We start from the raw sequence: 72089 nt of genomic DNA on the forward strand, positions 1-72089 counted from the left end.
TGAATGTCTTGCCTCTTGCACTTCAGAAGACTGACGGACTGGAATTTCAACGAATGATCTATGGTTACAGGGCACAAATTTATCAGCCCCATCCTGCTGCCTCTTCATTATTTTATGAAGTGCATTCGTCTTCACCAAATATTATTGCTATCGACACAGTCCTCAGATGCTAATATACTCCTCCTTCTCCAGCACAGACAACTCATCCATTGAACACAGTAAACAATTATGTCCATCCTCCTAGTCCAGCAGCTAGACGCAAACTGATTTCTTTTCCAGCCATTTTTCCCCAGGCCGCCATCTTGGATTGTCACATGATGGTAGAGAGGAAGGGACGACAGCTCCCTCTGGTAGTCGTCTTGTGCACTAGGTCAGTTGTACTCCAATCCTCATGGTGAACACACTGGATGAAGCTACTATCGAAACTCAAATAATATGTGCATACTTATGTCTGTCCTACCAAGCAGCCCAGCACAGACTGAGTTCTTTTCCTGCCAATTTCCAGATGGGGGAAGGGAGAGGAAGGGGTAATGCGTGCAAAATAAAGACTTAAATCCATCCTATCTGGCTGCTCAGCACAGAGTCCTTTTCCTGCCAATTCCAGATGGGGGAGGAAACGGGGGTGGGGAAGTGGGTGGGGGGTTCGATTAATGGAGGTAGCATAATTATTTTCCTGCCAAAATTTGAACTTCCCGCCATGACGTCACTGCGACGTTGCCATATCTATGGCCACCATCTTGGATCCGCCATCTTGAATAAATTTGGTCATAACGTCATGCGAGGTGACACATATTTTGTCCCACTACTGACATAGACACAGGTGTATAAACTTGCTCTTAATGGGACATTTCAATATAAAATAAAAGTGAAAATGGCTTTATTCACATACTTTAATAAATGTTTCTATCCTTTTGCACTTTGACAAGTACAGTTTCACTTAGTCTCTGTATTTACATTGCCTAATATACGCTTCTTGTTTACATTATGACAAAGAGCGTTTTATCTAGCCTCTGTGACATCCTTACACATTTCCAGTCCTTCCTGAGAGCTAGTAAGACCCATAAACTATGTGTTCTCCGTCTTCCATCGATCAGAATTACCCGCTTTCACCTATAAATGAAGCTACAGGAAGTTCACTATGGCGCTTTACCTTTGAAAGTGAGGGCTGCGCTTCTCCGTTCTCTACTGGTTCCTGCAGAACTGCCACCTTCTTCATCCTGACTGCTTCCACCTACTCACGCTGCTGTCACCACTTCACAATTTCACTACCAGCCCCGACACCGCACCTGCACACATTGCCCTCACTGTTCTGTTTACTCCCATACCACCATACACAAATGTTCGCCTCTCCCCTCTTTTGATTGGCTGCCTCATAAACAAAAACCACGACGAGATCATTGATCACTCAATTTTCTGCTTCCCCACTTACTCTCTTCCTCATCCCAGAGGAATTTACACTTGGAAACTGCTGACACAGCTCTATTGTAGGTGTGCAAAATAGTCGTGTAGTTCGCAGAGCCACTTTGGTTCCAAAACAACTCCAGAGAATGCAAGGCGTCGTGACAAACATTTCTGAGAACAGTTTGGCGTGGCTGTGTCTGGTGTTTGGCAGCTGCCGAGAGACCTCTGATCTATGTCTGCAAAATAGTTTATGAGTTTCCACAGGCGCTAAGGCTCGATAATGACTCCAGGGGTCGCAAGGCATTTTGATAAATATTTCTGGGAACGTGTTGAATTCTCGGTGTCCAGCTGCCTGAGTGTGCGGCCTGCCGCCCTCTCCATTGGTGGAAACCTTGTATACCAGGGCGGCCAGCTGTGCTGACTCAGCTGCTGACGAGGCAGCTTGGACATGCCAGGCCACAGACGAAGATGGCTGGCAGGCGGTCACGATGTGTGGTGGCATAGCTATGCATGATCAGCCCTGGATCTGCCTAGGCTGATGGCGACTGATGCTGGCAGGCGCCCAGTGGCTCAGTGGCTCAAAGGGTCTCAGTTCGATTCTCGGTCATCAGTGCCGTGGTTGGAGCCTCAATAAGGGGATCCTCTCAGGATGACGATTGAGCTACAGTGGCCTCATAGTGGAAGCTCGCACTATAGTGGACGTCAATTGGATGACCCACTGGTTCCATGCTCATCCTGGCTTGGCCGGTATTTATACACATCAGGGTGGATTCATTGTTGAGATCCTCTCCCAGGCGTCATGTAGGCCACTTGCCGCAATGCCGCTGATAGGTCCCAGGTCACAGTAACTTGGCAGTTGAGTGGACGGTTGTGCTGAGGCACATAGGCGGGCAGGCTACAACATGTAGTATGACTATGGTAGCAGACACTTGCCTTGACTCACACTTTTTTACTATACAGTACTGTGTTAGCGAAACCTGCTATTCATCTTGCTTCAGCTGTGTGTAGGCGTTGATTCAATTGTTGGCAATATCAAGCTTCAACTGTTTTATCCTCTAACACAGAACAACTTTTACGAGATTTGAATAAATTACTTGAAAATCACTTAGACAATCATGAGCCATGTGGTTCGATCAGCGATATTCCTGCCGCCGGTATGAGTCATCTTCCTGGTGGTGTGCGCAGAACGCGCGGTGGCGCCACCTACCGGGCCGATCGGAGAGCGAGGGGTAAGCTATAGCAAGTAGGGGGGATTTTGCTTTGGGACGCCTAGCAGTAACGTCTTTTGGGAAGTCGGGCAGACAGTACAGGCGCTGTGCGAGGCAGCAGGAAGAGCACATCTACTGTATAAGGGGCTGTTAACCCGGGTGACGGCGCCGTAACAAATATCGCTGGCGTGGAAGCAGTCACGTTACTGGGAAGCCGTTGGTGTATTTCGCTTCCTGCATGTCTCCTGGCACCGGGATCTACGGCGGCTGGCTTCGTCGAACAAGCAAGAGGGTAAGGGCCTTGCTTGTGCTGTAAATTGTGACCGTAATCGACTACTGGATTCAGTGCTGTTGACTTCATTTTGTTGGCCGGCCGTTGCTACTCCTACTGAGTCTGTCCTCGAATGTGTTAATTTAAAGTTGCTTAGTAAGCGAGGTCCTAGTGAGAGCTGTATGTGATGTGATAATTAACATTTACTAGGGCATGGAGTGCTGATACATTTTGTTTGTAGATTGCTACAGTCAGTGTTAACCGCCATTGAAAACAATTTGGCTGGTCCTTGCAAAGTGCCGCCTGGTTTTTGTATTTATATCACACGACGGAGTTAAGCTGGCCAATTGCTATAGATACACATGGATAAAATTTTCCCTGGATATATTTTGCTGCGAACTGCAATAACATTACTGTTACGTTTCTGTCTGAAGTGATAGTGTGTCTGAGAGACACGTGTCTAACTCTAAATGAGTAGTTTCGTAAATTCTTAAGTTATTGAGAGGCCAGTTGTTATTGTGTGTTTAAATAGTTTGAAACTGATTCTATTAATGAAAGCACAAGAATTCCTTCAATGACAGTATGTGGATATGGTAATTAATTCTGATTTAATCACAAATTTAAGTGTGGGTATTTGCTCTAAGTCAACTTGTGTTTTGCGTCGGGGGGTGGGGGTCTCGATATAGTTAGCTTGCACGCTAGTTACTTGCATTTGATTTAGTTTTATCGGGACTTCTGCTGTTTGTCATGGTAGCGGGTGTAGGGTCCTGGGTTGCGTCCTGCTTGTGCTGTTGTGTATTTTCCGCCTCCTTCACCCACGCGTGCCGGCTGACCGTGTATCTAGTTCGCTCACGGCTTATGTATAATTGGCCGTAGCTGATGTTCATTAAAAGGTTGATTAATTCTACAGACGATGTACTGTAATGAATTGTTTCTAGTTACTTAAGGGATGGGGTTGGGTTGTTTGTGAGAAGAGACCAAATTGCGAGGTCATCGGTCTCGTCGGATTAGGGAAGGACGGGGAAGGAAGTCGGCCGTGCCCTTTCAGAGGAACCATTCCGGCATTTGCCTGGAGCGATTTAGGGAAATCACGGAAAACCTAAATCAGGATGGCCGGGCGCGGGATTGAACCGTCGTCCTCCCGAATGAGTTACTTAAGGCAGATGAGTCTTTTGTAGATACCCACTAGTTCTGGGATTTTTCGTGCCTACTCGTGACCGTTGCTGCTCTCGTTTGTGGGTCCATGCCGAGCCTATATTGGAAACAGCTGAGTTGGCAGCCGTCCGCTTCTGGGCGTAGTTTGTTGAATCCCACGAGGTTGCTTGGTCACAAATTTTATATCCTGCATTGTAGGGTGCCTGCCTTTTAAGTAACGTGGTTGTGTGCCGTGGTATCTGATTTGTTGCTGCCTGTACTCTGAATTACTTTGGTAATACCAATCACTGCAGTACCGAAAGACTACATTTCCTCGTTAAATTTTAGTAAATTGGTTTTCAGGTTGATCATAGTTTTTGAGTAAATAATTTTTAATTCATTTCACTAAATGTGTAATAGCCCATAAGTGCCGTGGTTTATGAATGTTTAAATTTTGAAGTAACTTGTTCTCATCTAAATGGTAATTTAGAAAATGTGCTAATGGTTTTATTTGTCCTTATTAATTGTGCCAAATAAATTTTCAGTGCAACTGTCGATGGTGACTGCCTGATGTGTCACTTTGTCCAGTCCTACCACCCCACAGCCTATTGTGCTGAGCTTGTGTCGTTGTGTAAAAGGTGAATTCCATGCTGTGCTGACACATCAAATAATACAAGACAGAAAGAACAATGCTGAAGCACTTAATATTGTGATCCCAATACTGTACTAAACACAACATTGAATTTAGTAACAAAGAAAGCTGTAATTAACAGAAACATAATCACTCGCACGCAGATTCAACAATCGCATTCCACTAAACATGCTGTTCATTGTTTGCTGATGTAATCACTTACATTCAGCTCTAACAATGTAATACGTCTCCCCATTCAAACAGGGAATTAAAATTAAATAAAGTTACCTTTGTGCAGTGCAGTAAAGAAACAGTTCAGATAAGCTAAATTCCAATTCAGTTTTCGCTGTTGTTATCGAAGACTGCAAATATTAAGTGTTCGTAATTTTTACAATAGATAGGTTCTAACGACTCAGTACAGAGGAAATGAACTGTAACTGGGAACCAACGAACCGTTTTCAACACATTAGTAACGAATAACTTCTGCATTCTACAATTTAACTTCGACATTACCGGTATATAAGTAGCTGAAGCCTGTACCGTCTCATGTAACAGAATTTTTTATGCTTTGGTGTAATATGCAGTAATTTTCTTGAGGTAGTTCGTTTTCCTGCATCAAGCTGTTTCTTTTTTTTTTTAATTTGGGACAGCTACTTTATCTCATTGGGAATTAACTTATTTTAAAGCAGCTTCGCTCTAAAAACGAAAGTAAAGTTATAAGCAGATTCAAACGAACAAAAAGCAACATAATTTCAATTTCTCGCAAAATTGGTCCGTTTTAACGCCTTACTTATTGGAACTTTTGGTCCTTTAATTTTCTGTTGTGGTTACCTCACTAAGATGTAATGTTCTTTATACTGCTAAAAGCAACATTTTAAAATTCAAAGGGACGCCAATGGCTGGCTGGCCTATGGATACGAAATGAACTACCAGATAGGCTCAGCCGTGGGTAAGGCATGTGGGTAACCTGTTAATTCGCAGAATGCTAGGGAAACGTAACCAGGAGATTGCTTACAAAACAATGAGACACATCCTACAATACTTAGAAATTTATTCGCTGACTCCGAATTCCTGGACACCAGCTCTATTAAGTATACATCTACTACACCAATAGTGACATATGAAAATCTGTGCTGTAGTGAGACTCAGATCTAGATTTCCTTTAGACACTTCGGCTATCCACGCACATTCCGCTACCAGCTCTACTTTCACACTGTCTACATCAGGGGTAGTCAGGATTTTTACCTACTGCTCACTTTTTCTGTTAGCAGAAAACTTTAACTGCCCATCCATTCCACATTAAATGCAATTTATAAAAATATTTTAAGCAGGGTTTCAGTAAGCTAAGGCCTATAATAATAATAATGATGATAATAATAAACCCCGTGGAGGCCCGGGAAAAGAATAGGCCTCCGGTATGTTCTGCCAGTCGTAAAAGGCGAAAGGCGACGAAAAGAACAAACCACTAATAGGGCTAACCCCCCTTTTAGTGTGATTAGTTGGTTCAGGACAGAACTAAAGAAGCCTCGGACAAGCGCCGTCATGGTCGGGGACGACGCTTAAACCCTATGCCCGCCCACAATGGTAACGACACTGCTAGCCAACTGGAAAATGATTTAAACCCAAATAGAGGTGTTTTGCAGGATATGCTTCCTGCAACCACCCTAGAAGGAAAAGAAAGACAGAGGATGAGATGGTCAGATGAAGTTAATCGACACCTCATGTTCTGTTATTACCAAGCAACAAACCTAGGAACCAACACAACTGGATACAGATCACAAGTATACACAACATTTATTACCAGATACCCAGAATTAAAATTTTTAACAGAACAACGACTAGCTGATCAGATCCGTGTAATAATCAAAAATAACAGGATACCCCAGTCAGAATTAGAAAACATCAAACAACAAGTACAACAAATACTGAAACAAAATAATGTGCAATCAGAAGAAGAAGAAAATACAGTAATGGACTCAAACATCCCAGAGCAAACAAAGAACAACAAGCATCAATTAAACAATCAGAGGAAAATGAAATCTTAAGACAGCCACCAGAACAAGCACAAATAGAACACGAAGTGACACACATGTTAGATATAGAAGAAAAATTTCAGCTGACATATATAGAATACAAAGACACAAATACAGACATTAGACCATTCTTGCAAAGACCGCCAAATAACCCTCAAGTCGAAACAACAATAAAAACTATCAACACAATCATACACAACAAAATAAATGAAAACACAACTATGGAAGAGTTACAACTACTGGTTTATATAGGAGCACTCACTACACTAAATATACACACTAGGCAGAGGTCAGAACCAACCAACACACAGAAGAAACCCACAAAACCAGCATGGCAACACAGGCTACAGATCAGAATAGAAAAACTGAGAAAGGACATCGGACAGCTAACACAATTTATAAGTAATGAAATGTCAGAAAAAAAACGAAAAAGTTTAGGTAAAATCTCACAACAAGAAGCGACAGAGCAATTAGATGAAAAGAAACAGAAATTACAAGCACTGGCCAAACGACTTAGAAGATACAAAAAAAGTGAAAATAGAAGGAAACAAAACCAAACATTCAACACAAACCAAAAGAAATTTTACCAGACAATAGATAACACACACATTAAAATAGACAATCCACCAAACATAACAGACATGGAACACTTCTGGAGCAACATATGGTCAAACCCGGTACAACATAACAGGCATGCACGGTGGATACAAGCAGAAACAGACACATACAAGATGATACCACAAATGCCTGAAGTGATAATTTTGCAACATGAAGTCACCCAAGCAATTAATTCTACTCACAATTGGAAAGCCCCTGGAAAAGATAAAATAGCAAATTTCTGGCTAAAGAAGTTCACCTCAACACATTCACATCTAACTAAATTATTTAACAGTTACATTGCAGACCCATACACATTCCCTGATACACTTACACATGGAATAACTTATCTGAAACCTAAAGATCAAGCAGACACAGCAAACCCAGCAAAATATCGCCCCATAACATGCCTACCAACAATATACAAAATATTAACTTCAGTCATTACACAGAAATTAATGACACATACAACACAGTACAAAATTATAAATGAAGAACAAAAAGGCTGCTGCAAAGGAGCACGAGGATGTAAAGAGCAACTGATAATAGATGCAGAGGTGACATATCAAGCTAAAACTAAGCAAAGGTCACTACACTATGCATACATTGATTACCAAAAAGCTTTTGATAGTGTACCCCACTCATGGTTACTACAAATATTGGAAATATACAAAGTAGATCCTAAATTGATACAGTTCCTAAACATAGTAATGAAAAATTGGAAAACCACACTTAATATCCTAACAAATTCAAATAATATCACATCACAGCCAATACAGGTTAAGCGTGGAATATACCAAGGAGAGTCATTAAGTCCTTTCTGGTTCTGCCTTGCCCTGAACCCACTATCCAACATGCTAAATAATACAAATTATGGATGCAATATTACTGGAACATACCCATACAAAATCACACATTTGCTATACATGGATGAACTAAAACTACTGGCAGCAACAAATCAACAACTCAACCAATTACTAAAGATAACAGAAGTATTCAGCAATGATATAAATATGGCTTTTGGAACAGACAAATGTAAGAAAAATACCATAGTCAAGGGAAAACACACTAAACAAGAAGATTACATACTGGATAACCACAGCGACTGCATAGAAGCGATGGAAAAGACAGATGGCTATAAATATCTAGGATACAGACAAAAAATAGGAATAGATAATACAAATATTAAAGAAGAACTAAAACAAAAATACAGACAAAGACTAACAAAAATACTGAAAACAGAATTGACAGCAAGAAACAAGACAAAAGCTATAAATACTTATTATTTATTATTATTAAGCATTACAATCCATGAAGGCTTTTTGCTGCAGAATGGACAATGTTGAACCACTTTGCTCTGTCTTTACAAGTAATTTGCCACTGTCTGTCATGTCCTAGTTTTCTGAGATCGTCTTGAATATTGTCCAAGTATCTCATGCGTGGGCGTCCAAGAGGTCGTCTTCCGGTGGGAATCTCTTCAGTCACTTTCTTGATGGTCCTGTTTGGTGGTGCTCTGATGACATGCCCTATCCATTTCAGTCTTTTGGCTTTAATTTTGGCCACTATATCGGAGTCTTTATATAATTTGTAAATTTCATTGTTATTTAGCAATCTCCATTCATCACTGATCCTATCTCTTATGGGTCCAAATATTTTTCTCAAAATTTTTCGTTCAAATACTCTTAATCTGTTTTCCTCTTTTTTTGTGAGAGTCCAGGTTTCAGATCCATAGGTGAGTACTGGTATAATCAATGATTTGTATACTTGTAGTTTGGTGTTCCTAGAAATTAACTTGCTTTTGAAAACTGTCAAGAGACTATAGTAGCATTTGTTAGCCTTCTGAATTCGTGATTCTATTTCAATTTTTATGGAGTTGTCAGAGGTTACTATTGTACCAAGGTAATTAAATTCATTTGTCTTTGTGAAAGCTGTGTTATTAATTTGCAGTACATTATTATTTGATGGATAGCGGGATAAGATAAAGTACATTGTTTTGTCTGTATTCAGCTGGAGGCCTGTGCCATTTGTGGCTTTAATTAATTGTGCTGTAAGAAGCTTCAAATCATTCTCACTGTCAGATAATAATGCAATGTCATCAGCGTATGCTACAATGTTAATTTTGCTTTCCAGTTGTGCTCCAATTTGTAGTAGCTTTACTTTTTGGATTATTCTATTGATTACTATGTTAAAAAGAACTGGTGAGAGTGAATCCCCTTGTTTGACTCCAGTTTTAACCTCAAAGTCTTCAGAAAGTTTGCTAGCTACTTTTATTTTGTATTTTGAGTTTAAAGTGCAAGATTTTATTAAATTTATCAATTTGTTAGGGATGCCAATCTGCCTCATGCACTTCCATAAATATTCCCTGTTGATACTGTCAAAAGCTTTTTTAAAATCAATGAAAAGCATATGTACATTTTGATTGAATTCATATTTCTTTTCACCCAACATCCTTAGGACATATATATTGTCAATAGTCGATCTGTTAGGTCTAAATCCACATTGGGCATCATCTAGGGAGTCTTCAACGTAAGGGCTTATCCTTGCTAACAGTATATTTGTCAGAATTTTATATGTTGTGTTTAGTAACGCAATTCCTCTGTAGTTTGAACAATTTGTTGGGTCCCCCTTCTTGTATATAGGGCACACAACTACTTCTTTCCAATCATGTGGGACCTGTTCCTGCTTCCAGATGTTGGTGATGATTTTGTGTAAGCAGTTTACAAAAGGAAATTTACTGAGCTTCCATATATCTGTGTCTATACCATCACTTCCAGGAGCTTTATGTCTCTTCAGCTTCTTGATGCTTTCTTTAATTTCTGCTAAGCTGGGCTCTTCGTCCGATGGGTCAGCAGTAAGATATTCATTGTCATCTTCCTGAGAGACGCTTATAGTTGGAGCATTTAGTAACTCATTAAAATATTCCTTTCATCTGTTAGCAATGTCACTTCTTTCTGTTAGCAAGGAGCCATCTGGGTCTGTTATGAACTGTCCATAATTTTTTATATTCCCACTTTTAAACATATTTATGCTCTTGAAAAATCCTCTGGAGTCTGTGGTACGGTCATTCTCAGCTCTTTTTAATTTGTAATTCATAAAATCCCTTTTCTTTTTCCTAATGAGTTTCCTGGCAAGTTTCTGTTTCTCTTCAAAAATAAGTTTGTTTTGTGTTATTGGTTTTTGTAGGAATTTTTCCCTTGCTAATTTTCTATCTTCGATAGCGTTCGAGCACTCGGCATCAAACCAGGGGTTCTTAGTTGTAGTAAAATGTCCCAAAACTGAGGTAGTTGCTCGTGTGATATTTTCTTTCAGAGCGTTCCAGGCTTGATTAGTATCATCATTGTTAATTTTACTTTCCACTTCAGGTTTGTGTGTTTCTAATTCTCTAATGTACTGGTTGAGAATGTTTGGGTTTTTCAGTTTCATTGTATTAAACCTAGGAACACCATTTAATTTAGACCATTTATGTCTTGAGAGTGAGATCTTGAACTTGGCTTTTACAAGAAAGTGATCCGAATCACAGTCTGCTCCCCTTTGACTTCTGATATCATGTATGCATTTATGATGTTGTTTTTCGATTAATACATGATCAATTTGATTTTTTGTGATGCCATCTCTTGAAGCCCATGTTTGTTTATGTATATCTTTATGTGCAAAATATGTACTTTTGATCAACATGTTTTTGGAAGTGGCAAAGCTAATAAGTTTTGTTCCGTTTTCATTACTCTGCTGATGTAGACTATGAGGTCCAATTGTAGGTTTATAATGATTTTCATGTCCTAACTTGGCATTGAAATCTCCTAGAATTATTTTAATTGAATTTTTCGAGAATGTATCATAAACCTGTTCCAATTTGTTGTAAAATTCTTCTTTAATATTGTCCTCTTTATCCTCTGTTGGAGCATGGCAATTTATAACATTTAAAGTCTTATATTTGCATTGAATCGTAATGTGAGATATCCTTTCATTCACTGCCTCAAATTTCCTAATAAAAGGTAACAATTTGTTGTTTATTATAAATCCTGTCCCTAGTGCATGTATTTGTGTATCATTTCCCCCATACATTATTGTATACTTATTTTTGTTTATACTTCCATTACCCGTCCATCTGGTTTCTTGTACTGCAACTAAATCCATTTTATACCTTTCAAGTTCCTGTATGACATTTATCAGTGATCCTGATCTATAGAGACTTAATACATTCCATGTTCCCATATTCATAACCTTTAAATTTTGCAAGTTCGTCATCAAGTTTGGTGGCCCAGCATTCTTGTCATTCTGATTCGTAGCAATCCATTTTCTCCTACAGGATCCTGTGATAGGGTCGCTGGCCCTAAGCACAACCCCCAACCTGGAGGACCAGGGTCTTGATTTCGGGGATGCCTACCCCTAGAGCAGTTGCTTTCACTTCAGCTAACGAACTTGCTCTGCCCGGCCTGTTGGTCCGCGGGAGGTATTTGATTTCCCTCCTACCACCCATATCTGGGAGGCGTTCCCCGATCCACCACCTGGGGACGCGCCCTCTAGGAGTTACAGGCTCTATACCAATATTGACCTACTCATTTGGAGTAGTGAAATGGAGTAACACAGACTTAGAAGCGCTCAATACACTTACATGATCACAATGCCACAAATATAGAATACATCACATACATTCAGCAACAGAAAGATTCACATTAAGCAGAAAGGAAGGAGGAAGGGGATTTATCGACATAAAAAACCTACATTATGGACAGGTAGACAATTTAAGAAAATTCTTTATAGAACGAGCAGAAACTAGCAAAACACACAAAGCAATCACTCATATAAATACATCGGCTACACCATTGCAATTTCATAACCACTTCTACAACCCCTTAGATCACATAACATCAACAGACACGAAAAAAATAAATTGGAAAAAGAAAACACTACATGGCAAGCACCCGTATCATTTAACACAGCCACACATCGATCAAGACGCATCCAACACATGGCTAAGAAAAGGCAATATGTACAGTGAGACGGAAGGATTCATGATAGCAATACAGGATCAAACAATAAACACCAGATATTACAGCAAACATATTATTAAAGATCCCAATACCACAACAAATAAATGTAGACTTTGCAAACAACAAATAGAAACAGTAGATCACATCACAAGCGGATGTACAATACTAGCAAATACAGAATACCCCAGAAGACATGACAATGTAGCAATAATAATACATCAACAGCTTGCCTTACAACATAAACTTCTAAAACAACACGTTCCCACATACAAGTATGCACCACAAAATGTACTGGAGAATGATGAATACAAATTATACTGGAACAGAACCATTATAACAGATAAAACAACACCACATAACAAACCTGACATCATACTCACCAATAAAAAGAAGAAATTAACACAACTAATCGAAATATCCATACCCAATACAACAAATATACAGAAGAAAACAGGAGAAAAAATTGAAAAATACATCCAACTGGCTGAGGAAGTCAAGGATATGTGGCATCAGGATAAAGTTGACATTATACCAATTACACTATCAACTACAGGAGTCATACCACACAATATCCACCAGTACATCAATGCAATACAGCTACACCCAAACTTATATATACAACTCCAGAAATCAGTAATTATTGATACATGTACAATTACCCGAAAGTTCCTAAATGCAATATAACACATACCATACAGTTAAAGGAAGTGACGCTTGATCAAGGTCCGCGTCACTTTCCATTTTTAAGCAGACTTAACGTCTGAGAAAGTAAAGAATAATAATAATAATAATTACATACCAAATACTTAGTCAAAATTTTAGGAAAATCTCATGAAAATATTTTCAAATCCCCTACCACTTACGCCACCATGAAAGCTGATACGCTCACTAGAGGGTGGAAGCAACCAGGCTGATTACCACTGTTCTACATCATTACGTCATAGTATACTGAAATCAATAGTTGGGCAGCCTAAGTGGTTAAGACGCCCATTCGTGATATGCAGGAAATCCGGGTCCGTGTCCAGGTCCTGCAAAGATCCTCTACGTACTCAGAGAATAAATTTCGAAGTATTTCGTAGAGCTCTGAATCGTAAACTGTGCTTATTCTTCCACATATGCATGTAGGTACATCCTGTAATATTACTCAAGTGTGCTAGACCTTTACCAAATGGGACTAACAGGGGGTATTGAACGTGTACAAAGAAGAGCAATGCGAATGGTTACAGATCTGTTTGACCCATGAGAAATTGCCACAGAGATGCCTAAAAAAACTGAGCTAGTAGGCGCCTCAAGACAGATGCAAACTATCCCGTGAAATCCCACTTACAAAGTTTCAGGAACCAACTTTAAGAGATGAATGTTGGTTATATACGACAACCACCTATGCATCACTGTTATAGGGATCACATATACAAGTTAGGCTAATTACCAGTGCACACAGAGGCGTTTAAACAATCAGTCTTCTATCGCTCCATACGTGAATGGATGGGAAGAAACTCTAATACCTGGTACAATAGAAAGCACCCTCTGCCATACACTTCAGTGGTTTGCAGAATATGGATACAGATATAAGTATACACCAAAGTCAGCAAGTGTGGCTTGTGAGACCCATGGGCAGTGACACCTCAAATTATCAGTGACAAGTTTTTTAAGTTACTAAAAACAAAATTTGAGTTTAGAAATTTGACAACATTTTGCCAGAACTGTTGTCGTTTCACAGATATTGGACAGCTTGCATAGACAACGTGGATTTTCAGTAAAAGTTGGACGACTTGTTTTTTATTTTTTTACGTATTGTTTCTACAATATCCCATCATCGAACTGAAACACATCACGCACCATATTGATATTTAATCTACTCAGGCTTTAATTATCTGTAGACAGTGCGCTGGCGTACATTTGAATGAAAAGATTAGTTTCTGAGAAACCGGAAAAAGTGCAAAAAATTGCAAGATTAATCCAACATAACATCGGAAGCTGTCAGGGAACATTACGGTAAAGTCAGATACTCGTAAAGGATGCATGCTTGAGCTATGAAAACAGTTTCCAGAAATCTACCAATTTTTCGTAAGCAGAACTCTCGTTTCAGTGCCCAAAAATATATGCTCCAATTAAGTAACATAAAAAAGATTTCATTCCAAAGAAACACTTGCTTGACTGTGTATATTTACACACATCAGCCACAATAACATATTACATATTTTCTAGCTGCAGTGAGAGATATTCAGACTTTAAATTGTGCTATGTTTTTATGTCTATCATATTTAATATACATTCACACATACACAAGAAAATCCCAATTAATGTTTATACATTTTATGACACATAGGCCTACACAATATAACAATACTCTAGATATGAAAAGTATTACGTTCCAAAGAAAGTTAGATGCATACTTGGTTGACTCCACACATTTGCAGAAACAGTTGAGCACACCATATTTCATACACTAATATTATATATATATATATATATATATATATATATATATATATTCAGAATTTAAATTGTACAGTGATTTTATATTCAAAGACTTCAGATTTTTTCACACATTCACTATCCGAGCAATTACATCAGACATTTCTTAATTATAAATATATGTAAACAAACTTAATTATATAAGTTTTCAAAGAAAAGATGCATCAAACTTGAAGTCAAGGTAATGAGAACATGTTTTCCAGAAAATTGCAAATTCTTTCAGTCAAAAAGGACAATGCAAATTTACATCAGTTGCAAACGTAGTAGTGACATCAAGCTACAATTTCAAAAAAAATGTAATTAACAATTGCAATCCACAATTTACACTTTTCACACATAATAAAATCGGCCAACATCCTTATCATTCTTGAGGTGGTTGCTATCCCAGGTTTATGCATTCACCTTATCTGAAACTTGCGAAGCCTCTCATCTTTTGCTAAAAGTTCTACTTTGCTTTGCTTCAGAAAATGCTTGCGGCTTCGAATGAATAAAAAACTGCACAGACGATAGCTTTCAAGCATTTAACATAGATTCCTGGTAATTATCAGTACTAATTTCTTTTGCTGATTGACGTTTGCCACCTTAAACTCCACATATAACGCATAGCGCCTCAGTTTCGAAAGTGTATATTTTTGCTCTCAGTCCTATGAATTAAGTAATAATCTCTCCTGACAATCAATGTTTTATGAAGTCCACTTTTTTTTCAGTTACATATTAACAAGAGGGATGCTATAAAATGTTGTCAGGGTAAGCCAAAGTGTCAAACGACATTTGCACATCACTTTTAATATCATCATAAATAAGAATATTCAATGTGGTAACATGATATATTACGATATCAGTTTCTCTGTAACGCATTTTTACATTTTTTATTGTTCAGAGTTTTTCGACATATGGTCATAACGAAAATCTAAGACTGGAAATACCTAAAATACTCACTCCAGAAATATTAGTCTACAATTGTTAAATACAAGACTACGTTTGAAATAAGGTTTTGCAATTGGAGCTCTGTATCTATCTTCCCAACCTGTTACAGACGTTATTCATGAATTTAAAGAAATTTGTTTCGAAATCGGTCTTTGCATTCATAAGTTTCTTAACATTAATATTGATATATTTATTATTATCTACAGATTTATGTAACCTGGTAATACTAGGGTCATCAGGCACTCCGTTAAATTTAGCCAAGCATCTACATATTTTACATTACATTTAAATTTCTGCAAGTACGTTACAGTACATTCAGAAATTAAAAATTACAGTAGTACAGAGAAAAAAGAAAACACATGCACACAGGTTTCATCCAATGAGCTTGACGGAATGACAATATCCGGTAAATCTTTTTCAGTACCAGATGTGATGCAAGTACTATTTTAGAACCCTAGAGTGTTTTTCATACCATGCAAAGTAGAAATTAATATTTTGGCTTGCCACGGATGCAAGTAGTTGGTGGTATCACTTTCTCGGGGTTCAGTGTTGAACACAATGAAGATTCTGGATATTTACAAGATATTCAGGATCTGCTTCTAAAATACGTACTATGTCTGAATCATCTGGTGGTTTTTCACATTAAAAGTTTCAAGTGTTTTCGGGATAATCTAAGCAAAATCAGAGAAAGGATAGAGCTGCATAATTTCCCAACTGTAGAGGCACGTAACGTCAATATTATAAAGCGCAAGAGTCATCAGTATTCTCATCACGACATGAACCTATCGTTTTAAACTGCATGCCCACGTGATCAATGAATGATGCCACGTTCAACAAATTGTAATTGTTCAGGACTGGTAATAAGTTCCAATTTTCCTCTAGTAGTTGACAATAACGCATCAAACGCCAATCCAGATGAAGTAATGTAATGAGCAGGACCCATTTCATATGTAGACTACGAAAGTCTTCAAACATATCACCAGACGGCAGCATGTCGATTGTCAGATATAAGTCGGAACACTCTCCTGGTGTCTTACACTTGAATACATTCCATACATTGCAAGTTCTTTGGTACTGTTCTTCTGTTATAGTTTCCCCTGTTAACAAACATTTAAAATTTTCAATCTGCGTTTTACCCTTTGTGAAGTATTTATATCCTGCCATATGAGATAGAATTAGAAAACTTTATCTGTATTTACCTTACCTTCTTCTTCGTTGTCACATACAGTCGTGTGTTCACATATGTTGATGATAAAGAAATTACCCTCGTAATTCCTACGGTTGTGGAATACAATGAGGACTGTATCGTCGGGCTTTTAGTTCCCATCGCAGCTGGCATAAGCAACACTGGTAAATGGCAGTGGCCTCTGTTATTTTCATCATCGTCCTCAAATGGTCCCCGGCAAATAAGGGAAATCTCAGTTGAGCAACCGCTGTTCATCCTCGGAGGCTATTTCCATGATTTTATTTTATTAATAAAGGTATATTTACAGTCTCAGCAATTGCACACAGCATTGTAGTGCACTATTTCATGCAATCATTGCCTCTATAAAATTTAAACTCGGAATATCCCTCATAAGTCACAGTGTACGTAGCAGGCTATGCTGAATGGTATATCCAAATGTACCTGATCGGAATGCAAACCAGCCACTACTGCGATCGAAAGCAGCGACTGGTACTAACATTCCATATCAGCACAAATTACAAATGGCAGCTTCAGTTTTTTCCTGAATTTGATAAATTTCATAAGCTCATTCTTGCCACTAAGCATGACACAGCTCTCTGGTTTAAATGGTGCCCGCTTTCACGTTCTCAAGCAGTCCGATATCTGGCCACAGTCACTTTCGGCTGCCTCATACATCTGGTAATCGCGCGATTCGACATGCTGGTCACATGGAGACCAACAATGAGGACCTTTTCAAACTCTGCCAGATGCTGATAACGCTGTCTCAAACGAGCACGCCGCATCTCCGTGCCCTTCAGTGATCACTCAACAAGATGGTTCAAATGGCTCTGAGCACTATGGGACTCAACTGCTGTGGTCATTAGTCCCCCTAGAACTTAGAACTACTTAAACCTAGCTAACCTAAGGACATCACACACACCCATGCCCGAGGCAGGATTCGAACCTGCGACCGTAGCAGCAAAGCGGCTCCGGACTGGAGCGCCTAAAACCGCACGGCCACAGCGGCCGGCTGATCACTCAACATCTACCGCTGTTCACGCCCCTTATATAACCTAGTAGGCCTAGAAACAACGCTAAACACGAACCACTAATGACCATTCTACCTGTCAAAGAGAAATCCATTTCCAATCATTTCCATATCCTATGATGGACTGGAAATGTTGGAACACGTGAGGCAATACTGACCTTACGAATTATCACAGGAAATAGATTAAGGAAAGGCAAACCTACGTTTGTAGCATTTGTAGACTTAGAGCAAGCTTTTGACAATGTTGACTGGAATACTCTCTTTCAAATTCTGAAGGTGGCAGGGGGAAAATACAGGAAGCGAAAGGCTATATACAATTTGTACAGAAACCAGATGGCAGTTATTAGAGTCGAGGGGCATGAAAGGGAAGCAGTGGTTGGGAAGGGATTGAGACAGGGTTGCCGCCTATCCCCGATGTTATTCAATCTGTATATTGAGCAAGCAGTACAGGAAACAAAAGAAAATTAAAATCCATGGAGAAGAAATAAAAACTTCGAGGTTCGCCGATGACGATGTAATTCTGTCAGAGACAGCTAAGGAACTGGAAGAGCAGCTGAACGGAATGGACAGTGTCTTGAAAGGAGCATATAAGATGAACATCAACAAAAGCAAAACGAGGATAATGGAATGTGGTCGAATTAAGTCGGGTGATGCTGAGGGAATTGGATTAGGAAATGAGACACTTAAAGTAGTAAAGGAGTTTTGCTATTTGGGGAGCAAAATAATAATTATGGTCGAAGTAGAAAGGATATAAAATGTAGACTGTCAATGGCAAGGGAAGCGTTTCTGAAAGAGAAATTTGTTAACATTGAGTATAGATTTAAGTGCAGGAAGTCGTTTCTGAAAGTATTTGTATGGAGTGTAGCCATGTGTGGAAGTGAAACGTAGACGATAAATAGTTTAGACAAGAAGAGAATAGAAGCTTTCGAAATGTGGCGCTACAGAAGAATGCTGAAGATTAGATGGGTAGATCACATAACTAATGAGGTATTGAATAGAGTTGGAGAGAAGAGATTTGTGGCACAACTTGACTAGGAGAAAGGATCGGTTGGTGAGGCATATTCTGAGGCATCAAGGGATCACCAGTTTAGTATTGGAGGGCAGCGTGGAGGGTAAAAATCGTAGAGGGAGACCAAGAGATGAATACACTAAACAGATCCAGAAGGATGCAGGTTGCAGTAGGTACTGCCTCAGATTGGATTTGTGGGAGACATTCGCGTTTTAAGAATGTGTCTGTGTGTGTGTGTGTGTGTGTGTGTGTGTGTGTGTGTGTGTGTGTCTGTGTGTGTGTGTGTGTGTGTGTGTGTGTGTGTGTGTCTGTGTGTGTGTGTCTGTGTGTGTGTGTGTCTGTGTCTGTGTGTGTGTGTGTGTGTGTCTGTGTCTGTGTCTGTGTGTGTGTGTGTGTGTGTGTGTGTGTGTGTGTGTGTGTCTGTGTCTGTGTGTGTGTCTGTGTGTGTGTGTCTGTGTGTGTGTGTGTGTGTCTGTGTGTGTGTGTGTGTGTGTGTGTGTGTGTGTCTGTCTGTGTGTGTGTGTCTGTCTGTGTGTGTGTGTGTGTCTGTCTGTGTGTGTGTGTGTGTGTGTGTGTGTGTGTGTCTGTCTGTGTGTGTGTCTGTGTGTGTGACTGTGTGTGTGTCTGTGTGTGTGTGTCTGTGTGTGTGTGTCTGTGTGTGTGTGTGTGTCTGTGTGTGTGTGTGTGTGTGTGTGTGTGTATGTCGGTATGTGTGTGTGTGTGTGTCTGTCTGTCTGTGTTTGTGTGTGTGTGTGTGTCTGTTTGTGTGTGTGTGTGTGTGTCAGAGCGAAGACATAACCGTGGGTTTTTTAAAGATAGGCTTAAAGGTTTTACTCGATATATTATCGACGTATATTGTTTCAGGAATAACACAGCTGCGCCTAATGCTGTCCAAGTAGATCATGTGACACTAAAATGACGAAGAATAAGTGTTAACTTGAAATTGAGGTAACGTCACTTCCATGAAGGTCCATGTACAAAAAAAAAATAAATAAATAAATAAATGAAAATGGCTCTGAGCACTGTTGGATTCAACTTCTGAGGTCATTAGTACCCTAGAACTTAGAACTAGTTAAACCTAACTAACCTAAGGACATGACACACATCCATGCCCGAGGCAGCATTCGAACCTGCGACCGTAGCGGTCTCGCGGTTCCAGATTGCAGCGCCTAGAACCGCACGGCCACTACGGCCGGCGGTTCACGTACAGGCTGATTCAAAATTTCTATTACAGGTATTTATAGGTTGTCGGGGGAACTTAGTAGATGTAGTTTTGATAAGCTGATATTTATCGTACCACAGCTGCTTAAGACCTAATAATAATTACATACGTAATATTACTATTCTGGTATTAACTTGCTATCGTTAATGCCTAGTGGACTGATTTAGAATAACTTAACAAAATTAATAATTTACACAATTAAGGATCTAAATTTGCATTCACCATTCCCAGGATATCAGTTAGCACTGCGACTGTGAACCCAGTTCTGCAAACTCTTTTATTAGAAAACAAAGAGTTTCATTTCAGATTCAAGAGACGTCAAAACCTAGCTGACAAACAAAAGCTGAACGAAGCGAAAATGAGTATAAGGAGAGCAATGAGGGAAGCATTTAATGACTTTGAAACTAAACTTTTGTCAACCGATCTGAGTAAATACTCCAAGAGGTTTTGGTCTTAAGTGAATTTGATAAGCAGTCCGAAATCCTCTATACATTCACTCAGTGACCATACTGGCGCCGAAACGGAAGATAACAGATAACAGAGAGAAGGCCGAAATATTTAATTCGATATCCTGAAACTGTTTCACACAGTCCCTCCTTTCAATAATCCTGTTGTTGTTGTTGTCGTCTTCAGTCCTGAGACTGGTTTGATGCAGCTCTCCATGCTACTCTATCCTGTGCAGGCTTCTTCATCTCCCAGTACTTACTGCAACCTACATCCTTTCGAATCTGCATAGTGTATTCATCTCTTGGTCTCCCTCTACGATTTTTAACCTCCACGCTGCCCTCCAATGCTAAATTTGTGATCCCCTGATGCCTCAAAACATGTCCTACCAACCGGTCCCTTTTTCTTTTCTAGTTGTGCCACAAACTTCTCTTCTCCCCAATTCTACTCAGTACCTCCTCATTAGTTATGTGATCTATCCATCTAATATTCAGCATACTTCTGTAGCACCACATTTCGAAAGCTTCTATTCTCTTCTTTTCTAAACTATTTGTCGTCCATGTTTCACTTCCATACATGGCTACACTCCATACAATTACTTTCAGAAACGACTTCCTGACACTTAAATCTATACTCCATGTTAACAAATTTCTCTTCTTCAGAAACGCTTTCCTTGCCATTGCCAGCCTCCATTTTATATCCTCTCTACTTCGACCATCATCAGTTTTTTGCTCCCCAAATAGCAAAACTCCTTTACTACTTTGTCTCACTTCCTAATCTAATTTCCTCAGCATCACACGACTTAATGCGACTACATTCCATTATTCTCGTTTTGCTTTTGTTGATGTTTTTGTTCCTTCTTCATGGATTTTAGTACCTACTCCGAATTTCTCTTTTGTTTCCTTTACTGCTTGCTCAATATACAGATTGAATGACATCTGGGATAGGCTACAACCTTGTCTCACTCCCTTCCCAACCACTGCTTCCATTTCGTGCCCCTCCACTCTTGTAACTGCCATTTGGTTTCTGTACAAATTTTAAATAGCTTTTCGCTCCCTGTAATTTACCCCCGCCACCTTCATAATTTGAAAGTATTCCAGTCAACATTGTCAATAGCTTTATCTAAGTCTAAAAATGCTAGAAACGTAGGTTTGCCTTTCCTTAATCTTCTATGATAAGTCGAAGGTCAGTATTGCCTCACGTGTTCCAACATTTCTACGGAATCCAGACTGTTTTTCCCCGAGGTTGGCTTCTACCAGTTTTTCCATTCTTCTGTAAAGAATTCGCGTTAGTATCTTGCAGCTGTGACTTACTAAACTGATAGTTCGGTAATATTCACATCTGTCAACACCTGCTTTCTTTGGGATTGGAATTATTATATTCTTCTTGAAGTGTGAGGGTATTTCGCCTGTCTCATACATTTTGCTCGCCAGATGGTAGAGTTTTGTCAGGACTGGCTCTCCCAAGGCCGTCAGTAGTTCTAATGGAATGTTGTCTACTCCCGGGGCTTTGTTTCGACTCAGATCTTTTAGTGCTCTGTCAAGCTCTTCACGCAGTATCATATCTCCCATTTCATCGTCATCTACATCCTCTTCCATTTCCATAATATTGCCATCAAGTACATCGTCCTTGTGTAGACCCTCTATATACTCCTTCCACCTTTCTGCTTTCCCTTCATTGCTTAGAGCTGGGTTCCTAACTGAGCTCTTGATATTCATACAAGTGGCTCTCTTTTCTCCAAATGTCTCTTTTTCCTGTAGGCAGTATCTATCTTGCCCTGAGTGATATAAGCCTCTACATCCGTACATTTGTCCTCTAGCCATCCCTGCTTAGCCATTTTGCACTTCCTGTCGATCTCATTTTTGATTCGTTTGTATTCCTTTTTGCCTGCTTCATTTACTGCGTTTTTATATTTTCTCCTTTCATCAATTAAATTCAATATTTCTGTTACCCAAGGATTTCTACTAGTCCTCGTCTTTTTACCTACTTGATCCACTGCTGCCTTCACTACTTCATCCCTCAGAGCTACCCATTCTTCTTCTACTGTATTTCTTTCCCTGATTCCTGTCTATTGTTCCCTTATTCTGTCCCTGAAACTCTGTACAACCTCTGGTTTACTCAGTTTATTCAGGTCACATCTCCTTAAATTCCTACCTTTTTGCAATTTTTTCAGCTTTAATCTACAGTTCATAACCAATAGATTGTGGTCAGAGTCCACATCTGCCCCTGGAAATGTCTTACAATTTAAGACCTGGTTCCTAAATATCTGTCTTACCATTATATAGTCTACCTGATACCTTCTAATATCTCCAGGATTCTTCCATGTATACAGCCTTCTCTTATGAGTCTTGAACCAAGTGTTAGCTATGATTAAGTTATGCTCTGTGCAAAATTCTACCAGACGGCTTCCACTTTCATTTCTTACCCCCAATCCATATTCACCTACTATGTTTCCTTCTCTCCCTTTTCCTACTCTCGAATTCCAGTCACCCATGAGTATTAAATTTTCCTCTCCCTTCACTGCTTGAATAATGTCTTTTATCTCATCATACATTTCCTCAATTTCTTCATCTGCAGAGCTAGTTGGCATATAAACTTGTACTACTGTAGTAGGAATGGGCTTCGTGTCTATCTTGGCCACAATAATGCGTTCACTATGCTGTTTGTAGTAGCTTACCAGCACTCCTATTTTTTTCATTCATTATTAAACCTACTCTTGCATTACTCCTATTTGATTTTGTATTTATAACCCTGTATTCACCTTACCAAAAGTCTTGTTCCTCCTGCCTACAAACTTCACAAATTACCACTATATCTAACTTTAACCTATCCATTTCCCTTTTTAAATTTTCTAACCTACCTGCCCGATAATCCTCCGATCATCGAAATGTCAAATATCGAGATAACCGATCGCGGAATAATAAAATAGCAACTACAATTGCTTATTTGTGGAAAGGCACCAGGACCAGGTGACGTATCTGTAAGTTTCTACAAAGATTACACGAAATAACTTTCTTCCCTTCTAGCAGCATTTTATCGCACATCACTGGAGCAACGAAGGCGGATGCCGTTCCCGTTTTTCAAGAAGGGGTCCCAGGACAGATTCCCACAGTTATAGACCTACATCATTGTCATCAGTCTGTTGTAGAATTGTGGAACATGTTTTATGCACAAGAATTATGACGTTTTTTGGAGAAAGAAAACATTCTCTCTACAAGTCAATGTGGATTCCGCAAAGAGAGACCCTGCAAAACGTAGCTCGCGCTGTTCCTCCATGAGATCCATAACGCTGTAGATAACGACACGATAAGGACCATAGGCTAGGTAAATCTATTTCGTGTGTTATACGCAAGAGCGTGATACACACGGTTAATGGTGAATTGTAACTAAGATGGGTAGCGTCGTTACGTATCCTTACTTGATGGAGATATTTCAAAGTTGTGTCGTTATGTCTAGACTCTAGAGGCTGTTGTGAAAAGGAGAGGTTAGCGGTAACATCTCATCAGCGTAAAAATATAGACTGATCACGTACTGACTTGTATCGGGATGGGGAAATAGTCGGCTCTTTGCCTTTTAGAAGGGACCATCACGCGATTTATCTGAGACTTTTTAGTTACGCGATGGAAGATCTACACTCCTGGAAATGGAAAAAAGAACACATTGACACCGGTGTGTCAGACCCACCATACTTGCTCCGGACACTGCGAGAGGGCTGTACAAGCAATGATCACACGCACGGCACAGCGGACACACCAGGAACCGCGGTGTTGGCCGTCGAATGGCGCTAGTTGCGCAGCATTTGTGCACCGCCGCCGTCAGTGTCAGCCAGTTTGCCGTGGCATACGGAGCTCCATCGCAGTCTTTAACACTGGTAGCATGCCGCGACAGCGTGGACGTGAACCGTATGTGCAGTTGACGGACTTTGAGCGAGGGCGTATAGTGGGCATGCGGGAGGCCGGGTGGACGTACCGCCGAAATGCTCAACACGTGGGGCGTGAGGTCTCCACAGTACATCGATGTTGTCGCCAGTGGTCGGCGGAAGGTGCACGTGCCCGTCGACCTGGGACCGGACCGCAGCGACGCACGGATGCACGCCAAGACCGTAGGATCCTACGCAGTGCCGTAGGGGACCGCACCGCCACTTCCCAGCAAATTAGGGACACTGTTGCTCCTGGGGTATCGGCGAGGACCATTCGCAATCGTCTCCATGAAGCTGGGCTACGGTCCCGCACAACGTTAGGCCGTCTTCCGCTCACGCGCCAACATCGTGCAGCCCGCCTCCAGTGGTGTCGCGACAGGCGTGAATGGAGGGACGAATGGAGACGTGTCGTCTTCAGCGATGAGAGTCGCTTCTGCCTTGGTGCCAATGATGGTCGTATGCGTGTTTGGCGCCGTGCAGGTGAGCGCCACAATCAGGACTGCATACGACCGAGGCACACAGGGCCAACACCCGGCATCATGGTGTGGGGAGCGATCTCCTACACTGGCCGTACACCACTGGTGATCGTCGAGGGGACACTGAATAGTGCACGGTACATCCAAACCGTCATCGAACCCATCGTTCTACCATTCCTAGACCGGCAAGGGAACTTGCTGTTCCAACAGGACAATGCACGTCCGCATGTATCCCGTGCCACCCAACGTGCTCTAGAAGGTGTAAGTCAACTACCCTGGCCAGCAAGATCTCCGGATCTGTCCCCGATTGAGCATGTTTGGGACTGGATGAAGCGTCGTCTCGCGCGGTCTGCACGTCCAGCACGAACGCTGGTCCAACTGAGGCGCCAGGTGGAAATGGCATGGCAAGCCGTTCCACAGGACTACATCCAGCATCTCTACGATCGTCTCCATGGGAGAATAGCAGCCTGCATTGCTGCGAAAGGTGGATATACACTGTACTAGTGCTGACATTGTGCATGCTCTGTTGCCTGTGTCTATGTGCCTGTGGTTCTGTCAGTGTGATCATGTGATGTATCTGACCCCAGGAATGTGTCAATAAAGTTTCCCCTTCCTGGGACAATGAATTCACGGTGTTCTTATTTCAATTTCCAGGAGTGTATGTCAGCACGATTGGCGAAGATTGGGGCCACACACCTGCCAGTCTTCTACTGCGGTCATTAATTCTTCAAGAGGGCAGGACTGTGTACAGGAAACGATTTTTCATCTTCAGGTAACCCTATTACACAATTCATATAAAGGGTGAGTAGCGTAAGACGTAACACCCCTTTTATTCCGTGACCTGTTACACATGTAGTAACGTGGTTTTCGGCAAATGTTAGTGCGTCGAGAGGCACATATGTGCTTGTTTGGTTAATGTTTTTAGCTCTTGCATCAACTGAGATATTGAAATAAGTACTTTTTAAATGGAACTTATAATTCTTGCAACTGCATTCGACAGCTCTTGAGAAGACAATTACAGTGATTTAGCATTTGTTAATGTTGACTCTGGAACCTGTCGTAAAAAAATTGGAGACGTATCCTAGAATGTGAGAGCGCTGTGGCCGGAAACGGCATTTGCGTGCAAACATTGCCAAGCAGGCGTCTCGGACCAGGCTGCACAGTTGTTATGCCGTAAGGTACGCCTAGGCTACAAGAATAAAGTATTATTTCCCCTTGAACCATCTTATGACCTAGATGCAGGTTCACCTACGAATGTTGTACGTGGAAATACGACATAGGCTAGAATCTAGAGTATCACAACGGGCTTAGGGAATTATTTCACATTTGTGTATCCTTCCAGATGTACGTGAGCAGAAAAAGAGAAATCAACTATTCTTCAAAAATACAGAGGTCTTATACGCTGCAAAAAGCAACTACTGTATTAAACAGCCGGCCGCGGTGGTCTAGCGGTTCAGGCGCTCAGTCCGGAACCGCGCGACTGCTACGGTCGCAGGTTCGAATCCTGCCTCGGGCATGGACGTGTGTGATGTCCTTAGGTTAGTTAGGTTTAAGTAGTTCTAAGTTCTAGGGGACTGATGACCACAGATGTTAAGTCCCATAGTGCTCAGAGCCATTTGAACCATTTTTTTTGTAATAAACATCTAAATGTTAGAAGGAAGATCTGATCTCTCCTTTCCTCTGCGTGGCTGCGTCCTTCTTAGAGGTACAATACATGCTATCGGACAACTGTCTCTACTTAAACTGCTCTAAATTATATTACATGGGATACATTCGGCACCTGTACACTGCAAAATAAATATTCTTCTTAACGAAACGTCGCTTCATGCTGAACGTAAGGCGTAATGACAATGTTACCAGCTACGTACAATACACGCTGTCGACTTATTTGACACTGAAAGACACATTTGCAATCGCCGTTCAAAAGAGCGATGGGCAGATGCAGTTACAGTGCATTGTATGGTAGAGCATGCACACGCGATTCAACGACACACATCGTCTGGCGTAGTTGGGACTACTGAGCTAGACAGCCGTCTTGTGGCAATCACATACACTGTCGAATATCCGGTGGTACTTCTTCCAGAAGAACAGGCAGAACGTTTGTCAGAAAATGTGCGTATGAATGTCCATTTTAGAATGCCTGAGATGAAGTAAGGTCGAACAACGTAATTTCGTATGATGCTGCATCTTACGTTTACGCTCTACGAACGTTGATGTTGACGTGACGAAGGCCGTGTGAATTTTTGGCTGCTCCGTAGCGCATGTTACGCAAACTTGCATTAGCGTGTTCAGTAAACGTTGCTTTATCGGTAAAGAGTAGCGTCGTCTCTACTGCTGAATGGAAAAGAGAAAATTCTATACAACGTTCCAAATGGGTCGTCGAGCGCCTGATTTAGTGACAGATGATAGGGATGGAAATTCTGTCGCCGTAGGGTGCGAATGACACTCGTCTGGCTGATTCCACATTCCTCGCCAATGTTCTCTATCAGTTGCAGCCTTCTTTCATATCCTCTTTTGGACGTTCAAACAGCCTGTCCGCACTAGCGTCTTAATAATTCGTGCAACCACCTGGCGCGTCGGACTTCGGCGATCCGGATAGGTAGCCCTAAACCGCTGTACTGTTTTTACGGCATTTCTTTTACATTCACCATACAAAACTAGTATATCCAACTTCTCCTCACTGGCGTACATGTCTGCACGCAACGACTGTCGAAGCAGAAGTGAGCGGCCTGCAGTGCAGACAAGTAAACAGGCAGATGGGTTGACATTGTGACACAGCGTAGCACGAGGACTCTGCTTGGCGGTGTTTTTGCACCGTTAATGCCGTATCTGGCCATCGTGCTCTCACATTCTAAGACATTTCTCGAATTTTTTTACTACGGGATTCAACGTCAACATTAACAAAAGTTATATGAACGTAATTGTCTTCTCGAGAGATATGGAATGCAGTTATAAAAAGTATACGGTTCCATTTTAAAAAAACGTATTTACTTCAGTATCTTAGGTGATACCAGCGCGAAAACATTAACCAAATAGAATCATAAGTGCCTCTCGACGCTCTAACATTTGCTAAAAATGACGTTTCGGTATGCGTAACCGTTCAAGAAACAAAGAACTGAGCCTCAGCATATCTGTGCTCGCAAAGTAGGTGGTCGATTGACTTGAAATTTTAACACAAGGTTGCATTCGAATATGCGTGTGTTTTTATATACCTATTTCGTAACCATCTATAATACATAGATAAGTGCGTAATATATGAAAGGGAAACGTTGTTGCCAAAAATCTCGAAAACTCCTTGATCGATTTGTTACGAATTTTTACACGACACTCTAATAAACCCATATACGGGTCGTTCAAAAAGAAACGAGCCGGAGGCATAATTTCAGAAACCAATACCTGTATGTTAGAAGTATTGACCCTGGCTGTTGAGACACTTGCCCCACTGTGACACAAGGCGGAGAATGGCAATCTCTTAAAATTTCCGGGGCTGCAATATTAACCAGTTCCGCACATACAACTGGACGTCGTCGTCCGAAGTGTGCTCCTCAGAGCCTTTTTAAGGGGACCAAAAATGGCGTAATCGCAGGGAGAGAGGTCCGGACTGTATGGAGGATGGCCGAGAACCTCCCATTTGAATTTCTGAAGGAGTGTCGCGACTGTGTTGCCCGTATAAGGTTTAGCATTGTTGTGAAGCAGAATAACCCCACGGGTGAGACTGTCTGGTCGTTTTGATTTGATTGCTTGGCGAAGGGTGGTCAAGATTTGCGAGTAACGCTGGACATTCACTGTTGTTCCTTGCTGCAGGAAGTGAACCAGAAGGGGACCATCTTGCTCCCCTTAAAAATGCTCTGAGGAGGAAACGATTGGTCCCCTTAAAAATGCTCTGAGGAGGAAACGATTCACCTCGGACGACGATGTCCAGCTGTGCGTGCGGAACTGGTTAACATCGCAGCCTCGGAAATTTTATGAGACTGCCATTCACCGCCTTGTGTCACGGTGGGGCAAGTGTCCCAAAGCCAGGGTCAATACTTCTAACATACGGGTACTGGTTTCTGAAATTATACCTCCGGCTCTTTTCTTTTTGAACATTCAGAAGGACGATAGGCTTCATATTATGTATATATAATACATATGTATATTTAATACATACAGGGGCAGCATTGTTAGCAAAAATCTCAAAAAGTACTTGACGGGTTTACTTCAAATTTTTACTTGTTACTCCAATAAATATTTGGATATGTATAACATATATACTGGCGAAATTCTAGACAAATTTACTTCAAATTTTAAACGCTATTCTGTTAAAAGCTCAGGTTTCGGAATCTTAATTTGCAGTAACAATGAACAGGGCTCAAGGTCAGAGAAACGGGGCAAGAGGAGATTGACAAAAGTGTGGGAGGGAAATGACACAGAGTGAAAAGGAAAAGTTGAAAAGGAAGATTAAAACAAAGGAGGCAGAAAAAGATGCAAAGGAAGTGATGAGCGGAAGATGGACAGAGAGGGGGGAAGGAGGTGATAGACAGAGAGACGAATAAATAGGAGGGTAAAACAAAATTCACAGAGACAGGGTGGGGAGGGGAATGAGATAATGACGTGCTTTCTCTTTTCTTTCTTTTCATTTAATCAGAATGAGCCAGCAACGTGTGGCCGGGAACAGCTAGTTATATACATTGAAGCGTCAAAGAAACTGGTATAGGCACGTGTATTCAAATACAGAGATATGTAAAGAGGCAGAATATGGCGCTGTGGTCGGAAAAGCCTATATAAGACAAAAAGTGTCTGTCGCAGTTGTTAGATCGGTTATTGCTGCTGCGATGGCAGGTTACCAAGATTTAAGTGAGTTTGAAAGTGGTGTTATATCGGCGCAGGAACGATGGGACACATCTCCGAGATAGCTTTGAACTGAGGATTTTTCAGTACGACATTTACACGAGTGTCCCGTGAATATCAGGAATCCGGTACAACATCAAACACCGACATAGCTGCTGTCAGAAAAAGATCCTGCAAGAATGGGACCTACGACTGAAGAGAATCGTACAACATGACAGAAGTTCAACCCTTCCGCAAATTGCTTCAGATTTCAGTGCTGGGCCATTAACAAGTGTCAGCATGCGAACGATTCAACAAAACATCATCGATATGGGCTTTCGAAGACGAAGGGCCACTCGTGTACCGTTGTTGACTGCACGACACAAATCTTTATAGCTCGCCTGGGCCCGTCAGCACCGACATTGGACTGTTGATGACTGGAAAAATGTTGCCTGTTCGGACGAGTCTCGTTTCAAATTATATCGAGCAGATGGACGTGTACGGGTACGGAGACAATTTCATGAATCCATGGATCCTGCATGTCAGCGGAGGACTGTTCAAGCTGGTGGAGTCTCTGTAATGGTGTGGAGCGTGTGCAGTTGGGGTGATATGGGAATCCTGACACGTCTAGATGCGACTCTCACAGGTGTCACATACGTATGCATCCTGTCTGATCACCTGTACCCATTCATATCTATTGTGCATTCCGACGGACTTGGGAAATTCCAACAGGACAATGCGACACCCCACACGTCCAGTATTGCTACATAGTGTCTTCAGGATCACTTTTCTGAGTTTAAACACTTCTGCTGGCCACCAACCCCCCCCCCCCCCCCCCCAGACATGAACGTTATTGAGCATTTCTGAGATGCCTTGCAACGTGTTGTTTAGAAGAGATCTCCATCCCCTCGTACTCTTACCGATTTTTGGACAGCCCTGCAGGATTTAAGGTGTGAGTTCCCTCCAGCGGTACTTCAGATAGTAGTCGACTCCATGCCACGTTGTGGTGCGGCACTTCTGCGAGCTTGCGTAGCCATACACGATGTTAGGCAGGTGTGCCAGTTTCTTTGACTCTTCAGTGTATATGGTAGATATCACAGGCAATAACGTTTCTCCAAGGGAAGCGACTCTGCATGGTCGGCAAAGACTTTCACTGGCTAATTGCTCTGTTCCACTTTTTCACCCCTCCCCTCGGTATATTGTTCCTAGGAAGAGTGTGAAGATGACGCAGGAGGTAGCAGTGGGCTCGGCGCGGCCCCCCGTGCTGGGAATGCTGGCGTGACAGGCGAGTAATGGCCGCGCCGCCGCGGCCGGGGCAGGTAGCGCTACATATGTTAATGTGTTGGCACGCTTGTCGCCTGTCCAGATGGCCGCGGCGATACGACGTGCGCTACCTCACAGCAGGTAGGCCGGCCCGCAGCGCGTGCTCCGCACTTCGCGCCGTCACGCGGCGAACACCAGCCTGCTGTCGACTGCCGAATAAAGAGACTTGATTCTTCTTGTTTGATTTCGCGTTGCACTGACATAGGGTTGTTCAAGAGAGGCGTCAACAACTACTCCTCCGATAAGTATCCAGAAGACAGACAGTTTCTCCACTTGGTGTACTGAGTGTCAGCTCTCACGGGTTTACTGTATCCAGTCCTTGTCTACCTCACACTTTTGGAAGGTATGAGGGTTCTCCATTTGTTCCTGTTGACAGTCACGGATAAATCCTGATAAGTATATGATTAAAATTATCAAGACACCCCTATACAATGTGGACCTGACCACTAGATATCACGAAAGTTGGGCCCGCCAGTATGAAAGGAGGCGGGGAGTATTTTGTTGTCAGTAGACAAGAATTACAGGAGCTGTTGAATGGAACGAACAGCCTAATGAGTACAGTATGGACTGAGAGTAAATCGAAGAAAGACCAAAACAACGAGAAGTAGCAGAAACGAGAACAATGAGAAATTAACATCATAACACTTCCTGGCAGATTAAAACTGTGTGCCGGACCGAGACTCGAACTCGAGACCTTTGCCTTTCGCGGGCAAGTGCTCTACCAACTGAGCTACCCAAGCACGACTCACGCCCCGTCCTCACAGCTTTACTTCTACCAGTACCTCGTCTCCTACCTTCCAAACTTTACAGAAGCTCTCCTGCGAACCTTGCGGAACTAGCACTCCTGAAAGAAAGGATATTGCGAAGACATGGCATAGCCACAGCCTGGGGGATGTTTCCAGAATGAGATTTTCACTCTGCAGCGGAGTGTGCGCTGATATGAAACGGCCTGGCAGATTAAAACTGTGTGCCGGACCGAGACTCGAACTCGGGACCTTTGCCTTTCGCAGGCAAGTGCTCTACCAACTGAAGATAGGAGACCAGGTACTGGCAGAAGTAAAGCTGTGAGGACGGGGAGTGAGTCGTGCTTGGGTAGCTCAGTTGGTAGAGCACTTTCCCGCGAAAGGCAAAGGTCCTGAGTTCGAGTTTCGGTCCGGTACACAGTTTTAATCTGCCAGGAAGTTTCATATCAGCGCACACTCCGATGCAGAGTGAAAATCTCATTCTGAATTGACACCATAGTTGGTGGTCACGCAGCAGATGAAGTTAAGGAATTCTGCTACTGAGACAGCAAAATAACCCATAACGGATGAAGCACAAGAAGCAGACTAGCACTGGCAAAAAGGGTATTCCTGCCCACGAATTGTCTACCAGCATCAAACATAAGTCATCATTTGAGGAAGAAAGTCTGAGGACGTACGTTTCGAGCACAGCATTAGGTAATAGTGAAATATGGACTGTGGGAAAACCGGAACAGAAGAGACTCTAAGTATTTCAGGTGTGGTGCTACTAGAGAACGTTGAAAATTAGATGGACTGATAAAGAATGCAATGAAGAGGTTCTCTGAATTGATGAGGAAAGGAATATATGGAAAACACTGACAAGGAGAAGGGACATGATGGTAGCATATTTGTTAAGACATCAGGGAATAATGTGATTCTTCAGTTTCTCCTGGCGTATTTCTTGCTCGAACAGTCCACGGGTGTACTGCCGGTTCATAGTGTCCAACGGGCATAATATTTCGGCGATCAGACATGTCGCCATCGTCAGTGCGCTGACGAACTGAACTCCTGAGGGCGGGCGGCCTTCTTAAACCCCTCCCCTCGCGAGGGGAATAACTTCAGTAGTACTAGAGGGATCTGTAGAGGTTAAAAACAGATTGCAAGTGCTACTCTGAGATGAAGAGGTTCGCACGGGATAGGAATTCGTGACAGACCGCATCAAACCAGTCAGAAGTCTAAAATAAACAAAAAAGGAAATAAAGTTGCCTAAGGCGACTGTTGCTGATGTGACTGTGAAGGAAACGCGAAGGAACCACCACACGTAAAGAAAGACCAGGCAGCCATTATGCACGGACGGACGTGCGCGCCAAGCATTGTTGAAAATGGCTGTAAAATATCGCATGACATCAGCAGAAGGAATCGCTCGTGAGTTCCAATATGCTACTAGCAGACTAGCTAGAACAATAATTGTGCACAAGCAGTTATTAGAGAGTTAACAAGAAGGGAGTTAAAAAGAATGAGATGCAATGATCGAGCAGTTCCTCATAAGCCACACATTGCTGAAGTCTGTGCTAAGCGACGCTAGAGGTGCTGTAAACAGAGCCGCCGCTGGACAGTGGTTGACTGGATACGAGTTATTTGGAGTAATGAATGACGAGATACCCTGTAGCAGTCTTATGGAAGCGTTTGGTTTGACTAATGCCTGGAGAACGTTACCTGCCATCATGCGTAGTACCATTGCACTTACTGAGCTTAAGAAAACGCAAATGAAGGAAGCATACGAAAACATTTTACAGCATAGTATACTGCCTATAATAAAAGGACATTTCGAAGACGATGACTGCATCAACATGACAATGTACCCTGTCATAAAACAGCGTCTGTGATCTGTGGTCAGTAACATTCCTGAAATGGACTAGCCTGTCCAGAGTCCGGATCTGAATCCCATGAACCACCTTTGTAATAAGTTAGAAAACGTCGACTTCGATCGGGACTCAAGGTCCAGGATCACTACCTTCCCTGGTTTTGGCTCATGAGAAATAAAGGGTTGCCATTTCTCCAAAAGGTCCCACAAAGACTACGCCAGGACTCCATGCATTGTGATCGATGTGCAACACACGATACAAAATTACGCCACTTATTGCACTGAAAATTTACTTGTGTTGTTGTTGCTGTTTTGGTCTTGAGTCCCAAGATTGGTTTGATGCAACTCTCCGTGCTACTCTATCCTGTGCAAGCCTCTTCATTTCCGAATAACTACTAAAACTCATATGTTTCTGAATCTGCTTACTGAATTCATCTCTTGGTCTCTCTTTACAATTTTTACCCCCCACACTTCTCTCCAACACTAAATTGGTAATCTCTTGATGTCTCAGAATTTGTCCTATATTCCAATCCCTTCTTCTAGTCGGGTTGTGTCACAAACTTTTCACCCACCGCAATTCTGTTCTGTACCCCCTCATTATTTCCGTGATCTACCAACGTAATCTTCAACATTCTTCTGTTGCACCACTTTCAAAAGCTTCTGTTATCTTCTTATCTAAACTGTTTACCGTCTATTGTCCACTTCCAAACAAGGCTACACAAATACTTTCAGAAAAGACTTTCTGTCAAATCTATATTAGATGTTCAGAAATTTCTCTTCTTCAGAAACGTTTCTCTTGCTATTGCTGGTCAACATTTTATGTACTCTCTACTTTAGCCATCATCAGTTATTTGGTTTTTTAAGTGTCTCATTTCCTAATTTAATTCCCTCATCATCACCCGATTTAATTCGACTACATTCCCTTATTCTTTTCTTTGCTTTTGTTGATATTCATCTTAAATCCGGTTCTCAAGATAATGTCCATTCCGTTCGACTGCTCTTCCAAGTCTGTTGCTGTCTCTGACAGAATGACAGTGTCGTCGACAAACCTCAAAGTTTTTTATTTCTTCTCTCTGAACTTTAATTCTTACTGTAAGTTTTCCTTTGCTGCTTGCTCAATGTACATATTGAATAACGTCGGGGACAGGCTACAACCCAGTCTGTCTCCCTTCTCAGCCACTGCTTCTCTTTCATGCCCCTCGACTCTTACAACTTCCATCTGGTTTATGTTCAAGTTGTAAATAGCCTTTCAGTCTGTCTGCTTTACCGCTGCTACCTTCAGAATTTCTAAGAGACTATTCCATCAACACTGTTGAAAGTTTTCGCTAATACTACAAAAGCTATAACTGCAGGTTTGCCCAGGTTTACTTACAAATGTTTATTTTCAGACACGGGTTAACCATTGCTCTGCTCGGAACCCTTTCAATGAGGTGTCTGAACATCTGGAGAAATGGCAACCCCCTTTTTTTTCATGAACCACAACCAGAGAAGGTAGCAACGTAGGACACTGGGTCTGGAGCAAAGCCGTAATAGCGTACCTGTTTTATGCCAAGACTCTGAAACCATATTTCATAAGAAAGGATGAAAGAAAATTAAAGATATTTTAATACAAAGTTTTGTGGCAAATATTTCGACAGCAATAATCATGATTGGAGACTAATACAAAATAATGAAGACTGTGGAGATCACATAACTAATGAAGAGGTATTGAATAGGATTGGGGAGACGAAGAGTTTGTGGCACAACTTGACTAGAAGGGATCGGTTGGTAGGACGTGTTCTGAGGCATCAATGGATCACCAATTTAGTATTGGAGGGCAGCGTGGAGGGTAAAAATCGTAGAGGGAGACCAAGAGATGAATACACTAATCACATTCGGAAGGATGTAGGCTGCAGTACGTACTGGGAGATGAAGAAGCTTGCACAGGATAGAGTAGCATGGACAGCTGCATCAAATCAGTCTCAGGACTGAAGACCACAACAACAACAACGTGGTTAAGGCAACAAAACAGATACAAAAAGTAAAGCAAAAGATTGCATAAGATTGCATTAGAGCAACACCAAAGAGGATCATCAAGAAAGCGTCACATGAGGTTCACACTAGAAGACGACCAATTGGACGCACACCTTAAAGATGTCTTGACAATAGTGAAAGAGATTTGTACACTTTCAGACAGAGTGAAGATGGAAAATTATCTGCGAAGAGAGAGCAGAGTGGCTCAGTATCACTCAGATTGCAGTGTAGAGCTGTCATAGCTTGTCAGGCATTCTAATAACAAGAATTTAAATCGCATTTATCGAGAACATAATACGGCCTGATACTCACAAGGGGGAATGTTTACAAGGGTCTCGGAACTGCCCTTTTGTCTCTTCGTGTATCGCGTGGCGGTCGCGCCTGAATGATGGGGGACGCTGTGCCCAGTGGGGTGATTGTTTTTGTCCAGTGGCGGCGGCAGGAGGGATGGTAGGAGGGCAGGCCCGCTGATGGGGAGAATCCGTCAGCGTCGGCCGGCGCGTCATCAGCGTCAGCGCTGGAACGGCGTCGCTCCGTCATGGCGGCGCCTTTGTCGCGGGGTGGGGGGCGCGCCTGTGCGGACGGCCAGGGTATCATTCTCGCCCCATCCTCTACTGGGCCCTACCACGTTCTGCTGCTTTCTCCGGCCGTTTTAGTCTATTATGAGCCACAATATTAGGAATCATCTGTGTTACGGTTGGCAGGAGAGCCAACACCGTGTTACTAGAGGAAGCCGAAAGGCACGCGTTTTAGCTCACGCAGGCTGGCGTGAGGTCTGGAACAGGACAAGCAAATTAGAATTTAGAAAAAAGGACGTAGCTGGTGCAATACTTAACTTTAATCCATTAATGGTGAACGTCGGTCTGGACGGTACATAATTCACAATATCAATAGTAACTGATAATGGCGCCTTGCTAGGTCGTAGCAAATGACGTAGCTGAAGGCTATGCTAAACTATCGTCTCGGCAAATGATAGCGTATTTTGTCAGTGAACCATCGCTAGCAAAGTCGGTTGTACAACTGGGGGGGAGTGCTAGGGAGTTTCTCTAGACCTGCCGTGTGGCGGCGCTCGGTCTGCAATCACTGATAGTGGCGACACGCGGGTCCGACGTATACTAACGGACCGCGGCCGATTTAAAGGCTACCATCTAGCATGTGTGGTGTCTGGCGGTGACACCACAATCTGGTCTAACCTAAGAAACAAATTGACGAAAACGGCGGGAACTCAAAATGGTGAACATCAAAGGCATTAAGGAAACAGAAGCTTTGCGTCGAGCAGGTATGTAGATTGAAAGTGTGTTGCAAAATTCCATCTCTGATGATTTGGTAGTAGTCTTCTTCGACTTTAATAATGTACGAAGGGCGTTCAGTAAGTCACATAACACTTTTTTTTAATGATTATAAAGAATCCGCCTCGATTACAAATAGAAACAGGTGTTGACTTAGGTTTCGGCGCGGATAACCACGCCCTCTTCGGAACACACTAAAATTACAAACTGCCTAAAGAGGCATGGTCCAACATTAATACAGAACGCCCAAAGGAGCAAAAGACTCGCATCAAATGTAAAACAAACGGTACGTGTGTACCATGTCAATAGCTGTACTTAGCTCAAACGACAGAAGCGTGCTTCCTCACCCCAGCTAACGTTCGGTGGGCCGCGGGCTCTCAGGTAACCTGAGATGGTGCCGGCAGCTAGGCTGTGAGAATGTCGGAAAGGAACGCGCATGCGCTAATTGAGAAATCTTCTTCCATGTGATTGGCATAATATCTGTTACGAAAGTGATCCGATGACAGAGTCGAAGGCGCAGGAATGCGTGTGTACGTATAATGTCCTAGATCGAGGACGATTTTATAGAACTGTAGAACGTGGATAGGCTGAAACTATTTATGTGGGATAGGAAATTACACGGATGGTCAAAACGCATGCACGCAGGTTCAAATGGCTCTGAGCACTATGACACTTGACATCTGAGGTCATCAGTCCCCTAGAACTTAGAACTACTTAAACCTAACTAACCTAAGGACATCACACACATCCATGCCCGAGGCAGGATTCGAACTTGCGACCTTACCAGTCACGCAGTTCCGGACTGAAGCGCCTAGAACCGCTCGGCCACCGCGGCCGACTGCATGCGCGCAAGACAGACAAAATACGATCAGCTAGAAGCAGGCTGAAAATATGGGAGATGAATAACTCATTTTTCAGTTACTTGGGGTCGGTGATAGTATTTGATGACCACGCTTGGATTAGTGTGTAAGGTTACTATATTAAATTCTAAGCGCTATTGACCAGAAAGGGTCAAATTAATGTGATAGGCTTAATGTAATTGCGTGAAAGGACGTACAACGTTGCCTTCATCGCCCTTAATATCTAAAGACCGACAGAGGTCATTTTGAATAGTGGTATCGGATATGTACCAAAATAGTGTAAAAAGAACCTAAAGCTAAACTAGTTTCTTAAAATCAGGTACTTGATGTACTGAACCATGAAGCTTCATCAAGTGAGGTCTGTGAACGTGGAACAGACACACCACCTTTATGTTCTAAAAGCTGTTGACGTGAAAGGTCAAATAATGTAACTGGCTTAATATGCGTGCGTGAAAGGACGTACAACTTCGCTTTCATCGCCCTTATTATCTACTCACCGACAGAGGTCAAAGTGACTAGTGCTATCAGGTGTTACCAGAATGGTATGTAAAGTTATCTGTATATGCGTGAAGAGATGTACGTCACTCCAACGCTTTTTTTTTGTTTTTAAAGTTAAGGATTTATTTCCTAATTTTAAGCCAAAGCTGAGACTTGGAATGAATCTGACTAAAAACATCCTTGCATCACCATATTCAACTTGAATAATTATAACTAAGTGTAAATGGCTATTTGGACCATATTAGAAATATTGGAGCTTGTAAGAAGTGAGAATACTGTGAACATGTAAAAGAATCACTCATTGTAACCGTTAAATTAAAGAAAAAAGCATGTGTATTGTATTGGTGTGTCCACGTTTGTAAGCAGGTTGATTTTATTCAGGATTCCAAAACACCATATTAGTCCCCACAAAACCCTATTTTTCAGCATAATCTTCGTTGAATGCAACGCCCTTACGGCACTTGATTGGGAGAGCCTGCATGCCCACGTGGTACCACTCTAATGATTTACGCCGGAGCCAACGTCTTGCTGCATCAATAACCTCCCAATCTTCCACGTGCTGCTTCCCGTGGAGTGCATCATTCAATCGGACAAACAGATGGAAGTCGAAAATTGCAAGCTATGTTCTGTACTGTGCATGTGGAAGAACATTCCTGTCCGCAGCTCGTGGTCGTGCGGTAGCGTTCTTTCTTCCCGCGCCCGGGTTCCCGGGTTCGATTCCCGGCGGGGTCAGGGATTTTCTCTGCCTCGTGATGACTGGGTGTTTTGTGCTGTCCTTAGGTTAGTTAGGTTTAAGTAGTTCTAAGTTCTAGGGGACTGATGACCTAAGATGTTAAGTCCCATAGTGCTCAGAGCCATTTGAACCAAGAACATTCCAATGAAGTTTTGTGAGCTCGTCTCGAGGGCGTATTTTTATGTATGGCTTTGCGTTGTCATGGAGAAGGGGAAGTTCACGTCCATTTTTGTCGCGACGAACACGCTGAAGCCCTTCTTCAGTTTTCTGACAGCAGCACAGTACACATCAGTGCTGATCGTCGCACCATGAGGGAGGGCATCAAACAGAATAACCCCTACAAAACCCCTTCGGAGTCCCAGGAGACCTTACCGGCTGAGAGTGCAGCTTTGAATTTTTCCTTTGGACGAGAGTTAATAAGACGCCACTACATGGTTTGCCGTTTTGTTTCCGGTTCAAAATGGGAACTCAAGTTTATCGCCTGTGACGATTTTCGGCAAAAAAATTGTCACGATCAGCACTGTAATGCGTAAGCAGTTCCGCATAGACAGTCTTTCGTTACTCTTCTCCTAGGCGGCGAGGAACGCAGCAGCCGCCTCGCTCCTTTGAGTACCTCAAATGATGGACGAGTGTGTCAGCAGTACCAACAGAGAAGTCCAGTTTTGCAGCGAGGTGGTTCATTGTGATCCGTCGATCACCTCGAATGAATGTGTCCGCACGTTCCAATATCTCAGGAGACACATATATGTGCGACTGGCCGGCACGCAGGAGATAGGTCAGGTTTGTATGACCTTGTTGCGATGATGACAGGCGAATTGCACAACTGCTCACCGTGTTTTTGTTCAATGCCAGGTCCCCGTAGACATTCTGGGAGCGCCTATGAATATTTCCGATACTCTGGTTTCGGCCAAAAGAAAGTCAATGACAGCTCTTTGCTTGGAACGCCCCTCAGTTTGTAACGTTTTTCGGAATCAACGTTTAGCGCCGCCATCTATTGGAATTCCATGAACCTATTGGGGTGTAAATACTCCACGATGTCACGTAACAAGTTCCGCATTTTTTCAACAGAAACTGGGCGAGAAAAAAGTGTTCTGTTACTTATTGCCGGCCGGAATGGCCGAGCGGTTCTAGGCGCTACAGTCTGGAACCGCGAGACCGCTACAGTCGCAGGTTCGAATCCTTCCTCGGTCATGGATGTGTGTGATGTCCATAGGTTAGTTAGGTTTAAGTAGTTCTAAGTTCTAGGGGACTGATGACCTCAGCAGTCAAGTCCCATAGTGCTCAGATCCATTACCTCTTTAACCCCCCCCCCCCCCCCCCCCCCCAAATCCGTATATGACACGATCGACCTGGAAGTATTTCTGTCTTGTTGGCGGAATTTTGATTAGACCCGATAACTGTGAAAATTATCTAGCAAACTCTAATGCAGACTCGAAAAAAATATAAAATTCAAGAAAAAAGAGTTTTTAATCAAACTGTAACCCCACAATATGATGGACAGTTCCCAATTCTCTTCAATTGTGTTAGAAAAAGGTCATCCCAGATTCGGGAAAGGAAGTAGCTGGGAAAAGATTGCCGAACAGAGTTCACATTGGAGGTTCAAAGAATGGTATTTGAGTCAACTGCCTTGCATTCATCGATTAACTGGAGATCGAGTGAAGAAACACAGATAAACGTGTTAAATAGATAAACAAGAAACATAAAATCACGGCCTCCAGAATTCTCTCGAGAAAACCACAACCAACATCCAAACGCAAACGGCACCTTATCATCTAATAAGAGATTAAACAGGAAAAGTTGAGAGTCTAAAGTACCTTGGTGCAACACAAATAATGGGAAGCATCCAGGAGATACGGCCGGATGTCAGTGTAAATACACACACGTACACACCATCTGAGAGACAGAACCAATGAGCATTAGTATTGTTTACTGACGGTAGCAGGTGTGGTAGGGTATATAAGGGGAATGATCAGCGTTAGATGTTGAGTCATCCCTGTGACTCGCGTGAAACAGAGCTTTAAAAGGACCTCGTCATGGTTCTCCATTTGGCCGGCTGGTCCAGTAATGCAGTATCAAGATTCATGAAGCATTCGGATGTGACATTGGTCTAATGCAGATCAGCATGAGAATGTGAGAGTAGGCAACTCGTTTCCGAGGTTCCAACCGACCACATGTTACCACTATATGGGATGCGACCAATGTGCACCAAGAACGTCGTGACCCCCTCATAACTGCGCTTAACAACCGACAACAAGTAATGGGCTTCCTTCTACATTCTGTGTCATCCCGCATGATTGGTCAGAGACTAGCAGCAGTCGGACTAAGCAATTACCATCTCAGGCGTAGGTTGGCTTTACCACCACAATACAAACTACTGCGACTGGAGGGGTCCCTTGACCAGGAAGCATGGAATGCACAGGAATGGTGTTTCACTGTGTTTAGCAACGAATCGCGCTTCTGCACTGCCTAGGATGAAAATCATCGGCGAGTATGGCGGCGACCTGTCTAGAGGTTCCACTCTTCCAGTGTTTTGAAGCGGTACAGCGGTGTTTATCCTAGCGTTATGGTGTGGGGAGCTATCGGGTACGTGCTCAGGTCACTGCTGAGGGAACACTGATGATACAACGTCACGAATATCTTGCGACGTCATGTGTTACCTCTCATGTGACTGCGTTGTTGCGTAGTTTTTCAACAGGACAGTGCTCGTCCACAAATGGCATATACCTCTATGAACTGTCTTCATGATGATGAGATACTCCTGTGGCGAATAACGTCGCCAGGTTTCTTCCTGATAAAACACCTGTGGGACCAGCTGGCTACTCAGCTCCGTCCCTGTGGCAATATCCAGATTATTAAGAGCTAGTTACAATAGTTGTGGACTAAATTGCCTCAGCAGATGATAAAACGGTTTTATGACACCCATTTCATCTTAATTAGTGCATGCAACCAGGGCAGAGGAGTCGCAACGTCGTACTAATAAGTGGATGCAACGGCCAAGTTATTTGCAAATTTGATTCGATTTTGTAGTTACTGAAACTTCATCACATAACCAATCTTCCCGCGAAATTTGATTTCTTTTCCTTTTCCCCTGCTGAGTGTTTTTTTGTTCTCAGGCAATGTACTATGGACCAAAACTATCTACAAAGATCCCAGTGGCATCAGGAGAGAGAAAATGTCTGCCACTTTTCGTGGGAAAAGGTCGCGTACCGGCAATCTCAGGAAAACTAGCTCAGGCACTATAACGCAGTATTAAAAACCTAATGTATGTACATGAGTGAATGTCTCAGTATGACGGCAAGGTTGGGTGGGCAAAAGCCTAGACGTTTGAGAGCCAGATCCTTCGTAAAATAACAAACAGCATATAACGCAAAGAAGAGATGACCTATACAGGGATAAAGAACGTTTTATGGGTCAGAACGACCGAAGTTCTACGGGCATCTATTCAGTGTATATGCAACCCGACAAACGAAGCAGATTTTTAGTGAAGTGAACAACAGATCATAAGTCTCTAACAATTGGCACAAGGGAGTACCGAAGGACTGCGCATCAGGTATACATCTGTAACCAACCAAAGTACAGTTTCTGACCAACAACTTTATGGGCTACGACAATGAGCACAAGCTTGAACAGCAGCCTGACGTAGGAAAGAAGGCAGGCAGCTTTTGGGATGCGAAAGAGACTTCCAGAAATGCCTTATACGAGGTAGTTACTTAATGTAGCATGTAAGACCCTTACACGAGAGAAAGCAGGAAAAGAACTAAAAAAATAGGAGATGTAGCATAACTCACACACGAAAACACAGGAGCTACGGACGAAGAATTTAGCTTCTGACTTTTGTTTGGAACATACTCTGCCAATAAAATTTCGGGGATATTTTCTGAGTATTTTTTATCAGGAACCTTTGATCCCCAGTAGCTGATTATGGAGTAATACTATAATTATGATTTATTCAGTTAGCTAGTCAATCTCCGTAGCTGAGTGGTCAGCAAAGGTGTCTGCCACGAAGAGGATCTAGCTTTGGCTCCCAGTACTGCTAAGGACTTTTCTTCAGAGGGAGAACTGGACCAGGGTGCACTCTGCCTCACGATGCCACTGGAGGAGGTACCTGACTGAGAGGTACTGGCTCCAATGTCTGAAAAGTCGACTATGGCCAGGAGAGAGGTTTGCTGACCCCATGCTCTCCCATATTGCAGCCACATGATGCAAGATTTAGCTGCTATGCATTTAATATTCTGTATATTCTTTTCGACTTATATTTATGTAAGATCATTGTTTACAACTCACGGTCAAATTATGAATCACTGCATTGGCTGATACTGGCTAGCACCACATACTACCATGCATATCTGGGAGTTAATCACAACTGAGCACTGACAGAAAGGGTGACGTGGGCCCCTCATTCCTCAGGAGCGACTATTGGCTAAAGAAGATATGCAAATAGACTTGTTTTCTACAGGGGTGGACATTTACTGCCCTGAGAGAGAGCAGAGCGAGGAGGGGCAGATTTCGATGCTGGAGTCCGCAGAATCCCCGTAACATAATCAGTGCAGGGGGGTATTTCACTCTGGTGGAATTGAAAAAAAAATATCAGGATAGCGTACGTGGAGAAATATCATCAGGAGCGGAACAAGGTGAAAAGACATCCTTTTAATGCAAAAGAATGTTCAGGGTCACAAACGATGGTCACGAGCTGACCTTCGAGGAATCTTCGCAGGGGAAGCGCCAAGGCACATTTCCCTCCGAAAAGCACTTTGTGTTTGGCGAGTGCTAAGGGTGTAGGAAGGGAACTGGAAACCGCCAGAAAATTTTCTGAAAGGATTATGAACTTCGGGTGATTGGCTGCCAGATTCATGATCCAGGTAGTGGGAGTCAATGTTTTTGTAACAGCCGCTGGGATTTGTCGCCTGAATGCAAACGCAGGCGTCACGTTTCCAGGAGGGAACTGGGTATGGCTTGGGGAGAGTTCGCTACAGGGGTCGATCAAAGATATCTCCCTCTGGGCATCGGCCTAGACACTTCGCCAGCGAATCTAGCGGTTAGGTTTTGAGAAGTATTACCTGCGACACAAGGAGTGCACGAAGTCGTTTCTCTGTGAACAAAGCTGTTATTCTGTTACTAGAATGACGATTCTTTAGCTCCCTGTGGAGTCTGACATGCACTGAAGTTCTTCTTTACGGGGGAATAAATGAGTCGGATTCTGTTCTAAGCTAATGAGCAAACAGAAATCTTGACTCATGTTCTATCTCCCACTGAGGTAATTTCAGCCTCATGAGTTTGCGGACGGCATATTGTGTCCCTTGTGTAGGCAGAAAATTGCAGATATGCCACGTACGGCACCTGCACAGCTGTCAACACCTCGGCGACCAGATCATCAATGCCGTACAACTGCTGTCCGTACTTCAATAGATGATATGCGCACGTCAGTTGGGCGATAGGTAATACGCACAGTAAATGTGTTGACCTCCATATTATCGTCCACTGATTTTTTCTGAAAGTGCCAGCCAGCGTGTAGGTCTTCTGTTTCTCGCCGCTAATTAGTATCAGTATTCATGTATTCAGTATCAGTATTCATGTGGTCTAAAGGACATCAAACGAATGTTCTTTCAATCTCGAAATTACATGTAGGGTAGAATCCGATTTGTGTGCCTCATATTTATACAATTTTTTGCACTCTACATGGTTTTTTTCAGAATAAATAATTTACGGCACTAGTTTTGATTCATTCTAGTAGCATCCTAGTAGGAATGATTGGTTTGATTTACGAAATTGAAGTGAAGTAAAACCACAAAACGATACTTCATTCTATTTGAAACGATACTTCATTTTATTTAAATCCCTCGGTGTAAGTTGTCAATGGCAGGGTCATTTTCATCATTTGTAGGAGTGAGAATTCCATTGCGGAGACATTAGGCTACCATACAGAGAAACGCTGTGTGTTACATACACTACAGAGGTTTATTTAAAATAATGGTGACCCTGCTCCAGAATAGTTCACAAAATCGGACCTTTTGTGAGTAGTTTGGTACTTATTCTTTCAGTATAATTTCCTGTTGGCTAAGTTTGTAGAAAGCCTGGCCTCTAGCTCAGTGAAAAAATTAGATTTCAGTTGTATGGAAGTACAATTAGCTTTGTTACAATTGGAGTTTATTGTAATTTCAGGCAGAGGAATTAATTACTGGTATGTCTGTTCTGCGGCGCGCCAATCTTCTCTTTCCAGAACTTCTATTTAGTAGATTCTTGCCTCACACATTTTTTTCCTACTTTGTTTTTGTTGCGGTTTGTGATTATTGTTTTATTACCATGAAGTTTCGTGTAGCTCAAGATGACAGTAAGTTAAGATGCTGTAATACGTCGGTAACAAATAGGAACTGTCATGCACATTTATAGACGATAAGTCATAATTTATATGGTCATATTCATTGTTTGTTATGTATGCGACGGGAGTTGGAAGCTGTGTCGGAGCTGATACGAAGTAAAGCGCGTAACGCTAGTCAATAGGATAAATCTCGAAACAACGACAAAATGCCGCAAAAACGTGAAGTAGGAAAAAACATTTTGGATGATACGGACAGAATCATTCAGATTGGATGGCCAGTTCCAGAAAACGAGCTGCAATATGCTGACGATACTGAAGATCGGAACTACAACGTAGATGACTCCTTTAGTCCGAAATTACCCAGGAAAATTAGCGGGCCACCGCCGTGTACATCAGGAGGTGGTAGCTCTACAGAAACACACCGACGCGAAATATTTAATCGAGAACAGGCAGGATTGCCCGAGGGTAGACTCTCGCCCCTCAGTTTAGATGGATGTAGAGAAATCCGCGTTAGGAAATGGCTCTGAGCACTATGGCACTTAACATGTATGGTCATCAGCCCCATAGAACTTAGAACTACTTAAACCTAACTAACCTAAGGACATCACACAACACCCAGTCATCACGAGGCAGAGAAAATCCCTGACCCCGCCGGGAATCGAACCCGGGTCCGCGTTAGGAAGATGAGCGATGATGTACTGTGCATTTTCGATTACTTGGAAGGGTTGGAGCGAGACGAAATAGCAAATACGATATATTTACAGACATAAATCAAAATTGCTCATCGAGTAGGAAAAGGAACAGAGAAACAGGGTAATAAGATGTTACAAGAAACAGGAAGTAAAATTGCCCAGATTGAAGAACAAATGCCGGTACTCCGTACTGAATCAAAACGGTAAGTCTTGGAAGTAAGAATCCCGGCGAATAAAGTGAAAATTATCGCAAGCAGTGCTATGCGAAGGGACATGCGAGGAACCTCAGAGTACCGTCAAAGCTGGAGAAAGAGTACTAAACAAATTTCAGAACCGGATAAAGAAACCGGAAGAAGAGAAAGATCAGCATTCAGAATACCTGACAACTGGAATCCAAGACGCTAAATGCAAGGACATAGAGAAAGGATTAAACAGAGACTCCTGCAATTCTCTGAGAGAAAAGAGTCCTCTGCGGAATTCGCTGTCAAATCAACAGGAAATGGCCACACGCAGCCACGGTGTCATGAACACAGAAACAAATAACTTGACCTCGAGACAGCGTGGGGGGGACGCGCAAGATGAAGTACATAATGTACCAGCGGTACGTGACAACAACAGTGTTCGGCATACAGAAACCTGACTACTGTCAGAACCTAACTGACCAAGTGCAAGTCAGGTTTCGTTGTGCCGAAAGGATACTGAACAGATACGCGAAATTAGTACGAATCGGTAATCGCGGCACAACAACAGTCGCAGGTTCGAATCCTGCCTCGGGCATGAATGTTTGTGATGTCCTTAGGTTAGTTAGATTTAAGTTGTTCTAAGTTCTAGGGGACTGATGACCTCAGCAGTTAAGTCTCATAGTGCTCAGACCCATTTGGCACTACAACAACTGCATCCCGTTACGCAGATACGAAACGCACATCATTCACATGAGCGGTTCACGTCACCAGGTGGATGTACTCGTAGCGTGACAGGAAAACATGCGTCCGTGTGCGACGAAGGAACGAAGTACCATGACTGAACAGGAACAGACAAGAAACTGAAGTACGTTTCACAAAGAACGTTACTTTTCAGTTAGAGAGTTCCAGCACTATAAGGAAGACGGGAAGTCTACTTCCCCGCACATTCGTAGAGCAGTTTGTGGAAGCCTTACCTTCATACAGGCCAATGCAAAAAAAGATGGATATCGGATGCGTGGAACTAGGAGGTACGATCTGAGAACGATGCAAAAAGTATCAAAATCATGCACAACGTATGACGAGTTGAAACAGGCGGTCTTGGCTCCCTACTGGTCGCAAACTACCCAAGGCATAATAAAACACGGGCTTATGATTCATAGAGATATGGAGTCCTGTAGATTTAAAAGCCCGGTAAAGTTTTTCGATCACAAGACGAAGAACAATCAGTACCTCGATAAACCGTGTAGCGACAGCAAGATCGTCCGCATGTGCTTCACAAAGCTAACACTAACTTATCAACAAGTATTAATAGACAGATGTGGGCGCGATGTCGAGGGATTCACAGGAATTTTGCTTGAGATAGGATTTGTGCTGAATGAGGAACGGACAAGTAACAAAAGATGACAGCAAGAGGCAGACATTGAACGGCCACGAAATTAAAATAGCCAGGGCAATATTAAGAAAGCTGGCAAGGTAACGGGAGTAGGCCTCAATTCCCGAAACCAGAACGATGGTGGGCGAAACTGAAATGAGAGTCAACGAAATAGTGGGTCACGTTTTCAGTGTAACGAGCATTTGCGAAACGAGACACAACCACAGGTTCTGATTGTGGAGTTCGGTCCAAGGAAACCTGGACCATGCAAGGCAGTGGTTAAGACTGCTCACATACCCGGAACAGAAACCTGAGGCATTCATCGGAAAATATTAGACCATGATATTTCAGAAATATTAGTAGAGCAAACTGTGACAAAGAGCAGCCATGACGTGGGCCCGATCATACAGATTTCGGTGGACGAGATCAAAGTGGCAGCAGATAGTTTTAAAACTAGGGCAGCCACAGATGAAATTGTTAGACATAATTGTCTGACCAACTCATACAGTACAATAGGTGTTCAAAGACAGTTGTTAAAACTATTAAAATATAAAACTGAATGAAAAGTCCAGTAGTCCACTTTAGCCGTATTTATTTAAGTTGATTAGAGACCCAAACAACATGTTTCGCAAATTTTAAGTTGCATGTTCTGCTGTATATAAATTTTATCTCATATGGTGTAGAGAGTTGTTACAGAATGCCGCAAAGTAATAGATGGCGTGGCTACACAAAGTTCTCAGCCCTCCTCAAGTGATGAAAACCATCATCAATTATGAATGTCCTGTCTGTGTTAAAATCGCCAGCCTTCATCACTTTACCACTTAAAATATGACTGGACATTCATCATGGATGATGGTTTCTATCAACTGAGGTAGGCTGAGAACTTTGCCTAGCCACGCCAACTGTTACTCTGCGGCATTCTACAATAACTCTCTATATCATATGACATAGGATTTATGTACACCAGAGGATGCAACTTAAAAGATGCGAAACCGGTTGTGTGAGTCTCTAATCATCTTAAATACAGCTAAAGGGGGCTGCTGGACTTTTCATTCAGTTTTACGTTTTAATAGTTTTAACGCCTGTATTGAAACAACTGTTGCAGTGTATGAATTTATCAGTGAATCATGTAAAAAAGCGGGAGCAGCTATACATAGCGGCAGTCACCTGTCACCTACCTCCGAAGAACTATACAACACATGTTCAAAGAATGTGGACATGCCCACGTTAAAGGTTCAGAAAACCAAACTACACGGTGCAATGCTATGAAATTGCACTGAAATCAGTAGGCAAACCAGATTGCAGTTTACGTGCAAAGGGCACAAGCTAGAAGCAACTTCTTCATGGTACCTAACTTAGCCACAGGAATGGACTTCTTGAGTGAAAAGAAAAAAAAATGGACATGGGACGTGGACAGGTCACGTTGGGGGTGAAAGGTGATATCAGTATTCTACACGGGTAGGCAACAGATTAGGAGAGAGAGCGAACATGACGAAATTTCGAGCTAAGATTTCCGTGGTTCGCAGTGGCTGACAGCTGTGAAGCAACTGCTTCATTTTGACGATTAGCAACGAGCTAGAGTGCGAAGAGGTTAAGACGCTTCTTTCGCTTCTTTCGGGATTCAAATGCCCCTCCAACCATCCAAGTTTAGGTAAATGCTGAATTATTTACTTTGGAACTCATCTGAGGTTGAGTTCTGTCTCCCAATCATGATTTACGTAGTGAACGTGCAGTCGTAAATAAAAACATACAGGTAGAACGAACACAGTATTGGACGATGAGAGAAAATATGTATATGGTATGGTGGCTAGCTTGTGCTGTACAATGATTAGCGAAGAAAGAAGGTAAAACCTGGTGCTGGCAGGTTCCACTCGAATAGCAAGAAGGGGACAGCCAGTGACAGCGTCTTTATCCGACGGATCCTTCACCATTAACAGTGTCGCACGCAGTCACCTCTACATGAGCCATCGCAGAGCGGTTTCTAATTTAATTCAGGACACTGACGCGAAGTTACGTGATCAGGAACATTGTGCTACCACCTCTCTTCCCCTTACATACAAAATATGCCAAATGCCTTTCCTCAATAAACACCTGTTCTCCTCAGATCATCGAAGTTATGCAACGTCGGACGTCACCAGGAGAAACATTTCCAATTAGGCGGTTGCACCTGCCCTTCGGGGTCTCACAGCCAACAGAGCCACAAGACTTGACTTTTTACAGGCTAAATACTGGAGACGAATTATCTTACATCTTCAGCACTCATACCGGATTACTCAGTGTCGACAATCTCCCCACAGGCGTCGGAATATATGTAGTGTAGTCATAAAATTTTAATTGCGGCCACGAAAGATCAAACTGAGACCATGAAGCTTGGGGTTTGTGTTAGCCCTCTTCCTCATATTCACCTTTAAATGCGACACATTCTTCTCAAGGATGGATGACTTGGCGCAGACCTTTGTCGTAGAAATCTGCATTCTCGCTGTTCACGAAGCGTTCCAGATGGAAAATCATCTCGTCTTTGTTCTAGGCGCTACAGTCTCGAACCGCGCGACCGCTACGTCGCAGGTTTGAATCCTGCCTCGGGCATGGATGTGTGTGATGTCCTTAAGTTAGTTAGGTTTAAGTAGTTCTAAGTTCTAGGGGACTGATGACCTCAGAAGTTACGTCCCATGGTGCTCAGAGCCATTTGAACCATTTTGTGCGCTACAGGAAGCACGCCGTACCACAGACCGAAGGCAGGCGTCGCTTAGTACTGCCTAACATTGGCGTTGCCACGGTAACGTAAACAAAGTTTCATGATCTGATAGGCCGTCCTGGAAGCGCGAAGCATGTGCGCCAAGCTATTTCAACTGTGAAAGATCTTCCTTCGCCGTACAGAGTATTCACTCCCATTTTTGCTTGTACTTTATTTCGCCTTCAGTACTTTTGGATGGTGACTCAAGGACGGGTCAGAAATAGCATATTTTTCGTTCGAAAACTGAGGAAGACTAACTGAAGATTCAGTAAGTAATTCGCCTTCACATTCATTAGACTCACACTCATCTCTGCCTTCTGCAATACTTTTATTAGAAAAGAAAGCAAATGAAACTTGTTGTTCCGACATGGTGCTTTGACACTAACACTTCTTTTTGTACGACAAATCGACGAGGACCACACACATATCGCACAAACACATTACTCCTCCATAGTAAGCTGCCGGCCGGTGTGACCGTGCGGTTCTAGGCGCTTCAGTCTGGAGCCGCGTGACTTCTACGGTCGCAGGTTCGAATCCTGCCTCGGGCATAGATGTGTGTGATGTCCTTAGGTTAGTTAGGTTTAAGTAGTTCTATGTTCTAGGGGACTGATGACCATAGATGTTAAGTCCCATAGTGCTCAGAGCCATTTGAACCATAGTAAGCTGTTGACTGACCAACCGTTATAACAGTTGCATTCAATAAATTGAAAAATGTTACAACAATGGTGGGCATTGTTGTCGTAGTACACAGTAGGCGGCAGCCATAGTGTTCAGACAGATCTTTCTTGTGCCTATCACTATATGCAGAGTCATCAAGACTTGTTCCTTGCCGATTTCAAACGTCGTAAACACTGTCTGACGGCACAGGTATTATTCGTCGAAAAAATACAAGCTTATTAGTTATTACATTACATCAGCCCAGACGATTATTTAAATAATTCATAGATTATCTTGACTTTTAATGTTACATACAAATAGATATGGGAGGGAATTTATAATTTCTTTATTTCCTTCCGGAAGAATTCCCCCTTCTCCCCCCCTCCCCTCCCAAGGCGCTCCTCAGAGCCACATCCTGAATTCATCGTTGCCATCTTCAGCTGTTATGCTGTTACAGTTCTAACCATTGATGTGTACACAGCTTCCATCCTGGGATCTACGCTCTTGATAAATTCTGTGCCTGAGAACTGTTTAGTTCATTGAAACTACTCAATTTCCTTATGATGGCTGTGATCTAAACTGATACAATGACGGAAAAAGGGGGAAACAGGGAAATAAAGACGTATAGTGAGCAGAATATTAGGGGCACGCTGCAGCGGACGATATTTCAATTTCGCCCTAATGGCGCGACTTGGCAGGCATTAGGCACGTCGCGGCCACGTGACCGGCCTCCCTCGTGGGCGCTCATATCTCAATGCTCTGCCGGACGTGACGTCACATCCGGCCCGGAACATTTGCCGCGGCGCCGCTTCCTGCAATATCCTGGCGACAAAGCGCTGCACCCCGGCTCCAGGGCGCGCCGCCTCCGCCCCTTTATAGGCAAACACTCACTTGTCCGCGCCACGGGTCTTTTTAAGTGCCGGCCAATGGTGCGTGCCTTCAATAACGCGCTACTTTTTTTTTTAAACTCCCCCCCCCCCTGCAAGATCGTCCATCTCACAGTCATTCCCCTCGAAAACAGAGGAAGCGCTTCTGCACACCCCTCAATGTTGGATTCCTTTCGTATCTGAGTGTGGTAGCTAGTAATACGCAAACAAGAACTAGCGCCATCTGTTTCTTCTGTAATTAGGCGTACGACGCTAGAGACACGTAAATAAGGCCATACGAGGTGTAGTGATAAAGTTTTGTTTTCACCTTCTTTTAATCATTTTTTATTTTGTTTGTTTTATTCACAGAACTTTTTTTCCGGGCTGATAATTATAATTTTATAACAACACCTCATAGAATGAAAAAAAAAGCTGTGTCTAGGACGTTTGGCTGCACAAGTTTCATACAGATAATACGATTCACTATCAAAATCATAAAACCCAGGATATTTGAGTTAAATGTATAGTTTATTAATTCGCAATGGTTCTGACCTACCCAGGGTTGGGTTCGGAAGAGAGATGGGGTCACAATTTTTTACTTTCTCCAGTCCTTCTCCCATCCCTTACCCTCAAATACCACTTCCTGACTCCTCCACTTTTAACGTAGCAGAATTTCCTAGGATTTAATAACACGTAATATCAATACCATATATAATGAAATATAACAGTAAGTTACATGAATGCTTAGCACACCTCTTTAGCATAACTTACACGAACAATAATTTACATGACATAAAATCGAGGTGTGCAGTCACCATTATCAGTATTTCACTTAGCACCTCGATTGTGAACACAAGTCTGCAGACTATGGTTATAATTCCTTACACAGGTTGTTTCAAAAATACTTGTACAAACTTTAGGGTTATGTGGCTTTGGGGAGGAGACCAGACAGCAAGGTCATCGATCTCATCGGATTAGGGAAGGACGGGGAAGGAAATCAGCCTTGCCCTTTCAATGGAACCATCCCAGCATTTCCTGGAGCGATTTAGGAAAATCACGGCAAACTTTAGGAACAGGAAAAAAGTTATTGTGTCCGAAAATTGTTTGTTTTCGAGTAATTGATGGAAGCTGATGTTCAACAGTTTTCCAGGTACAACTCAACATCTATGCGCCTGTATAACTCATTAGCATTGTGTTGACAGGGAGTTTTGTCTTATATACGTCAATCCTCTGTCTTCCACGCGTCCATTGAGCACGTGCACTACAGGCAGTTGAGTTCACTGAGTGGGCTACATTCAAAAACTGCAGGATATTCATTTCGTGAGCAAGCAGACATGATTTTTGTGTAGGGCCACACAAATGGTAACTGACACGAGGATGCCCAGCTGTCTCAGACGGCGTTTTCAGATCAAAGACAACCGAGTCATCCAACCTTTGGTGCGTTGCCGAGACAGGATCAGTAGCACTACAGAATATTGTTCGAGAATTCCCACATGTTGCTCCCCCGCCTGGTCAGGACGAGCACGTTCTAAGGGCTGTCGAAGAAGAAAAAGCCAGGTATCGGCGCCATGGCGTGTGGTACATCTCCAAGTTGAGCACGGAGGATACTTCATGAGCAACTCATGTGTCTGTGTCATCTTCAACGTATGCAGGGCCTTACACCAAAGGAGAACTTATGCCGACAGTTTGTTGCACAAACTATGTGTCCATTGTCTCTTCAGTTTTGTTTAGACTAGAAGAGATGGAAGAAGAAATTTCCATAACCAACACATATTGGCCGGTCACATCCTCATGCTACAGTGCAGGGTAGACATCAGCAGCTGTTTAAGGTTGATGTGCGTACTGTAATTTTGGGTGACTGTCTGTTAAGGCCATACGTTCTTCCAGCACTTCTTACAAGTGCTGTCTACAGGAAATTTATTCAGAACATCCTCCAAGACCTACTACGAGATGTGCCCCTGATAATAAAATATACGGGATTTATGCAGGATGGAGCTCCAGTGCATTTCAATTTACCATGGTAGATGGACAGGTAGAGGACGACCAGTTCCATAAACTGCACGTTCCCACGGCCTCAGTTCTTTTCATTTTTATCTCTGGTGGATCCCTAAACAATTGGTCTATGCAGGAGACCAGTTGCTTGCAGAAGCTCTTCATCGACGTGCCATGGGAGCCTGCGAAACCATTAGAAACAGTTCAGGTAGTGTATGATGGTCAATCATTCGACGAGTACCTGCATATTTAGATGCGAGAGGACATCTCGAGCATTTATTATGATTTTATTTGTGAATTCCTACGTTACTTCTTCGTGGAATATTTCCATATTTAAGGTTGAATAACAAGTACACTGTTTTTATGCTAATAATTTTTATTATTTCAAACTAGTTTTCGGCTTATTGGACCGTCTTCAGGAAACGGCTCACTAGCCACCTAAATTGTAAACTTTCATGAATAACTCGAAAAGAAAGGATTTTTGGGAATAGGTTTACATGAGCTTTCTTTCTTCTTTTGGTATGAAGACCCTGTCTCCAGAGCTTGTCTTTGAAACACAGTATAGATAAGAGGAATGCTTTTTCTTTAACTTGCTTACCACTGCGGTGATAAAATCAGTGTTTCTGTAATTTTTTTCCCTTGGTAGAGAACTCTTGCCTTTCTCTCTCGCCTTACTTCATTTCCTGCGGAATACCGGTTCTACCACTCGCCCCAAGGACCGTGTGACATTGTTTGTCGCCGGATATATGAAAATTGTGTCCAGTGAAATTTGCGACCACACAAAAATCTGTGAAATTTACTCCCAGTATTCTTAGAAACTACACGATCATTAAGTCGTCTCGGACTTCTTGGGCCCCGAAAGTCTTCGTCCACCGGAAAATCACCGTTATGTGCACAGTGAGGTGCTAGGCTGCCCTGTCCCAACGGCGCCGGCGCCGCCGTGCAAATGAACTGCAAGGTAAACACCCTGCTGACAAAAGAAGAGCGACACCGATGGTCGACATATCGTTCTATTGTATGCCGTCTTAGGTAAGTATGTTGCGCTGGTTATAGTTGTTTTAAAGTTTAAATCATGCTTTTCCTTCTTTTATAACGTGTGTTCCGTCCTTTATGAAAAATCATGTTATGCATTGACACCTTAAAACATTTTTCATTTGTTACTACTTAAGTTATTTTATGATGCGGCCCCTGTCATTTAAGGAATATCTTCCTTAACCCACTGGCTTATACAGCCGGCTCATAGCCGGCCGTAGGTTTCAAGTCCGTTGTTACATTGCGGGCCTTGAGGCGGGCCGAGTAGTTATAGCTTCTTCTTGGTGTTGTTAAAAGTGTATCTTTGTATTTAGTTTCCCACTGTAATATCTGTAGATCAGCCGGCCGCTGTGGCCGAGCGGTTCTAGGCGCTTCAGTCCGGAACCTCACTGCTTCTACGGTCGCAGGGTCTAATCCTACCTCGGCATGAATGTGTGTGATTTCCATACGTTAGTTACGTTTAGGTAGTTATAAGTCTAGGGGACCTCAGATGTTAAGTCCCATAGATCTTAGTCATTTGAACCACTTGGAATCTGTAGATACAGTCATAAATAGAGATTCTTTGCCTGCATCCCACGGAAAATAAAACAAAATTATGATCACTTTTATCTGTAAAAATTTTGCCCTTACAGTTCTCGTTGGAGCACCTCCAGTCCTCAGTCTACACCATGTAAGACCTGTGGGCACGTTGCGGAGTGTGGACAGGAAGGAGTGGAGTATCTTTCCTCGACCAGTCTCCGGGTGAAAATTTCGCTGGGCAAAGTTTACGGGACGCAGGTTTGATGAGTGTCTGATCCGTCCAAACATCAACTAACATGGCTACTCCGTGTCAGTACTGCGGTTTGGTTGAAAGCAGCGAGAAACTGCAGTGTTGAATATGTCTAGGAATTGCAGAATCTGGAATCTTGTGAAAGAGGAAAAAGAGAGAGAGAGAGAGAGAGAGAGAGAGAGAGAGAGAGAGAGGGAGGGAGGGGGGAGAGGAGTGTGGGTGGGTGGGTGGGTGGCATTATGTGATTGTGGAGCGTTGGTGACTTTAAAATTGAGAGGGAAGGGGGGAGGGGACTAAAGCTTGAATACAGTATGCAGGTCAAGCGGATGTAGGGTGCAGTAATTATGAAGATCTAAAATGATTCTCACATGACAGATTGCGAAAGAGGCCGATGTACGAGTAGCATCAGCGTCTTTCATAAATCGCACAGCTGCGCGCCACACGAAAATCGCTTGTCACAGACGATCCGTCAGTGACAGACTCTTGTCCGCGGGAGGGGTACGTCTTTGTTACAGGAACGGGCCGGTATGTCTTGCGATGTCGCTAAAGGTTTGAGCGATGCGGGTCAGTCAAAGCTTCGGGTGTGTATTTTTCGGCTGGATGCCTCGTGGTTTTCTGGTTCGACCTCTGTTCTCAAGAACTGCGTCACATTGGTCGTTGACAGCAGGCACCGTCAGGCTGTGAATGAACGCCTTTGCCTGAATGGAATGCTCTCTGTGGCCGGTCAGACCGCGACGCATCCTCGTGGGCAGGCGCTCAGTCGAGACACTGGAAAGCCTCATGTCTTACACGTAGCATCTAACTTTCCAGAATTCCTTGCAGATTTTTGATTTTTTTTGTGGTATTTTCCTTCATGAAAGCTATGTAAGAAACTTGTGAGCTGATATGAAGAAAACAACAGTCGCTTTTAGTAAAGTTTTCAATGTCAATAAACTTTACCAACAGCCGTATATTTTATGATATATGAAGCTAGAAAAATGAATTGCCGAAACTGGTTGCTATCAGAATAAAATATTTTAAAATATACGGTTGTTGGATAAGTGTACTGACATTGAAGTGCTTACCAGGCGATGTCCCCTGACCGTGATGGACCAACAGAGACTTTTAGTAATGTGCTCATTGGAATGAGGGCATGGGTCATGACCCACATGACAATCCATGACAATCGCTCCCTAACCCTCCCCCCCCCCCCCCCCTCCTGGGATCCTCGTCTGATTTCAACGAAATATACTGTGTCGATGAAGTTATACCAATAATAATTATTTTATTTTTCGGTTCATGAACTACCAGCAGAGCCAATAACAATAAAAAACGACGTCTCTACATGTCAAAAAACGCCACCAAAAACTATAAACTAAATGTAAACATGAAGTTTTTTAAAATTTTAAGTATAGGAACATAAGCAGAAATAAGTCTTGCTTAGTAACAGATATGTGTAGGTTTATGGTACACTGCTCAAGAGAATTAGGGTAACGTGATTTCGGCGTCTGCCACACTCCATTGAGCGATAACTGAGAACTGGGTATGTTACCAAATTATACCTTTATCTTCCACAAATTAAGTACACTACAAAACATCATTGCGTCCTAGATCGTTTCCATAAAATAACTGAAATGTCCGATAGGTGTCGAAAATAAAGTGTAAATAATAATCCATCCCGTCATCTTGGATGCTTTTCATTTGACTTCGAGAGCTTCAGTAACGTGCATGCACTCCGTGAGCGTTTATTTCTGCCTGATACCTACGTGAGATGCTTCGTGTAAGTCAACAGATGTCACCCTATGGTATCCCTTCCCATTCTTCAGTGAAAGCCCATGAGAGTTCTTGGAGAGTCAGTGATGGAACAGGACGACCGCGAAGACTTCTGTCAAGCATGTCCCACATATGGATGATGGGTCTTAGGCCGGGACTTACGGCCGGTCATTCCATTACTTCAAAGTCCAGGTTTCGTAAGGCATCCATAGTGTAGCTGGCCACATAGGCCGTGACATCAGAAGCAATTCAAGGCCATCACCGTAAGCGGCAGCCACCACATGGTCAAACAGGATCTGTTCGGTGTACTGCCAGGCGGTAAGGTGACCACGCACAACGACAAAATCCGCATGGCTGTCTACACTGAGCTCTCCCCTCAACATCACCGAAACTTGTAAATTTGTTGATTTTCTGGAAAACACGTGGCAGTTACCGCTCACCACAGGTCTCCATACACGAACACGGCCAACACCTTGCTTCAAAGGATATCTGGATTGGTCTATGCATAATACGTTTCACCAGTGACGTAGTTCATAGTTGACATGGGTACGTCAGAACTGAAGGTGAGCTGCGATATGTTTCCGTGTTGGAGTCACCAGATTTTGAAGTAATTATCTAATATAGACAGGTCATTGGTTAGAATCTCTTCTGTTGTCTTCATTTCCTGGTGTCGTACAGCTAGATTATTAAGACCACAGGTACGGCCTGTATCGAAATACGAGGGTCGTTCAATAAGTAATGACCAAAATTTAAAAAAAAAGGCCATTAATATACACAGACAAAGTCCTTGTTGGTGCTCCACATTCGATGTTTGTTCTGTGTGCCGGTGAAATTTCGAACCGTTTTGGCAGGTGGGAGAGCCGTAGTACAGCGTCAAAATGGCGTCTACATACGACTCACGGTACAAGCAAAATTCTGTTATTGAATTATTGTTTGCAGAAAAAGAAACCGTGATGAACATCCATGAACGTTTGTCTGCAGTGTATGGCGATGCTGCAGTTGATAGGAATACAGTTGGCAGGTGGCAGAGCCGTAGTACAGCGTAAAATGGCGTCTACATACGACTCACGGTACAAGCAACATTCTGTTATTGAATTATTGTTTGCAGAAAAAGAAACCGTGATGAACATCCATGAACGTTTGTCTGCAGTGTATGGCGATGCTGCAGTTGATAGGAATACAGTTGGACGGTGGATAGAGAAAGTTACACCCTCAGGAAATGCAGAAACAGAGCTCGATGATCAGCCACGCTCGGGGCGTCCTGCCACAGTCAGTGCTCCAGACATGCTGAATCGTGCGGATACCATTATTCGTTCCGACCGGCCTATCACGACTCGACAATTGGCTCTACAGATGTCGGTCAGCATTGGACTGCAATGATAGAGACTCTCGGATATTCAAAGAGGTCCTCACGATGGGTTCCACGAATGCTCACAGTGGACCACTAGATTCAAAGAAAGACCATTTCATCTGAATTGTTGGAGCTTAAAGATTCTCTACGGGGAACACACACAAAAGATGACGAGAGTGTCAGCCATATAATGAGAACATGGTTACGCCTACAGGACAAGAGCTTTTACCAGCAGGGAATACATGCTCTCTCACAACGTTGGCGAACGGCCATAGAACGTGATGGAGACTACCGTAGAAAAATAGGACATGGACAAGACATGTTGATGTATGTTGTCACCAAATTCTGACTCTTAATAATAAATATGTTCTGAGAAAAGAATTGAGAAGCAGTACTGATACGAGTGTTTCCCTAATCCTTTTGAACAGTGTGTAAGGGACAGTCAAATAAAAACAAGATAGATGGAAAAGTACATTTTTTATTCTTTCAAAAGCAATAGCCATAACTGTTAATACACCTGTCCCACAGTGAGACAAGACGGCCAGTGCCATCATGGATAAATTTTTGCGACACAATACGGAAACATGTTTGTACCCAGACAGACACTTCGTCCGAAGGAAATCAGCGGTCATGAATGTCTTTCTTCAGGACTCCAAAAAGATGGAATTCGTATGGGAGAGATCGGGACTATAAGGAGGATGTGTAAGGGATTTCCAGCGAAACTTCTGACCGCAGTTGAAACAACCTTGGCAACATGTAGGCCACGTGACTTCCATGTAAGCCCTGCGACGTTGAAGAAGAATTAACATATTTGGAAAATCGGTCTAAATCATTAACACAATGTGACGTCCACCCGCAGTTAACCCTGGATCCGCGTCTGAGACATGTCCCTATTGAATCAACGATTTTACAGTACTTGAACCAGGCTCCTAAAGAAGCGTTTGCAGCAACCATGGAATCAGTGAGTAAGGCTGAAGGGAAATTACGTGGATAAATGACGGTAGTTTAAAATTTTTTGTATGCCAGTTTTGTGAAAAAGAAATTCGGAGATCTTATAACTCGAATGCATCTCGTGAAGAGTCGTCATTAAGTACTAGCAGATTCTCCCTCACCTAAATCAGAGTGCTGGATTATTGGGTATGTAGACGAATCAAAAACATCGGTACAGATCGGAAATACATGCGAGCATTTGTGTTTTGTCGAAGTCAGTAGTAACTGAGACCCTAGCAGTCCATCACGTTGCTCGGCCGGCGACAAAGGACAGAGTTTTCAAATTCGCATTACGGTTAACCGTCCCTCTGGCCAACACCCCTCCAACCAACGCGTCCGCGCTCTGCTGTCTTATTGAGCTGGCGGTGATGGATTACTTCCAGCACTCTGTGTCTACCACGCGATGGAAAAATGATTCGTCCGTAGCAGCTGCCTTCAGAAATTTCATGCTACCGCACTGTCCGGTACACATTCAGCTGACAAGCTTTACGGCTCAGTTCTTTTTCGCATCTGCGCTCACTCACTGCGTGTGATACAAAGAAAAACTAATTTCAGTTAATGCTATACAGCACTATAAAAATACACAATTAATGTAAGAAACCGGTGCTTTACATTTCGGTATAGTGAATGTTTCACGGAAATGTTTCGCAACGTATAGGGCCTACTTTTATGAAAATAAAAGCACAGATTGTGACAGTTTTCCAGAGTCACTAGATATGTCCAAGGTTAGTACACCAGTAATCCGAGTAATCCTTCCCCCCCTCCCTCATCTCGATCCTTTAAAGAATCGCGTCTCGATGTTTACGTCCCATCTCCTGGACTATTGTGCCACCTGTTTATGAGTCGATTAGTAATTTAAGAAATATTCTCATTCTTCAAAATAATTCTACATTAATAATGGAAATAACTGTATTCTACGGTGTCATGGTTTATATTAAGTGTCTTATTTGGCTAATTGTAAGCATACAGTTAGGGGCTCGCGCTCCTGGTTTGTTTCAGTATCTATAGTTACTCACGACAACTCGTTCATTCTATTCCTTTCTGGTCTGTTTGTCTTTACAATTACAACTGCTATAGTTGCGTCTGTTCCGATGAATGTAAATGTTTGTTTCTAATTGAAATAACAAGATTCATTCAACCTTCTTTACGTCATTTCCTATCATTTACTATTCCGAAATGTGAAAGTCCAATGTGGCCGCCGTAATTTTACTAGTTGGGAGCTAGTGTAGTTTTGCGTAACGCCATTAACTTATTTTCATTCGTAGCAACCGTTACTTGTATATACCATTAAACAGTAGCTGCGCATAGTTTATTCGGTTTCGAAGTCCAATACTTTATTGGGTTATGCGATGTAGATAATTTTTCAGTAGATATGTATTTGAAATGCAACCGCACACGTCGAAGCTACCCCGTAACTTTTGGCTTTAGCAGAAATCAGTGTGTTTTTTAATGCGTTTGTTTGCATGGCCAACTTCTGCAGCAGCCGTTAAAATCAGTTATTATTTATTTTCCGTCTTGGGCTTGCTGCAAGCCGGCCGCTGTGGCCGAGCTGTTCTACGCGCTTCAGTACGGAAGCGCACTGCTGCTACGGTCACAGGTTCGAAACCTGCCTCGAGCATGGATGTGTGTGATGGTTTAGATTTAAGTAGTTCTAAGTCTAGGGGACTGATGACCTCAGATGTCAAGTCCCATAGTGCTTAGAGCCATTTGAGCTTACTGCAGTTTATTTTAGTACCAATTGTTTCTGGCTATTTCTATTTTGGTATTCATTTCTTTTTGGTAATTGTCTGTATCCAACGGTACTGTGTGTAGCCTGCGGATCGTGTATCTAAGTGCTGCCTGTTTTTTAGAACTAGGGTGTTATGTTGTCTCATGTATAACTGGTCTGTTGTAGTTGCTTTTTTTTCCTTGAGAAAGAAAGTAATTGGATCGAGATATGAGTAAAACGGAAAATATTACATGCAGTTTTTGCTAATAATTCAACGCCTAACCTAGAGATATTATTTAGCTTCGATAATCACTTCTACCAACTGCGACAGGTTTATAGCTGATCCTCTTGAAACATTAATGCAACCTATAAAAGGAAGATTTCCTGACTTTCATGTTGTTCAAATAATAATAGAGGTCAGTTATACGATGTGTGGTACAATGATATGATTCTGCAGGTACCTGGTGATAATTACTGAACTATATGGAAAATCCTAAATTAGTTACAAACTACGGTCTGCACACACTTCATTCAACATGTAACATGTTGTTCGGATTTAAGTTATGATAGGTTCGATATGTCTGCCATGATTGGCAATGATGTGGCGCAGACGAATAGCAGAAATTCTATATGACCCGCTGAACTGTCAGAATATCGATGCTTTCGATGAGCTCCTGAATGGCTGTTTTCAGCTGAGCAATGGTTTTGGGGCTATTTCTGTACACCTTGTCTTTAATGTAGCCCACAAAAAGGAGTCACATGTGTTCACATCTGGAGAATATGACGGTCAATCGAAAGCCGTGACAGTGGCCTCTTGGTGCCCCATAGCCAGAATGCGGTCCCTAGAGCGCTCTTCAAACACTCTCTATTTCCGTGAAATCGAGCTCCATCTTGCATGAACCACATCTTTGAAAATCAGGGTCATTTTGGATAATGGGGATGAAATCATCTTCCAAAACCTTTAAATACCGTTCGGTAGTCATCGTGCCATCAAGAATATCGCACCGATTGTTCCGTGACTGGACACTGCACACCACACAGTCACCCGTTGAGGATGAAGAGACATCTCGATCGCGAAATGCGAATTCTCAGCCCCCAAATGCGCCAATTTTGCTCATCGATGAATCCCTCCAAATGGAAGTCGCCAAACCAGACCATGCATGCGCATACTAATTCCCATCATGCCCCGCGGGCAACCGTGCGTCTTGAACGTCCTAACGCAAATCGTTCAGAAGTTTTGACGATTTTATTTCATATAGTTCAATAATGGTCATGCTGTACATTTAATGTTATGCGTGGATACTGCCTGCAAAATTTGTTGTAAATAACAGTGCAAAACTAATGAATTAAAACGTCGTCCTGGAGCTCAAGTTTTACTGCGAGAGCCACGAAAACGTAGTAATCGATAAACTTCTCTCCTTTCATTATTTTGTGGGCGGAGCAGTCAAGAGAAAATTTCGAATAGCTTTGAAACTACGGGTTAAGTTTGTTGGAAGTCGCTAAATACTTCATTCTCAAATACTGGATGGACATAGTCTCGGTAATTTGAGAGCCGAGATTTACGCCGGCTCAAGACATAAACGCAGCCTCTAACTTTAATCCTTGACTTTCGTGTTGAACATTTAAAGTATGACTATAGCTCTCAGTGAGTAGATTATGACTGCATTTAAAAGTTTTAAATCTCATCAATAAGTACATGAGATAGTGAAAATCAAATTTGTTGTTGGCCCTTGAAGCCGTTGTATAGGCAACCTGCACATGTTGCTGTGCACCGTGCACTTGTTTACCCATTTAGCAGCAATACATATATTTAGCAGAGTGACACCAAAAATGATTGAACGTACAGACGAATAAATCAACATTAAAACAAGCAAAGTTGTCTACAACCAGACGGTAGGTATGAACACCGCAGTGCCTTGCTATTGGCAGTAGTATTCCCTTTCCTTTCTCTGAACTGTCTTCCCCCTACGGTTATAAGTGCACCTACAGTTTAACATAGACTCCTAAACGCAGTGCAATATCGCATGTTTCATAAACAAACCATTGTCAAAGATGAAATACAGTGAGGTGACAAAAGTCATGCAATGTGCATATGTACAGACGGCGGTAGTATCGCGTACACAAGGTATGGAAGGGCAGAGCATTGGTGGAACTGTCACAGGTACTCAGGTGACTCATGTGAAAAGGTTTCCAACGCGTTTATGGCCACTCGACGGGAATGAGTAGACTTTCAACGCGGAATGGTAGCTGGAGCTAGACTCAAGGGACATTTCATTTCGGAAATGTTAGAGAATTCAATATTCTGAGATCCACAGTGTCAAGAGTCAGCCGAGATACCAAATTTCGGGCATTACCTCTCATCACGGACTATCCAGTGGCCGATGGCCTTCACTTAACGACCGAGAGCAGCTGCGTTTACACAGAGTTGTTAGTGCTGACAGACAAGCAACACTGCATGAAATGACCGCAGAAATTAATGTGGGACGTACGACGAACGCATCCGTTAGAGCAGTGCGGCGAAATTTGGCGTTAATGGGTTTTAGCAGCAGACGACCGATGCGAGTGCCTTTGCTAACAGCACGACATCGCCTGCAGCGCCTCTCCTGGTCTCGAGACCATATCGATTCGATCCTAGACGACTGGAAAATCGTGGCCTAGTCACATGAGTCAGGATTTCCATTGGTAACATCTGATGGTAAGGTTCGATTGTGGCCCAGACCCCACGAAGCTATGAACCCAAATTTGTCAACAACGTACCGCACGACCTGATTGTGGCTCCATAATGGTGTGGGCTGTGTTTACATGGATTGGACATGGTCCTCTGGTCCAACCGAACCGATCATTGACTGGAAACGACTGTGTTCGGCTTCCTGGAGACGATTTGCAGCCATTCATGGATTTCATTTTCCCAAACAACGTTGGAACTTTTATTGATGACAATGCACCATGTTAATGGACTACGATTGCTCGTGATTGGTTTCAAGATCATTTTAGACAAGTAGAGCATATGATTAGCCATCCAGATCGCTCTATAGGAATCCCATCGAGCATTTATGGGACATAACCGAGAAGTCAGTTCGTGCACAAAATCCTACACCGACAGCACCTCCGTAGTCATGGACGACTGTACGAGCAGAATGGCTCAATATTTCTGCAAGAGACTTCCAACGACTTATTGAGTACATATCGCGTCGAGTTGCTGCAATACGCCGTGCAAAAGGGAATCCGACACGGTATAAGGAGGTATCCCATGACTCACTGTAAGTGGTACGTGGTACATAAAAATTCAAGACAGATGGGAGTATCGCACCCTGCATTTGTGTCACTTACCCATTAAGCCACCGATCAATTTCGTGCCCAAAATTGGTATTTGGCCAAGCTGTCATTCATTGCAATAAATTATGTAAGTCGTGGCGTGTTTTCATTGTGAGTCGTGCTATTCCAAATAGCGGGTGGCTATAATGAAAGTGCAGCTAATAATGGAGGTACAATGTGAGCTGTAGGTACTGTATGGCAACTGGGCCTGATAGATATTCTAATACGCTAATGAGGAACAGATTTATGCTGGAAAAAGTAGTTCCACTTTTCGTCACAAGGGGCATGTCTAGCGCTGTAAAATGCAAGAAAGACATATAGAAATGTTTCCACTTGTAATGGATTATCAGCTCCACGTCAGCGAAAAGGTCAAACAAATGAGAAAGACATAATGTTGATTCTTTTGTAAACCGCCACTTGCACTGTATGTTCAGTATGGGCACTGGAGACGTCGACGAGATGCTGTATCCGTAAAACGACGTGTTGGTCACAGCAGTTCCGGTGAAATCCGAACATTGTGTTCCTATATACTGTCTTCAAATCAGCAAGAAACCGAATATGTCCCTGGTAAATGCATTCCTTTAGAGATCCGCAGAGCCGAAATTCACACGGTTTCTGATGAGATGATTTTCACGCCATGCATCTGGAAAACATTTGGCGATAAATCGTTCGTCGGTGATTGCATTAACCAGATCTTTCACTGGGCGGGCAACACGAGGTGTTGTCCCGTCTTGCATGAAACCAGTGGTTTCCGCACAGTTGTGCTCTTCCAAAGCATGAATGTCATGCTGTGCAAGGAGGTCTCGATAACGTGCAGGCGTCACCTTACACATGACAAACCCTATTTGTTTATTCTCTTCAAAGAAGAACAAACGGAGGGCAGAGGTGCTTGTGAATCCACACCACGCAGTCACATAGGCGAGTGCAGAGGTTCTTCGTGCACAACCCGCGATTTAACAATACCCCAGATTCGGAGCTTCTGTCCGTTCATTGCACCATGTAGTGTAAAATGTACCTCGTCACTCCATATAATATTGCCCGGCCACATGTCATCAGCTTCTACCTGTGCCAGGAACCGAAGAGAAAATTCAGGACGTTTCTCCGGATGATGAGGTTTCAGATCTGCACCTTTCTTGTCTTATACTGACGCCAGTCTAAAATAGACTGCAAAGCTTACTGTACTGTTGACTATGGGATGCACAATTCTCGTGACACTCAGTAGCACTAGCACTACCTGGTGAAGGTGCTGCACGGTCAGTTACAGCAACAGCAACCTCGTCAATAACTTCCAATGGGATGGGACACCTACCTCTTCCAGGTGCAACACTACGCTTACCCGAATTTCATTACCATCTTCTTTAAATCATTTGATGACAGCAGGCCTCTCCTCAGAGCTTTCAGTCGGCGATACGCTCTCACTGCAGCACGGTAATTGCTGCCGTTCACATAAAACAGTTCCACTAAAAGGCGCCGTCTCTTCTCGATAGCATCTGGCTTGCCAAATGACAGCGTGGATATTATTCCCTTATATTGTAAGGTGGCTATAATTTCGCACCTTACAAGCACTCATTCACATACTTTGCCGTGAACTGCACCCACAATTAGATATCATTTGATAGGTTTTACATGGTATATACGAATATTTAAAGGAGACTGACATTGCCGCGTACGCCTTGTAAGTAATTGTTAACGTTTATTACATGAAAGGTGACGGAGTGTCTTTATTATAAAAACGGCGTAATGAATGATTGTCTATACTAGTAGACGTTGGAACGCCAGTGGAGATGAAACAGCAGGCAGAACTCAAGCTCTGGGTGGAAGGCCTGCACAGGTGTCGGTCCTGCTTAAATATAGGGAGTAGCTAGACGGACGTCGTGGCACCTGACCTCTGGAGCACAATAGGGTGACGGGCGGCCGCTATTGTAGTAGGGCCGGAAGGATAACCGGATAATACTTCCGAACTCCGAAAATTTTGGACGTAGGTGAGAGGAACGAAGAAGCGGCACCTCGAAAACCACACAGGCTGGGTTATTTCCAAGGATTTTTACTCAGAAGCGTACCATTGTACGAGTATAGGTTTTTCCTCGCAAGCTTTCCACGCTGGACGAAAAAAGACTAAAATATGGTTGGTCGGCGTTCGGAAGAATCTGTAGAGAGGGAGAATATTCCGTGGTTTCGGGAATATGATTCGTTTTCGGACATACGATGGTGGGGAGCTGAGCCTTGCTGAGAAGCCAGCGGTGGAGAGACGAGGTCTTCCGTTGTGAGCGCCCGTGTGTGACGGTCGCTCGGTATCAGCTCTGTTGGTACAGACGTACTTGCTGTCTTTGCTCTCAGGAGAGTTTATAGCTAGAACAGTTAGCACTGTACTGTTGTGGACCTATACGATTCTGGACTTCACCTCCGGGTTGGAAGTCGTCGTAGAGTACGCAGCATTCAGTAATTGAGAGCACTTCCTCTGCCTATACTTACGTTGAGACGTTATCTGAGCTCCATTCTTATGGCTGGGAGTTCGCGTTTCTCATCTGTAGAACACAGAGAGGAGAAAACAGTATTAGAGTATATTAGTCAGAGGACCGTCTTCTTCCGTCCTAGTGTTTGAAAGAGTTTATTTGTGCCTGGAGTTCTTCCATCGTCGCAGACGAGTACGAGAACCATTGCTTCGACGCACCGGACGCAGTACATACGGTGATATCGCAGATTACTTCGGTTTATTAGGGTTATAAAAGCTAAACAGCTGTCATCAAGTTAGTTCATTTCCACTGAGATTCCACACCACTGTAGATTATTTTTGAAAGTACTGTCTTCCAGTGTTTGGTACGTGGATGATGTCAGTCATTTCGCGTTATTGACCTTCGATCGCGCAGTCATAATAAGGAGCAGAGTTCGGCAATTGATTAGTAATTTTACTTAGGAAATGTAAACTTTGTAATACGAAGGTGAGTCAAATGAAAACCTTAAATTTGTAATAACAAATCGAAATTTCGCGCCGTTATCCTGTAAGTTGGTAAGCGTGCTATAAACAGTGTGCAGAATGGCCTGTAAGTGGCAACATATGCAGATGCACACATACCATCGCAGTGTCAGAATAAAGATGGCCGTCCCGCTTGCGACTTGCACCAGAGAAGGACAGCGTTCTGTTATTCGGTTTTTACGTAGTGAAGGTGTGAAACCTATTGAAATTCATCGACGAATGAAGGTTCGTTACGGTGATGCATGTTTGTCACAGCAGCAAGTCTACGAATGGAGTAGGAACTTCGCAAATGGTGTGACTTCAGTGGAAGATGCTCCTCGTCCAGGTCAGGCACAACGAGTTGTGACTCCACGGAACATTACAGCAGTTGAAGACATAGTTTAGGAAAACCGCCGAGTGATACTGAATGACATTGCAGCATGTTTACAGATTAGTCATGGGTCAGCACACCACATTGTGCATGATGTGCTCCAGTTTCGCAAAGTATCTGCAAGATGGGTGCCACGGCAGGTGACCCCTGAAATGAGAGAAAGACGTGTTGATGCTTGTGAAGAACTTCTTCGGCCCTTGGAGAAGGTGATGGCTTCCTTGCAAGAATCGTTACTGGGTACGAAACCTGGGTTCACTTCCACCAACCCGAAACGAAGAGAGAGAGAGAGAGAGAGAGAGAGAGAGAGAGCAAGGAATGGCGCCATTCCTCATCACCAAAATCGAAGACGTTTCGAACAGAACCCTCAGCAGGGAAGGTTATGCTGACTCTTTTGGAATGAAAAAGGCGTCATTTTGGAGCATTACATGCCTAGCGGGACCACTGTCACCAGTGCATCATACACAGATCTCCCAAAAAAATCACTGTGCTGCTGATCCCGGCGGAGGTTCGAGTCCTCCCTCGGGCATGGGTGTGTGTGTTTGTCCTTAGGATAATTTAGGTTAAGTAGTGTGTAAGCTTAGGGACTGATGACCTTAGCAGTTAAGTCCCATAAGATTTCACACACACACATCCTAAAAAAATCATCTACGGCCTGCAATCAAATCAAAGCGACGTGGATTGCTGTCAGCAGGTGTCCTTCTGCAACATGACAATGCAAGGCCCCACACTGCCCGTACAACAGTTGCAACAATCACAGACCTGCATTTTGACCGAGCGAGGTGGCGCAGTGGTTAGACACTGGACTCACATTCGGAAGGACGACGGTTCAATCCCGCGTCCGGCCATCCTGATTTAGGTTTTCCGTGATTTCTCTAAATGACTCCAGGCAAATGCCGGGATGGTTCCTCTGAAAGGGCACGGCCGACTTCCTTCCCCATCCTTCCCTATTCCGATGAGACCGATGACCACGCTGTCTGGTCTCCTTCCCCAAACCAACCAACCAACCAACCTGCATTTTGAGTGTCTTCCTCATCCACCATACTCACCAGACCTTGCCCCAAGTGATTTCCATATGTTTGGACCACTCAAAAACGCAATGGGAGGAAAGAAGTTCCGTTCTGATGAAGAGGTACGCCACGCGGTGCATGAGTGGTTGCGCGGACTGCCAAAAGAATTTTTTTCTAAAGGAATTTATGCACTTTGTAAGCGCTGGAGGACTTTCATTGAGCGTGGGGGAGATTATGTTGAAAAGTGATACAGCTTTGTACCACTTCCGCACAGTAAATAATATTTAAAAAAATATTTAAGGTTTTCATTTGACTCACCCTCTTATAAAGGTTTTTTTTTTTTTTCTACGGTAGATATATAAGCAGGAACAACGTTTATCATTTAGTAGTATTAGTTGCCTTAGTCATTCATTTATGTTTAGGCTGTAATTTATATGTTAAAGTCCATTAAGAGATCCTAAGATCTGCTTCAGGGGGTAGTCAGACAGAGCCAAATTTTCATTTTAGCGTTTATTATTTGCCGTTTTACACCTGCCTGGAGTAGCATATTGGAATATAAACAGTATACAGGGCCAGATATGCACCTGGTGGCATTAATTGGAACATTTTTTTCGCGTAAATCGATTCCGCATTAACAAATCTACCAAGAGTCGCTACCACTCTGGACCTCCGTGAGTGTCTATACTTTAGTTATAACCACCCTGTATCTCCTACACAAGATCAAAGTCGAGTTGTATTCTCTGCTCACAAGAAACACGAATTCATCGGCAACAGAACAATCACTTGTGCACTGTGCCACGTGCATAGCCAATCTAGGGAAGTAAAAGTGTACTGTATCTCATGCAGAAAAAGGTTCCTTAAGTTTTCTTTTAAAACATGAAGATTTTTCGCCTAGTTGAATGCGTCCAACTAGTTGTATAAGCTTTGCCTGTACAGTCTAGCTGCTACAGACTTTGTCGTTGCTCCTTCACTTTTAAGCTCACCTACTGAAAAGAGCACAATGATTGCTTTGGAGTGGACGCGGGTCACTGAAGTGGTGAGTATGTAGCATTCCTTTATGTGAAACTAACACAGCAGGGTGGATCGTCGTGAAGACGTGACATGACGGGAGACATGCTCAGATTTCACTGGAACTGCTGCGACCAACACGTGCATCTCGTCGACGTCTCCGTTGCCCATACTGAACATACTATGCAAGTGGCGGTTTACAATAAAATCAACATTACGTATTTCTCATTTGTTGACCTTTACTGCCCACGTGTAGCTTATAATCCATAACGTTTGGAAACATTTCTATATGTCTTTCTTGCATTTTACAGCGCTAGATTTTCACCTCGTGATGAAAACTGGAACTATTTTTTTCCAGCATAAATCTGTACCGCATTAACGGATTAGAATATCTATCAAGTCCCGCTGCCATACGGTAACTACAGCTCACATTGTACCTTCATTATTAGCTGCACTTTAATTACAGCCACCCGCTATTTGGAATGCCACGGCTCACAATGAAAACAGTTTGGAATGCTGGCACGACTTACATAATCTATTACAATTGAATGACAGCTTGGCCAAATATCGATTTTCGGCACGAAATTGATCGGTGGCTTAATGGGTAAGTGACACAAATGCAGGATGCGATACTCCCATCTGTCTTGAATTTTTATCTGAGTCATGGGATACCTCCTTATACCGTGTCGGATTCCCTTTTGCCCGGCGTTTTGCAGCAACTCGACGCGGCATGTATTCAACAAGTCGTGGGAAGTCTCTTGCAGAAATATTGAGCCATTCTGCTCGTACAGTCGTCCGTGACTACGGAGGTGTTGTCGGTGTAGGATTTTGTGCACGAACTGACTTCTCAGTTATGTCACATAAATGGTCGATGGGATCCATGTCGAGCGATCTGGATGGCTAATCATATGCTCTAATTGTCCAATATGATCCTGAAACCAATCACGAGCATATGTAGTCTAACGACATGGCGCATTGTCATCCATAAAAATTCCAGTGTTTTTGGGAACATGAAATCCATGAATGGCTGCAAATCGTCTCCAGGAAGCCTAACATAGCCGTTTCCAGTCAATGATCGGTTCGGTTGGACCAGAGGACCATGCCTAGTCTATGTAAACACAGCCCACACCATTATGGAGCCACAACCAGGTCGTGCAGTACCTTGTTGACAACTTGGGTTCATAGCTTCGTGGGGTCTGCGCCACAGTCGAACCGTACCATCACATGTTACCAACTAAAATCCGGACTCATGTCCTTTTTGCACATGCACATCACTGAACCGCGAATGAAGTCACCCGATTTGTTGGTGCATCAGCGCGGACTGTCCAACGTGTCAACAAAGAATGGTGTACCACTCACAGCCGTCAAACACCGCGTAATAACAGTGGTCGTCCATAGATCTTAACCGATAGGGACCGAAAACGTGTGTCACGTCTTTTCAGTGACAATTGGTTTTAAACCAAACAGCGTTCTCTGCTGGCAATGGAGGTGCATCTCAATCAGTGTCTGACCGAACATTGCGAAGAGAACTGCCTACAAGCGTATTTGAAGGAGGGTAGCTCGCTAAAATCCATCCCTCACGCCGATACTTATAGCTGCACGTCTTCAGTTAACAAAACAGGACAGTAACTGACTGGAGACTTGTAGTGTGATTCGCCAACTCGTGTGTTTACTTCTTTCACGCAAGGCCTTCATCGCATTAGCGTCCGATGAGGCGGTTACCCCGCAGTGTGTAGACGTTGTAGCCTGGCCAGAGGTAGTTCCGTGGCGTTTTTGGAGTGTTTTTCGAACCATGACATGAGACGACACACCCAAGTTATTGTGAACATCAACCAGGATGTTTATTCAAAAATTCTCGTTGATCTGGTGTTGCCTTTTATTCTGGAGCTTTGTGATTACGAGTACGCTATGGACATTCCCAAGATGACAGTAGCCGT

The sequence above is a fragment of the Schistocerca americana genome, chromosome 8, assembly GCF_021461395.2.
Source record: "Schistocerca americana isolate TAMUIC-IGC-003095 chromosome 8, iqSchAmer2.1, whole genome shotgun sequence".
Classification (NCBI taxonomy): domain Eukaryota; kingdom Metazoa; phylum Arthropoda; class Insecta; order Orthoptera; family Acrididae; genus Schistocerca; species Schistocerca americana.